Source organism: Thermobia domestica, chromosome 8 (assembly GCF_964235325.1).
Source record: "Thermobia domestica chromosome 8, izTheDome1.hap1.1, whole genome shotgun sequence".
NCBI lineage: Eukaryota > Metazoa > Arthropoda > Insecta > Zygentoma > Lepismatidae > Thermobia > Thermobia domestica.
The window spans coordinates 96,120,591-96,192,679 of NC_137461.1; the positions used below are offsets into that span (position 1 = coordinate 96,120,591).

At 35.4% G+C, this 72,089-nt stretch overlaps 1 protein-coding gene across 1 annotated transcript; it reads right to left on the reverse strand.

Annotated features, from left to right (window-relative positions):
* Positions 1 to 3,315: 3,315 nt before the first annotated feature.
* On the reverse strand, positions 3,316 to 43,908 carry LOC145692223 (methyl farnesoate epoxidase-like). Its single transcript, XM_081767520.1, has 8 exons — positions 43,764 to 43,908; positions 33,530 to 33,778; positions 27,393 to 27,811; positions 16,569 to 16,668; positions 13,155 to 13,335; positions 9,952 to 10,066; positions 6,401 to 6,539; positions 3,316 to 5,880 (listed from the first exon to the last, which is right to left on the reverse strand). Exons 1-8 carry the CDS (start codon positions 43,843 to 43,845, stop codon positions 5,699 to 5,701), a joined length of 1,467 nt encoding a protein of 488 aa, XP_081623646.1. The 5' UTR covers positions 43,846 to 43,908; the 3' UTR covers positions 3,316 to 5,698.
* Between the last annotated feature and the right edge of the window lie 28,181 nt (positions 43,909 to 72,089).

The following is a 72,089-nucleotide window of genomic DNA, read 5'->3' on the forward strand; positions in this document are numbered from 1 at the left end:
AAACAAAATGAGAGCTCAAAGCGTGTGATATAAAATTTTCAGAGAAAATAATTTGATTAAAATTAATTTTTTTTTTCTCTCAGGTCTCATTGAGAGACCATGCGCGCGCGTGTGCTTCTGTAAATTTCAATAGTATGTGCATTGAAGTGGTGCATTAAATGGATATCACAGGAAATTTGAACTTCTGTCTTGTTTGCAGTATTGGCCGAGAGGTATGTGTTACCCTTTTGTCCTTTTGTTTCTTTTTCAGGCCAGAAGCTGGGTTTGTGAATGGATCATGAAGGCGATATGCGTATTTTGGGTATCTTTCTCATGCCGGATGGGTGTTAAAACCACAAAGTGCTTGAAAATTAGAGTTTCATGCTAATAATAACCTTGTTTTATTTTTTTCAAAATTCTCATTTAATTAAACTACAGACTCTACCGACTGACTAATTTAGTTAATTAACTTTGTAGCTGGAGGTTGCATTAATTTAAAGTAATTTTGACAGTAAATCTAACGTCTCCTCCCACATTTGCATTTTATCATTTTAATTAATTTTGATAATTTTATTCATAATATGCAATCTTCCTCCCTCCCGCTCACAGTGCGCCTTTGGTGTAAGGAGTTCCGGGTTCGATTCACGGCGGGAGAGCATCTATGATTTTTAACTGTTCTCGATGTTTCTGTGTTCGTGTCTCTCTCGTTATAAGTTATTAGAAAAAGCAAGTTAAACGAGTGAAGCAAGTAAAATTAGCAATAAGTAAGTTACTGAAACACGTTCAGTGAGTCAGTTAAAAAAAAAAAGTGGACAAAGCACTGGCTTTTCGCGCCGCCCATGCGAGTTCGAATTAATCTCGGCTTGATTTTTTATCCATTTGAGAGAAAATATTGCTTCTTTACGCCTTCAGGTAGTCCACTCTTTTCGTATTTTTCGCTGTCGTTCACAGTTAAAGTAACTGACTATTATTCTTTCTACGAATGATGGATCTTCTCTTTGGCTTCATGTCAAACACGCACACGTAATGAAAAGACGCTGTCGATAATAATAATAATAATAATAATATGAAATATTAGTAGCTAACTCGTGTGTGTATTTCGACAACATAATTTTATATTATTATGTGGAAATAAGTAAGGCTGGCTGGCGCCCCCCCCCCTATTTTTTTCGATGCGCTTTATGGGTCCACCGTGTCCAAAGTTGGTCCCATCCCAGTATCACCTCTCGATATAAGTTATTGACACTGCCTAAAGAGGGCTCTGCCGTGGCCCCATGACTACCCATGACAATGACTCTTCGTTCCTTTTGCATTGAAATCGCTTACTTTTCTGAGTACTATGAGTGCATACTGTCCAACGTTGGTCCCATCGCTCTACAGTTTCCCGTTCTCTTGATATAAATTGCTAATATTTTGTTTGTAAGGGAGATATGGCGTTACAATCATTACGTTTGAAGAAGAATTGATTAAGATATTACCTTGCCACAAACAACCTACCTTTATTTGCAATGCAATGTGTTACTAAAAAGCAAATCAAATAACACTCCTCGCCATTCAGGCTCCCGAACTCGAAATACATGAGTTCTCTGTGTTAGAGGAATGCACATTTATTATATTATTCTTTCAAATAACACGTTACACAAGTTACTTCACTTTCAATGTGTAATTTCATATCATCACTAACAATCATCTTGTTCCAATAGGAAGATAACCCCCTCCTGCAAAAAAAAAAAAAAAAAAAAAAACTGACCGTAGCGAAAGGGCGTGAACCTTCTTTAGGCGATTAATCGGGTCCAACTTTCTGAATACCTATTTATGGGCGAAATTTGGTTCCCTTGGAACTTTTTTAAGAGTTTGAAGGGCCACCATTTTGAACATTTTCATGTGATTATTCTGGTTAACGAACTCATCAAGATATTTCAACAATTAATATTTGTGCCAAGTTTCGTCTCAATCCGCTGAAAATTAGGGTGGTTATGGCATTCACAAATAGCGTTATATATATACAAATAGATAGATAAGTAGACACACAGAGGGAGAGAGAAAAAGTGTTTTTCTCCCTTCTCGCACCTGTGGTGCGTCAGAGCTAAACCGGGCCCCTTTGCAAAACGTATTGACCAACCTAACCTAAACACAAACCTCTTACTTGCTAACGTAGAAACGTGGTCGGGAGGTGTAAGGCATGTAGAAATTGTATTTTTAATAACCATGAGTATGGTCGACTTCCATGTTTTTCTTTTTACTTTTTGCAGCTACATCGGAACGTTCAATTTTTATTCTTCACTAATTGCAAATGGCGCTTACATTCAAAATATGAGGAATTTTGGTGGCATTTGTTCGGATATTCTTCTCTTTGGAAATGAAGACAAGAATAAAAGCAATACGCAAAGACAAAAAGTATTATCAGTACTAAACATTACCAATAATAATTGCTACGAAAAACTAAATACGACCTCTTTTACCATCTCTCATGAGTTGTATGTATTATTAACAAAAATTTTTAAAATGTCCTTGCCGAGGATTCGAACTTGCGTCCTTTGCATTTGTAAGCCAGCACCTTAACCACTACACCAAGATCATGGCATGGTGACCGTTTAGTTGTCGGCGTATTTGTTGTATTTGTGTTTTATGTTCCCACTTCGACAATTTTTACTCTTTTTTTGTAAGTTTAACAGCTGTTTCTGGGTTTCTCTTTCGGTGTCGTCCTTTATTTACACAATGCACTATTCGTATTCACAGCTTGTGCCCCTCTGCAATGTCTTATTCAGATTAAGCTTTTCTTTTTGCCCCTCAGTAAACATTTGATTGATTTAATTCTCATACTCTCCACGGATGGAGCGCAGGAATGCCAGACTCGAAAAATAGGTGTACATTTACTTTCCTGACAGATCATACCATTGTTGTTCAATAAGGAAAGAACTAAAATTACATTACGTACGTAGGTGTAACTAGAAAGGGCCACGGGTGCCAGATCTTATATTAATATTGCTCTGTAGGATACAGCTACACTGCAGGCTAAATCTGTGATCGTTGAAAGGTCTTTTGAATCCTTAAAAGTAAGAAGTCAAGTGCTCCCTCCCAGCAAAGTATCATTTGTTCTTTAATCATTGGTTACAACTGAGTGACTGAAGTTATTTTGTGATCCAAGGAATGAAATGAATGTGAACATTTTTAAATAGATATCATTTGATTTAATTTATTTCTGCGTTTGCTCAACACATACAAAATTGAAATAATATTCCAATCACAATGGACAAGTTTTGAGAAAATTCTTTGCTAATGTCTAATGTAGCTAAGCTATTAGAATTTGTATAATCTTTATTAAAATTTTATATCTGCTTGACATTCTATACTACAGTGTGGTCTGCAATTCACATAAATTTTATTTTCTATGTCTATTTTGGAGTAATGTTCAATATAAGAAGATCATAAAGAAAGACCCCGAGGACCATAGTTTTAGAAACTCTGATTTAAGTCATTGATATTACTATATGCTATTACATACAGCTTTCACTTTTGTGTAGTCATATTCGCTAAGAGATGTGTATGTGTAATTGTAACATTCACTTCCACTTACAAGCGATACCAAAAACGTATTTGATCTCTTAGCAAAAGCTATAGGATAGCCATAGGCGTAACTAAAGCCTTTCTGTTTCAAGTGTGCCCCTGCTGGCGCTGCTGTCGTTGTGTTTCTCCGTACCTCCCTCGAAAGAGGAGGAACAAGTTGCTTTGACCGAAATCCTTCAATAGTTGGATGTAGACAAGATTGCCAGATTGACAGGATTCGCTGTGCACTCAATCGTTAGCTATTCTAAATAGCCTACGATCTTCACTCGCCAAGACCAAACGACTGAATGACAAATTGGCAACACTGTCAAGGTCATTCACTTCTTTCCCCAAAGCAAAGGGATAGTTTCCCGTAAGAGAGCGGCTGAAGAGGTGGGGCCAAAGCATGTTTCACATCTTTTCCGAAGGCACATTTGAAATAGAAAGACTCTAGAAGGGAGCCACGGGCCAAGACGCTTAGAACACTGCTGGCTACCTAGAATATCCCATGTTGAAACTATGGACATTGCAGAAGTAAAAGGCCATACTTTCACTGAGAAAATATCCTAGTCACGCCAGTTCGGAGTTAAACATTTCTAGTACGTGTATTAATAATAAATAACTTAAAACCAAGAGTAAATAATTTATTTTAATATTACATCTGAGTACACTAGCATCATCTCAAGAGAAGATTACGTACATTGACACGAAGACTTTCCTCAATTCACCTATATGTAAGTAGTGAGTAACACATAACATCCCTTACAGTTCCACCATTTTAAACCACTGAACATCATCTACAATTTTTACAATCCTCTTCACATTATTAAATTGTCAATAGCACTTTGATCCACTACTATAAATATTCTATTTGTAAAATAAGTAACTGTACGCAGTTTCACCATGCTAAGCTTCGAATGATCACTGTAATATTCTGAACATTGACATGGTAAATTCGAGTATAATATTTACATTAGGTAGCTTGATAGACCTATGTTTCGTAGACAAATCTATGGTAATTACGTTTGTTCTCTCGGCCAGTAACTTTTGAAACATACAAAACAGAAACCTTGCAAGTGGAGAAATTGCCCGACAAGGTATTTAAGTGATTTTGCAAAATCTTTACAATATTAGCTGCGAGCGGATTATTTAATTAATGAAAGGGAATGAAACTGATTGCAAAATTATTTTATAGTTTACACAGTATCTACCACGTAAACATGATAGTTTTTATTCAATATTATAAATAAAGTTTTTAAATTATTACTTTAATTACCATTTTTATCAATAAAAACCTGCTAATTAATATTACATTAGTAACTATATCATATTTTGTGTTACTCTGGACTCTTTATAATAAAAACCTGTTGCTTAGACCATTGGAATGAGTTCCGTAAGTAGTCATATGAACTAAAAAAGGTAAACGTAAGGATCAAATAACTTGAGTCAATTGCTAAGTCCAGGAGAAAGATCATAAAACCCTCCCCGCCCCGCCCGCATTTCACATTTTACTTGGGGGCGGAGCAGGGAGGGTTGATCATCCGACATTAGTAGAATTTACGTTTTCATTAGTATATTATTATATGATTGATAAAATAAGCCCCTTGTCCTTGTCCAAAAACCTGAAATAATTTCATATGATTCTCTCTGTGCTATTTAATTATTAAAGTTTCCAACCTGGCGAAATTGACATCAAGTAACTCTTATTCATTAATTGAAATTCAATAATTGGGACAATATATTATGCAATTACCATTAGGTGAAAACACTAGAATCAAATGTGAATCTAGTATTGTGTGTAGAAATTTTAGACTTTGACTATACTTACTTACCTTAACAAAAATCTTACAACATACGTCAAAATTATAAATCTTCCAACTCACACTAAATCAGCGCCACAGCAAAAACAAACAAGAATTACCATTCCTTCCTGACTAGTTCCCTATCCTGGTCAAGTGCTTTGATGTAAGTAGCGTACACTGGATGACTAAATATTGACGACTTTTGACTCTTCAAACTTATGTAATATTGGTGGGTGCAAAGTTATAAACATGGTGAAATTGTGTGCGTCTACCATATACATTATTCTATTGAGAGTAGTATTGAAAAAAAAAGCAAAGTAAATTGGGAGGATCATCATAAGTATCGTGATATTTACAAAAATATTAAGTTCCTAATATCTCTCTTTAATGATTGCACGAAATGGTTGAGGTCTCATAGCTCCTCCGTCTATTGCTACTGTTGATGGTGGAGGTGTATTTGGTGGAATGCTGAAACTAAATTTCTGAAATACTGTTGTGCTCATCAAGAAGAGAATCATTTTTGCTACATTTTCACCCAAGCATCGTCTGCGACCTGAAACAAAATATGAGAAATTCAAGACTAAGAGGGAAAAAATTAAGATAATTATATAAAGTAAAACTGTTGTAATTTTTTAAATTGTCAGCCAAATCTATATTTTTTTATACTTATCAGAAAGTTTACTGCAATATACTGGGATTCGCTTTCCTCTGAAGAGCATGGTTAGATTTTAAAATGTTCTTGCTGTTTCTGTGTTACTGTCTCCGCCGTTAAGGTTAATACGTAGTACAAAGTGAAAGCAAGAAGATTGTGGTAATTAAGAAAATAAAGTAACTGCTCGTTCAGTTAATCAATTAGCCTTTTGTTTTAAAAGGAGTGGTAGAGCACAGCGTGGGAACCCTGGTTCGATTACAGCGCCAGCCAAGTGGGCTTTGTGGTGGACAAATACAGTGTGCGTGGATTTTCTAAGGATTTTCCCCATTTCCTCTTTTTTACCCTCGGTGCATAATCTTGGGACGTTAAACTAAAAAAAAAAGAAAAAAATCAGAAACATATAAAGACTACTACAACTCACCTCCTCCATAAAAAGTTATCCAATCCTGGTGGACCATTTCTCCACCATTCAGAAATCGTTCTGGTCTGAATACCTCTGGATCCACCCAATGCTGTTTGTCCATACTGACTGAATACAGGTTGGCCCAAATAATGGAATTCTGTTAATTTAAATAATGAGTTTAGAAGATTGGATTTTCATAATAAGTTATTACACTGAAAGTGATTGGCTTTTAGATTATGTTATGATCCTCTGTTTAAAGTTTACAGCAAGGAATATCTGAATACATCCTGGTCAATATTATACTTATGCCAATATATTTAATATAATTAATATATATTAAATATATGTAATGTATTGCCAATACATTTAATGTATATTAAGTAAGGTAATTAATAGAAAGAAATTTATGTGTATAAAAAGGACGAGTACAACTTACGCATAGTCGTAAAAAAAAGTCCTTCACTTGATCTTTTAAGGTATAACTTAGGAAAAATAAGTCTGTATACCACAAAATTTCACATGCTTGTGTAGCCGGTCAAGATTTATCACGCGTAGTATAAGTTCGGTTGAACTCGTACTAATTTTATGCATAATGTTCTTGTTATTGCATTTTCAGGGAAAAGCCAAATGAAGTACTACAGTAAATTCAAGTGTTTCTATTGTGTGCGGAGTGTTAATTTCTCCAAATTTTCAAATAAGCTTATACTAAGAAATTGAAACATCCAACAGTTTTACATAAGTTAAGACATACCTCTTAAATAGTTTTATGGAAAATGGATGACTTATGGATGTGCATAGGTGTAGATGATATTTAAGCCTAACTAATTGTAGTGACCAAAAACTATTGAAGTATTATCACATACAATACTCTAACATATTTTATTATTAACTCGTTTCTTCTTCGTGGTTTCTTACAGAAGTTAATGCCTTGACAATTCACCAACTGTATCATAACTTAATACCTGGAACTTTGTCTGGAAATCACTGAAGGTAATACGTGATACTACCTGTTCAGTCTAATTACAATTCGTCATAACAATAACTAAATGTATATATTATCATTTTTTTACCTGATGAGAACCTAGAATAAAAACTCAATCGTTATCAATTCAGATTTACCTATTTCAATTCTCAGCACTCTTCAGAAAAATATGTTTTAGACCTATAATGTTGTGAACAGTAGAAAGAAAGAACGATTTTTCATTTTTTAAAAAGAAATTATTTGTCTATTTATTATAAAAATTCATAATAAATTACGTTCAAGAAGCTAAGAAGGACCCATTTCTTTACTTTGAGGTTCAAGAGAACAGAAGGCAGTTTGGAAATTAAGATGGAGTAAACTGATAGGCTGAGAATCAAAATAACACAAACTGAAATGCTCCGTTTTCGTACGGGAAGAATAGGTTTATGAAAGTGAAATAATAAAAGTATAAGCAGCCCACAGCATAATATAATAATTTGCTACATTATGTTCAAAAATTCATTTCGAACTATTCAGTAATTTTCTCGTGATAATGAGACGGACAACGTGAATGCTATTTATACATTTGGAAAAATATAAAAAAATGCACGTATTTTTCCTTTAGAAGTAAAACACTAAATTTGTGATGTTTGATACGTATGTTTTATAATGATATGTTCTATCAGAGAATCTCTGGTTATTCCAAGGGAAATGAACAATATGATAACTGCATTGTATTTGGGTTTTAAATTTGTATGATTTTTTTTTACGTTTACTATTCATGGGTCACCAGTTTGTTATTGCGATTTTGTTTAGTTTTATTATAGCTTAACACGTTGTCTATTCTTCTTGGGAATATTCTATTACAGTTTTTATTTTTACTGTTTTGGATTATGCAATTCTTATTCTAATCGAGGTAATTTTTCAAAAGAAAAGTGTGTAATTTTGTGATGTTTTGCTATTTCTTATTATTTGGTAACTTTCTTTTCTATATTGTTTTCTTCTTGTAACTTTTACTTACTTTTGCTACGTTTGTATCTATATACTTTTGCTTTCTCTTTATAAAATCATTATACTGTATGCAAACTTGTAATTGGGGTTTAATCCCTGTAATGAGTGCAAATAAATAAATAAAATTATCATTGTTTGCATATTGACAAGTAGTTCTTAGAAACAGCCAGAAATGTCTATTAATTTTGACTCTTCAACAATATTCTCTTGAGCCGAAAATAAATAAATAAATAATAAAATGGCTTCATACGCACGCCACTAGATCTGGTGAATATCTATGTGTGTACAAATTTGGTGGTTCTAGGTGACTCCTTTGGTGGAGAAAATTTTATAACACACACACACACACACACACACACAGTTTTACTATTGTTAAAGATAGAACATATAGACAGACCTATAAATATACGTAGATTAGAAATATCACGTATCAAGAGTGGTAATGTATAGTTGGTAACTGATCAATTGTAGTTTCATTTCAGAGGTCACCTGCACCCGTCAATTACTGTTGTTTCGATATAAAGATACTGTGAATGTTATTCTTCGCACAAGTAATATAATATAGAAACGCAATAAATACAAGGTGGCCCAAAAGTAGGTATAGAGTCCCGTATTGATCAGCTCATGTCATTTTATTATATATCACTTACTTATTGTTATCCATGTTCAGTTTTCTTTATTATTTGTTCTTAATTTTTTTCACTTATACCTCAAGCTAGGAACAAACCAAAGCAAATAAGCCTATTATTTTGATAAACTAAAATGTCATCAATGAAAGGCTGTATACCTACTTTTGGCCACTCTGTATACTTTCACCAATATCAAAGGAGATAGAAAGGAAAAACAACGAAATCTACATCCTGTTATGAAATTAGGGATTTTACATGGACTTATAATAGATTTTATGGGCATTAGAAAAATCGAACTACCATCTAAAATAGTGGTTTTAAACCAGTAGTCCGCGAACCGGTGGTCAGCTTTTGTCTGTGACATGATGTGTCATCCATAATGTTTTCTCCATATGTAACTCTCAACTCCAGATTCGAAAAACAAGCCACTAAGTCAGTTTCGATTATCTATGAGTGAAGAATATTCCGATTAGAGTTTTGAAATTGTAAACGACTTTCTCTATGTATTTATGTAAAAAAAAATATTCTGCTGTCTGTTCAATTCGTTTTACATGAATTACAGGAATAAGCTAGCCTCATGTCACTTTGCATGCTTCTTGCAGTTTCAACATTGGATCCAAGGTTCCAGAGGATTAAGGCAAATAAACAACAGTATATATCATTATATTAAATTGATAGTTGTGTGATGGTAACATTTCTAAACCAAAGTAAAATGTAATTGAGTCTCTAAAACTTGTAATTGTTGCATTTGTTCTTTTAATTAGCGTGATCCTTAGAATTAAATTTCTGAATAGAATGGGCTCTTTCTACTTTATCGGTTTCCAACATTTGTTCCTGTCTTCTGCTGATCCGCGAGTATCGAAAGGTTGAAAACCACTAATGTAAAATAGAGTTTAGTCAACCCATTCAAATGAATTGATTAATCAGAACTATTATTTTAAAACTGAAACATCCCAAGTATTTCATACCTTAGGAATTGTGTAACCCATTATCTCCAAGTCTTCCATAGTTTGTCGTGGTACTAGTGGAAGCACTGAAACTATCCTTTGTATTTCAAGTATCACAGCTGATGTATAAGGCATCCTAAAAATATCAAATATTTATATTAAACATCTCTACATCATATATCAGAACTGTATATACATCATGTAACACCAGTTCGTTATATGATTTTATGATATGAATTGATCGCTCCACCTTTTAATCAAGAATATTCTGTAGTCTATGATATGTATAGATTCTTACAGCGATCGGTACAGTGGATGTAAAATAAGATAAGGTACCGGAGTTAATGTTACAACTCAAATTTCGAGGTACGCCTTTTGGCTATTGCAACGACAATATAATCTACTTATGAATGTATTTCATTTCCAGCAGGATTCAATTGCCAATTAGTTATTTGTGTGATGCAAGCTTATTGTTACATTATATTTAGAACTTGTAACCCTTATGTATAAAGTTGAATGTTTGTTTGACCCATATACAAATTCATACTGTTACAGGCCCGTTGGAGTTGAGTAAGTAATTTCGTCACTTCCGTTCTTCTCAACGTAAGTGCAAAGATCTAAAACTCATATTTTCGGTTCCAAATAATACGTCTACTAGGTAACGAAAGCATGGGCTCACATATCGCACACACGGTGGAAGACAGTTAGAAGTCAAAAGTACACATTTGTGGGAACATGAATTTAAAAGTTTGTTATTCTATCAAAATCACTTCCTGGATTACTGATATTTCTGCCATCTAGGGGTTAATTTCTTCAGTTATGTTTCTGCGAAAATACCACCAGGTAGAGCTCGCTTCTCTTTCTCTCTATTCTCTTTTAAGCGATGATAACTCAAAATTTCCATTTTTTTGAGTTGTAACACTCTTGCACCGAGTGTGAGATATGTTTTACTTTATTTGCTTGTAAATAAATTCCCTTCCCTTACTTCTCTTTAATCTATTTGCTCTTTAAAGTTTCTTTTTTCAGAAACTTAAACAAAAATTGAAATTCTTTTGTAAGTCAGTGCAAAATACAAAGTTCCAAATACAGATCACAACTTTGGAACGCAGTGGAAACAAATGAACATCAAATACTGGCGGAAATACGTCATGCTTAACTTGTTCATAGGGTAGCTAAAGAGGGGCTCAGCCTCCCTGGAATCACCTCCAGTCCCCTGGAAATAATGTGAACTCAAGTTAGCTCCCCAAAATTATCCCCACGCCCTTGTCTTAATGCTCTGACTACGGGCCTGCACCATTAGTTTGGCATACTTTTCTAGGTAACTATATGGAACAGACCATAGGCTATTTAGAATTTTTTCCCCGACTGTTGGTGCAGATTAAGAATAAGTGTACGAATACAAAACTATTACGTTGTACTTACTTTTACGTTAGCAATACTTTTCCAAATAGTATCGTTAATGAGATATAATCAAAAATTATGATTAACTCTATAAATTTTGTGTAAGGGGAAACGAGCAGTGGTTTAAATTTATGGTGAGATTAAAACAGGAACGCTAAGTGAAAAATGTACATAAAATCGACATTTTGAAAACGAAAAAATTACAATATACCTCCAAAAAGATTCTTTCTTCAATAAAACGACATAACAAGCGCAATTAAGGTTTTTATAGTGTAAATAAAAGAAGAATGAAAGAGGTTGAAATAGGACATACTACTCTGAAAATATTAATTGAAAGATGTTTAAAATTAAAGGTTAAGAGTTAATAAAGTTTTAGGTTATTCTCGTATGCCCTTTAGCCATAGTTTATATTGTGACCTTGATAATATTCAAATAAAAGGTTTGATGGGATTAGTATCAATTGTGTCTTAATACATGACGTGTCTTGAGCCTGTTTTAGTTGACCAAAAGTGTTATACTTTTAGCTTCACAAAATAATTTAAGTTCTTTTTTCATATATTAATGAAAGAAAGAAACAACCGATCAAACTTACTTTTACATACCACATCTTCTTTAGGTACAAATTCAAAAACACACAAAGAGTGAAAAAGTGAATGATTTGGCCGGGGATCGAATCAAGGATCTTCGACACCCCCTGTCAATGCGCAGTGGTTAACGCATAAGCACGATATGCTCAAAATCCTGGGTACAAATCTTTCCAGTCCCAGTTTTTCAGTTCAGTCATTCAGTTTTTCAATCTTTGTGTATCTTGACTCGTCTTTATTTTTTAAAAGAAGTTCTTCTCGAGCTCCTCCGTGGGTAAGCGGTTAGCGTACGCGCCTTTGGCATGGGAGACCCGGTTTCGATTCCCGGCGGGAGCTCATGTGGTTCGAATTCCACGTTAATCAGTAGGTCCACGTCTCATATAGCCTCGGTGCTGCAAAGGGACGTTAAACTCAAAATCAACTCAACTCAACTCAAAGAAGCTCTTCTCGTCTCGCCTCTATTTTTTTTTAAAAAAAAGCTTTTCTCGTCTACTTTCGTAAATTTATGTATGAAATTTGTGTCCTGATATTTTTCCTTGCTTTATCTAGAAGTTACCATAATCTTTTCTGTTTATGAAGGGTGTGATTTAGCAACATTTAAATCATATTTATTTATTATTGGAGTATGTTGTGTATTGACTTGTGCATTTTTAAACGTTGATAAATGCTCTTTCATTGTATTTACAATCACTTTATCAATTTAAAGTTTTTTTTGTTTTGTTCACTATGAGTCAGGGGCGGATCCAGGACCGACGTCTGGGGGGGGCGGTGGGTTGTCATACTGCTACTTTTAAGGGCACAAAACTTTGGAATGGGTTTTATTTATATATATAAAATAAGAAAGTTTTCCTCTTCTGGGGGTGGGCGATCGGGGCGATCGCCCCCCCTGGATCCGCCCCTGCTATGAATCATGTAACACTAAAACAATACACGAGATGTAAAATTTGGGTGAACTAGTGTTGAGCACGAAATTTCTGAAATTTCTCGCCTCGTCTCGATTCTAGACTTGAAAACGAGACAAGAATTGTAACTTTTCACGTTTCGTCTCGAATTTAAAAATGTACTTATCAACCCGCTTTAGAGTTGTCTTGTAGGCAACACTATATTGTCAGAACGAACACATCTATTTACCCGCACGACACAATAATTCGTGATATATCTATTAATAACTATTATCACTCAGAAAAAATATGAACCATTAACTGCAAAATTAAATAATAATATTAAGATCATTTTTACCTATTTACATCGTTAAGAGATGGAGAGTTATCTCTGCCGATCACTTGATCAAGTTCTTCTTGGAACTTTCGTTGTACTTCAGGGTATAAAATCATATACAATACAAGAAAACTTAAAGTGTTAGTGGCTGTACCTGCTCCACCCATATAAATATCCGTAAGTATATCAGCTATAATGGCATCTGTAATAGAAAGTATTTCTGTTATAGCAATTTAGTACATAGTGTTTAAAGATTTCTAATAAGGTTTACTTAAATACTAAAAAAACGATTTATCTCAGGAGAAGGAAAGTAAGTTATTTAATGCCCAATTAACTATAGAACTTGCAGGTTGAATAACGTAGAAAAAAAAAGATATTTATTGCACTCAAATCTTGGTCAATTCAATATAATATGAGTTGTCATTATTCGTCTTTCTCAAATCTTACTTCATTCCCCCACTTTTTTTCCACTCTATTTCCTGGTTCCTTTCCAACCAATATACTAATCACAAGCGTCATTTAGGAGCGAGAGAATTTTCTCTTTCCTTTAGTTCCATGTACATACAAGGTGTCTCAAAAGTCCCCTGATAAGGTATCTGTTATTATCAGAGTTACAACAAAATGTGAGAGGTAAAACCGTCTCCAAATATGATGTTTTCAATCCAAAGTGAAGGAATTTTCTAAATCGGACGAGCCGTTTCGGCTGTACACTCTTTATGCGCCCAAAGTTAAATGGAAAAGCAATGTTGCAATTTACCTGGACCCACAACATAAGTGAATGAAATAACTGTCTTTACGCTAACACGTCGATGGCCAGCCCTTATTTCAAACAGTAACTTCATATACTTATGTTGTGGGTCCAGGTAAATGGCAACGTTGCATTTTCATTTAATATTAGGCGCATAAAGAGTGTACAACCCAAACGGCTCGTCCGATTTAGAGAAGTTCCTTCATTTTAGATTGAAAACATCATATTTGGAGACGGTTCTTCCTCTTACATTTTGTTGTAACTCTGATAATAACAGAGTTACCCTATGTCACGGGACTTCTGAGACACCCGATATATATATATATATATATATATATATATATATATATATATATATATATAAATCAATAGTACGCACTCGTACAGTAATCTTATATATAAAAGAGAACGCACAAATCCTTTGTTCCCTCATCACGCTAATACGGCTGAACCAATTTCTTTCATTTTTGGGGGGTTATTAGGATTTGGACCCTAGATGGTTTTTATCATATCACTTTAATTTTTAATTACCAGTGTCTTGAGATAATTGACCATTCAAGTGTCCATAACGTACAAATCCTTTGTTAGTTCATCATAGGTAAAAATAAACGTATTTATATGCAACCCGCATGACCGTGTCACTCGGCGGGTTAACATAAATGACAGGCGATATAATGTTAACATTTACTGCAATCTACTATGGTTTTTATCATATCACTTGAAAGCGAAAAAGTAAAAATTATCTAAGTAACAAAGTTTATTGCGTTCCGGGGTGACCGCAGCGAAGCGGGGCGGGTTAACATAAATGACAGGCGATATAATGTTAACATTTACTGCAATCTTCTATGGTTTTTATCATATCACTTGAAAGCGAAAAAGTAAAAATTATCTAAGTAACAAAGTTTATTGCGTTCCGGGGTGACCGCAGCGAAGCGGGGTGAACGCTGCTAGTATATTAAATAGAAAAAAGTGAAACATTTATTTCGTGGAGAATTTTACCCCTTGCACCCAAGCAAAACCTGAAATGATTCCTATTACTTATGTGATACGAACAATCTATATTATAAAATCGAAAATGACTATGTTTGTGACTCTTAATCTCTTCAACTGCTCGACCGATCTCAATCAAATTTTTGAGGTTGACGCGGTCCTGGCCTGAAAGTGCTTTTAACTATTCACTTTGACGGTAGACATAGAGGAGTGGAGATAGAAAAAACAAAACTTAATAACTCTTGAACCACCAGACCGATCTCCATCAAATCTTCAAAATAGATGAGATTCGGGGCTAGGATAGATTTTATCATTTCACTTTGACGAAGCAACGGGCAACATAGGGGAGGGGGAGTAGGTTGAGATATACAAAAATCAATGTAAATAAAAATAACAGTGTCTAGGTTTATGATTTAATAACTCTTGAACCACCCGACCGATCTCAATCAAATTTTCAATATAGATGATGTTCAGGACTGGAAACTTTATTTATAGTTTCACCTTGGGGGCAGAACCTAGGGGAGGGGAAGGGGAGGAGGAGATATATATGAAAATAAACAAAGGTTAAAAACTCTTGAACCGACCAACCAATCTCGATTAAATTTTCAATATAGATGAGCTTCGGGCCTGAGACGATTTTGTCATTTTACTTAGATGGCACAACGTAGGGGAGGGTGAGGGTGGAGACATATGTAAAAAAAATAAAAAAATAAAAATAAAACGTCTGTCTTTGTGACTTCATCACTCTTGAACCACCCGACCGATCTCAACCAAACTTTTAACATAGATGAGGTTCGGTCCTGGGGTGGCTTTTATTATATCACTTTGACGACAGAACTTAGGGGAGGGGGAAGAGAGGGGATATATATAAAAATAAATAAAACGTAATAACTCTTGAACCACTCGACCGATCTCGGTGAAAGTTTCAGAATAGGTGAGGTTCGGGCCTATGGTGATTTTTATTATTTTATTTTGACCGTGCAACTTAGGGGAGGGGAAGGAGGAGATTAGATATAAAGATATAAAAATGAAAGTAACTGTCTTTCTGACTTCATCACTCTTCAACCATCTGAGCGATTTCGGTGAAATTTTCATCATTGATGAGGTTCAGATCTGAAATGGTTTCATCATATCACTTTGATAGTGTTAACTTAGGGATGGGGAGGAACATTTATAAATTATCTACAATGACCAATATTAGTGCAAATCCATAGTTTTCGGGGTCGCGAGATGAACAGTGACCGAAATATATATGATCGAAATTACAAATATTAGTGTCGAATCGATAGCATTCGGTGTCGCTGTGAAGAGCAGCGACATTCTCGATGCAGTTTAAATCTAAATTAAGCCATGCCAAGTGAGGAAGTGGAGTGCAGAGAAATATAAAAATATCGAAAATGACCGATATCAGAGAGCACTTTAGTAATAGTAAAAAGTGACTAACTGACGGAACATATTACAATTTATTTCTGAATTTAACCCAGCAAAGCGGGTAATTGATACTAGTATATAATATTTAGACAGTTTGAAATTGTAATTTTTCTCATTAATTTGCCTTAAATTATTATAATCTAAGAAAAGTTTTAATCTATGAAGTTTTACTTATGAATTGCATATCAATAATTACTGTTGTATTAAAAGTATCTCTAGAGTAAAAGTATTTCTTACAATAAATCTACCAGAAACTTCAAAATTACCTGTTATCTCAGGATCATTTTCTGTTGCTGTCATTAAGGAATCCAACAGATCTCGCTCACAGGAGTTTAGACGTGTTTTCATATGTTGTTGAAGTTGTTCCTAAATGTAAATGTGATACCTTTACTACTGTACTTCTGATTTTTGCAACATTATGGTTTAATTTATATTTAAAGCTGTGATGTAAACTGGCGTATAAACATGTTATGTACATAGATTTAACTAAAATTTACTTGTAATTAGCCATCAACACCAGACTTTAAATTAGATTTACATAATAAATTTTTATTGTACTATTTAGAGCAGCGTTTCCCAACCGGCGTGCCGCGGCACACTGGTGTGCCGTGAATAGGCCGCTGGTGTGCCGCGAGGAATAGAAGCAAAATTATTAATTTTATATTAATCAAATTGCATAACGTAGGAAAAAATGTATATTTGTGTTTCACATTACTATAAAAATCTACTATGAATCTACAATTTTAGGTTTCATACCGGGTTACTATTCTGTATATTTCGAATGTTGAAAAAAGTATTTGTCATTGTTATGACCATTATTGCTTCTTTATTGTTGCAGACTATTTCGTAACTTGAAAATTTAAAATATCATTCAATATTTTCAACAAATTACCTACATTTGTGTTTTAAAAGTAAAAGAGATTTGTTTGTTCCTTCGTTATTCAGTGATCTTCCTTCTTAGTAAAAGGTTGAATCCAGTTTTTAAAAAGAAAGCGTATTTTTAAATACCTGAGTCCAATATTTCATTGCAATAGTTTTCTATTTTTAAATTAGAATGAAAAATAAGCATAACGATTTACCACGGGGGGAAAACCAGTGATCGAGATTTCTTCTCTGTGAGAAGGAGATCAATAATCACAGAAAAATACCACTGTGTTTTATATTTACAAATAATAATATCAATAAGTGTGCCGCGAGAATCCAAGTAACACCCGTAATGTGCCACAAGTTGAAAAGGGTTGGGAAACGCTGATTTAGAGAAAAAAAGTGGTAGAACAGGTGTGGGTTGTAATACAGGAATCACTATAATTTGCATCAATAAGTATAATAATATAGAGGTAGTGTGGAAAGCAACAAGCAATCCTGCAAGAGCTGTTCCTACAATCTGTTATAGAATGTGGGCATAGTGGACATGTATGTTTCCAGTGTTACAAAAACTTTTGCAAGGCATGACTTTGGTTCAATTTTCTTTATGTTGTTAAGCAGGGAAAATAGAGTACTGCATGTATTAAGATGCAGAATGGTATAGAAAACTATGATTGTATTTGTTTTGAGGCCCAATTTAAGAAGGTTGATCCAAACAAAATGGTAATATGGGAATTAGCAAAATTATTATTCCTTTACTACAACAACTTTTCGTTGTAGGTTGTGGTTATGTCAAACATATGCAAAAAGAAGCTAGAACAGGATCTTTAGGGAAAAAACTTGAAATGTGGATGATATGAAACAGGCAAATAATTGCAAATAAGGAGAAAAATGAAATTAATAGAAGCATCCAAATATGTGAAAATGACGAAATCCACTCATATTTACGCTTGCATCTGAGGCGAATAAAACCCCTGACAGGTAGTTTCTACAAATCGGGAAGGTATTCAATTCTTTCGCATGTGTTATTTAGGAATTAGTTGATTGAACCCCTTTTTTAATTTTAGAGTTTATATCAAGAATATCAGTAGGGCTTACATATGACACATTTTTAATTTCGAGTGATTTTGAAGAAGTTATTGATTTTTATCTTACAAGGAATGGATGAACCTGTCATCCGGACATCCGAATCAATCTTAGTGCATTCGATAAGCAGAACAAAAATATGTTAATGCACAAAAAATTAGATGCCCTGGACAACCGAGTAAACCCCTGGGGCCAATTAACCCTGTTAGTATAAAGAAAATCGTAACTCGCAGTGATATAGCTATTCCATCAACACTGTTCATTGAAAAGACATGGTTTATAGTTCATTCTCTTCAGTACGAAAAACATTTTCCAGAGGTGCTTGTATTGGGACCCATAATGTACTTGAACGGGGTAAATTGGGAGAATGTCGGGAAAATTCCCTCCAGAAATCCCTCCCATCAACTTTAGACTCCTCTGGAGTGGCCCCGGGTAAAAGCACACAATCCAAATGTATCTCGAAAAATACTATAGGGAATACGAAATGTGTGTGCCAAGTTTTGTATTGTTAGACGGAATAGGTATGAGGGGAAAGCGTGTAATGGTATACAAGAGTTTCCCTCGTATTAGTTACCTATGCAAGTAATGTTCGAAATGAAAACGTAATTAAAGGTAAAAATAACATAATTAGAAATCTCAAAGGAACATAATCATAAAACTAACATCTATGATTTTATAGTAATAAGAATTGCTGTCCCTAACATTCTTGTTCTTTTTACAACAAATGACAGTGGCATTTAACAAACAGCCACTCTTTATATTTTAGAAACTTATTTCTACTTTATCTCCCCTATGTATATGATTTAATTGTGTTTACAAACTAACTTTTCATTTTTCCTACATTACTACCGGTCCTTATGGAGCCTCCATTTTGAAATGTTTCATTTTATACATTTTCTCCTTACTCAGTACTATTTCTAAATAGATATTTCAGTCACAGAAAACCCAGAAAAATATACATTAACAATACATGTCTTTAATGTGATGGAGTTTGAAATGTAGCTGAAAGAAGATCTTCCCATATTACCACATTCTTTTCTACTAAATACATTTTTAAAAGAGTAACATCTTTACCAATGACAACAGTGGATTACGGGTTTTAACATTTCTTGCACAGTGATAATTATTTTTGAATTGAAGGAGTGGAACTTTTATGTGAATCTCAAGAGCGAAAACAAAATGAAATGAAAATTCTGATTCTAAATCTCACTCTTTATGCCCTTTAGGAAGAAGGATATTAAAAGATGAACAAAAGTGAATGAATATGAAAAAATGATAGAATGAGAATTTGGGAGGAAAGGCTAACACCTCAACAAAACTCACGGACATGATATTGGATGGGTTGGAGTTGCACTCATTTCAGGCCAGTGGATGTATGAGACAGTTCAAGGTGTAATTCGAACCACCATAATGAAATTCAAATTTCAAGCCTCTTCCACTAGGAATCGATTCTGGGACATCATGCACTAAAGACATGCACATTATGTGTAGTGATGAGGACAAGGAAACGACGTTGAGTAACACAAACTCATTTTGACCTGAGATCGAACCAGGAGTTCTCAGCATCAGAGGTGAGCGCTCCACCACTTGCTTTTAATTAATCCTTACCGGGGTAGTTAGTCATCTTACCCCATAGTCATCTTATTCACGATTAGACTTCATCCAGTACGCAAGAAAGAACACAGAAACTTTGAGAACAATCAAAAACGTCCATGCTTTTCACAATGACTCGAACCCCCATGGATTTCACCTGACGGTCACCAGTCTAATCCTTCAGACCGCTTAATTTTACCACACTGGTGCTGAGCCACCTTCTCCTTTAAGGTCGAAAAGATTGCGATATCCTTTTGATGATACTACTAAAGACTATACGCATGTGAATTGTCCCGCTGGAAGAAAATTATTTCACAGGGAATGATAATATCTCAAGTCGGGTTTGCTGTAATCTCTCAGTTTTGTAACAGCATCAGACCATTCTCCAGTGCTGTCCTAATGTTATAGTGATCTTACAACGTAACGTTACAGTTTCGTTAGTATAATTAGCATTAATTGTTGCAGTGGTCCTGCCTACACTGCCAAATAGATAACGTGCATGCTTTCTGTGTGTGTGATATCAGGTTCAGTTCCCGGTAGGAATACTTCTGGTTAGTTGTTTTTCTGTGCCTCAAGATAGCTTTTGCTGCTGAAGAAAGGATGTCAAATTTCAGTTGTTTAATCAACTCGATACTACTACTACTACTACCACTAATAATAATAATAATAATAATAATAATAATAATAATAATAATAATAATAATAATAATAATAATAATAATAATAATAGTATGAAGTAATATGTTTACTTTAGAGATTAGAAACGTAAAAATATTGACGGGTTTAAAATGCATGGACATATACGCGTAAAATAAACACTCAGTCTCCAATTCTTGGATTTGAAGTCGGTCAGAAATGAAGAATGACATAACCCCTTCTCTTTCCGATTGGTTGGAGATCTAGGGAATGACAAATATATATATATATATATATATATATATATATATATATATATATATATATATATATATATATATATATATATATATATATATATATATATATATATATATATATATATATATATATATATATATATATATATATATATATATATATATATATATATATATATATATATATATATATATTCAAGCATCATCCCCTCCCACCATTCTGACCAGTATTTTGTGAAACGCAGTCGTATTTGGAACTTGAATACGCGACAAAACGTACTAGCGACAAAACGTACCACCGACAAAACGTACCACTTACCCTGAGGGCTGCTTGTGAAGGGTTTTCTAAAAACACTTTAAATAATGACAAGCGACAAAACGTACCACTTGCCTGGAGGGCTACTTGCGAAGAGTCTTCCAATCAGCCATCAAATAATGACAGGCGACAAAACGTACCACTTGATAGGACAGTATATAAGTATATATATATACCAGATAAAATAAGGTTAAAAATTGAACAGATTGGTTGTGAGAAAAGTACCGATGCAAGACCAAGACCATGCCTGCAAGATTCTCGCAACGCGAAGACCATACCTGCAAGATTATCACCAGACCAAGACCAGCAAGAATCTTGCATATGCAATATTAGAATATTTGCTGATTTCCATCACACTTTATCCAGGCTTTGGACTGGCAAAATAACTATATAATGTATAAATATAACTATTTTGGCTTGTTTAAAATCAGCTGTGGTTAAGCTATCGTCAACATTTTTTCCTTTTTCTTTTTTTTGGTACGTATTTTATATTTTTGCTTTTCATTTTATTTACATCAGCAGCAAGAATATTTTGGTCTCTTGTCATTTTAGAAGATTCTTGTAGTTTATTTCAGTTTCTGTATGTAAGCTATTGCCTGTATGTAAGCTATTGCCAGTTTCTGTATGTAAGCAAGATCTTAGACTACCATTTTCTTCATAGTGGCGCTTCACTGTTCTTTCAAGGCGTTCATCATACTTTATGTACTTCTTCTTCCTCTTGGAGCTTCGAATGTTTAACTCTGACCTCAAAAATGCACAGTGTGATCTCTCGGCTTCTTCCCTCAAACAAATAATGACGTCTTTAACGCGCGGGTTTCTATTCTATCCATTAATTAAATCACATCTAAAAGTGAGACAAGTGTAATATCAGAGAAGGGGGATGGGATAACGAGTCAGTTGTTACGCCATGCCAGCTCTGTTGGCCCGTGTTTCACGATTCATCTTACAAATATCTCCCAAACCGTTACTCCCTGTTAAAAATCTTAGTGAACCTTCTTTGTAGAAGTAGTCTTAGAAATAAAATGAAAAACGAACAAACAAGCCAGACTGTACGATAACGAAAATATGAGTGATACCGTAAACGCTTCCAGAGGGAGGGGGTCTCGATTTTTACAAATATCCCCTAACCAGTTACTTCCAGCTATAAATTGTACTGAATCGTATTTGTACTACGTAATCTTAGGGGGGAAAAAGAGTGAACGCGCTAGGGTATATAGTAACGAAGATATGAGTGATGCCATAAACGCTTCTCAGGGGGGTTTAGGGGAATAGCGGGATAAGCATCGGGGAGAATTTAGGAGAATTTTGAGAAATTATACCTTTACATGTGTGCTAACGATTGGTAGATAATTCATCTTGCTACAAATTTGTTCTGACATTTTCCCTTCATTGACCGGGCTAGTGGGCAATATATATATATAACCGGGTCACGGATAATTCGCAACAGAAAATGAAAAGGGGTCAATTCCCGCCAGGAAAGCAAAAGGAGATAGGTTATTCGTTATACGTACAATATACCTAATAAGAAAAACACTTGTAGATGAAATATAAGCTTTAGAAATATGAACTACTACTACTACAACTATTATATTATTACTATTATTATTGACCATATAGGTTCGGAGGCCAATTCACCAAAATCTGTTGACTCCATTCTTAGAAGCCCATTATTATTATTATTATTATTATTATTATTATTATTATTATTATTATTATTATTATTATTATTATTATTATTATTATTATTATTATTATTATTATTAGTTTTGAAATACTATCAGCTGAACTTCCTATTTGCTACTTATTTCCTATTTTGATGAATGTTGAACAATGACTTATGAGAAATGATAACTTCGATTAAAATTTATTGTGATTACAGAATTTAGCTTGAAGTACCGTGATGAATTCAATATGCTATTTCGATGACAGCAGAAATTATATTCTTTTGACACACATATTCATATGGCCACGTCTCTCGCAAGAGGAAACCAAAAGTGTCATAAAATTCCTGACGTAAGTTGTTAATTTATCACATCATTAACTTCACGAGTGATCAAAATGATGTGTTTGTGCATATAGCTTTCATTTTATTTATAGACCCTATTAATTGCTGTATATTTATATTTTATTGTTTGTGAAGTCAGTGTCAAGATTTTGTATCCTTGGCCTTTTTCTTTTGGCGCGAACAATTTTTTTCACTCATTCATGTCTGCATACTTTCTTTCATCTGTAGCGAAATGGATCCTCAGAAATGTGCATCGGAATATATAAAAGAGCAACCTTTGTGTAGATTTAGGCCATCTGTCCCGAAGGAAAAGAAAGGATGTTTCCATGCTTCTTTCCTACCGCGTAGGGTCTTTGTTTCTTCAATTCCCAGTTTCAGTACAGTGCAGTTTATTGTACGTGTAACATGGAGCACGCTGCTAGTACACTTGGAGTGGAAGAGCAATTTTTTTTTTTTTTTTTTTTTTTTTTTTTTTTTTTTTTTTGTTCTTATACCTACCGTACTTGTAGCATGTAATTATGCTGCTGCTAGGAATGGTAGGAAGCGACTATGGGTGAGGGATTGGATAAGACGTCGTTATGGCCATGGTATTCACTCCACTCTTTTACCAGAGTTGAGGATCAATGACAGTCATTCTTATTTCAACTACTTACGAATGACTGACGAAAGTTGTTCTTTGTTCAATGACGTCACTCATGATGAAAGAAACAACTGTCCATAGGCGGTCAGAATCTCACATACAGATGGATGTATGAAATATATAGCTGACGTATATAATATACGTATACATGTGTAGTATACGGAAGTTTGTTAGATGTCAGACACCCTGCAGCGACATGATATAATGTCTAAATGAGAAAAAGGCAGTAACTATGTAGTATATGGATAACGTATGCTTCGTACAGATTTCCGTACTAATCGTAAGGATTCCATATATTTGTACAACATACCGCTGTCCGAATAACGGATTTTTCTCAGTGTACACATAATTCTATACTATATGCAATAGTATCATATATACTTTGATTTTCATATTTATATTGTCAATGTAAATAGCAACAATACAAAATATCAATATCAATATCAAAATACTTGTATGTTTTTTTGTAGCTTCAATCAAATCATAGGGTCAGATAATGGGGGATCAGGGCCGTCTTACGCATCCTTTTGCATTGTTTGCTTAATATATGGCCAAACATGTCTTGAGGCTGTGAACTGTGGAACCTTTTACGTACTGCGAGCAGTGGCGGTTTTAGCGGGTAGACACGGGGCTACCCAAAAATATATAAAACTGAAAATATATAAACACTAAAAGATATAGTAAAAAGTAAATATATTTTCACTTTTTCTATTAATGGTAAATAATTATTTAATAAACAGCATCAACAACTACTGTAAAAGTAATTTCCTATTGTCATTAATCAATCGAATGTGCATATGTATCCATACGCGAGGAGCGGACCTACCCAAAATTAAAATCCTAAAACCGCCCCTGACTGCGAGCTTTAGCATGTTGGAGGTGAACTACTGGAAAACAATACAATTGAAATGACTTGATACTAGACCGAAGTAAGTTTGTTTTATCTTTGTTTCAGCTATAATGTTAAACGGTTTACTTGCAACTGAGTCAGTCAATTTTCAATTTATATGCAGTTAGCTATCTTTCTTTTTTTCTTTCTCTTTAATCACATTCATTTTTACTGATATAGATGTGAATAACGCTGCTAATAAGAGAATAGTATCTAGTTATTTTTCCAAGAAGAACAAGTAGAATAACATCTAAAATTTATGATAAAACTAAAAGAAAGAGTTATTCTTCTTACAGAATTATTGCGAAAAAATGAAATGAAATCTTTAAGTTTTACGTCCCACGGTTATGCCGGTTATTCTAAAGGAGACGGTGATGAGATATGAATGAAATAGTGGAATGAAAAAAGTGGGAGGAAACGGGAGAACCCCGAGAAAACCCAGGAGCATGGTGTTTGTCCACCACAAAGTCCACACGGCGCGAGCTGGGATCGAACCAGATACCCCAAGAAACGGAGGTGAACGCTCTACCACTGAGCCACCGCAGTTTCTATCTACAATCAAAATATAGGCATAATTAGAATAATTGCAAAACCTAAGGATTTCTGCTCAAGTACAACCCTGAAAACTATGTACATCGGTTCAAATTTCCATTCAATCCATCATATATATATATATATATATATATATATATATATATAATATTATTTGGTGACAATCAGTTTATCGGAAAAAACATTATTATTATTATTATTATTATTATTATTATTATTATTATTATTATGAAAATTAGTAATTGTGAAAGATAATAACTTCGATTAAAGCTGCTATGATTACAGAATTTAGCTTGCAGTACCATCCTGAATTCAGTATGCTATTTTGATATCTGTGAGGAAGCTAAATTATTTCGATGCCTACATTCATGGAACCAAGCTGTTAACAAAAGAAGAGACACTTGTTTTCCCTGGCAGTCGTAAAAATGTGTATTTTGGCTCTTCCCCCTCCAGCCCAAAAGAAACCGTTGTTTCGGAAGCGGCGCAACTGGATTTTCTTTTATGTCAGCGGGAGGGCGATAGCAGGTAGCAAGCAAGACGGCCCAAAAAGTTGGACACTGTTGAACTTCTTGCAAGATGGAAAAAATGTTTTATGACCCTTTCAAGACTGTGTGTACACGGGGAAATATGGTAGGGTTTCAAGATTTTTTTTTTTATGACAGCTACAAGATCTTGTACAGCGGGGGACACTTCTAAATGGTACACCTTAGCCGTAAATCTCCATATGGCTGTACCATTTAGAAGTGTCCCCCGCTGTACAAGATCTTTTATGGTGTACACGGGGTTTTATTCCTTTCCAGCCTGCACTCACTCAAGGTCAACTTTTTCCTTGAAGTGGTACGTTTTGTCGCGGATTAAATATCTGAAATGTTTTAATTAGTCCATGACAGGTTGTAATTTATATAAGTGGTACGTTTTGTCGTGGAATACATATCAGAAATGCTTTAATTAATCCATGACAGGTTGTCATTTATGACAGGTCATCAAAAGTGGTACGTTTTGTCGCGAAAATTCAAGTGGTACGTTTTGTCGCTGGTACGTTTTGTCGGGACACCTTGGAACTTACGTTGCAAGGAGAACATCTATAAAAAGATTTACGCATAAATTTTCGGAGATTAGGTGAATGAAAAAAGAAAAAAATCAAACCCACTCCAATCTTTCCTTAGGGCATACATTTCGCCAAACGTCATCTTATTCTACGATACAAGAACATTTATACGAAATTTCAAAGTTTGCGTTTAATTTCGGAGACCTGGCAAATACCTAAAAATTACACAAAACATTGTCTTACCACTTTCGAGTGCAAGAGAAATATTTATACAAAATTTCAAGATTCTCCTACTAATATTTTCATAGATCTGTTTATAAGTGAATCAGTGAGCGAGTCAATGGATTTATGTTTTCCTTTATATATAAATTTCCAAAGGACATGTTAGAAATTTTTCTCGTCATTAATTTAACGCAATTATGCGTTATTACTAAATATATACATATAAGAGTATATAGAACATTCTACATCGAAGAAATCATTGTAATCGTTGTGACGAGATTTTATACTGACGACAGTTCTTTTCTAGACGAGATTACATCCCTTGTAGTTTAAACAGGCGAGATTCTGTGTCGCGAGATTTAGGACTGCGAGATATTAGCCTGGTGAGATTTTGGGACGCGAGATTTTCGGCGGGGATGTTTTAGTCACGCGAGATATTAGCCTGGCGAGATTTTCACCTGCGAAATTTTGGCTATGCGAGGTTTTGGCGTGGCGAGATTTTGTCCCGTGAGTTTTTTGGCGGTGCCGGCGAGGTTTCGGTCAGGCGAGATTTTGGGCCGCGAGGTTTTGGTCTGCGAAGTTTCCGCCGCGAGATTCTGGCTGCGAGGTTTTGCACCCAAACCTATAAAATACATTAAATTAGTCTTCGCCGTATACTCTCGTATACGCTCTATTACTTTCTTGTAATATGTATAAAAAGAAACGGCATTAGTATTCTTTAAGAGGAAAATGCAAATTAGTTCTGGAAGTGAAGAAAGAAGGAAAAGAAAAAATGGAGAGCGATAAATTAAATATAACAAAATCATTATAACAAATTAATTTAGGAAGTCTTAAAATTTCGTAATAGAGGTATTTTACTGTATATCTTACAGTTAATTTTGGAAATACGGAAAATAACACCGATTTTTTCAAATGTTTTTTATAGTTTCTAATCTAAATGAATTAAAAACTAATTTTATTTCAATGTTACATATCTTACTTGTATATATTCTCCAGAAATTGCACGTGCTCTGAGTTGAGTGTTGTATCCTGTAAAATTTGGAGCAACAAAACGTAGAAATGGTAGAAAATTTAATAGCATTCCTGCTTCTACCATTTTGCGTTCACATTCTTCAAGTATTTGAAAAGTTTTTAACAAGACAGGATCTTCGTAAGGAAATGTGTGTCCTGCGATCATATTCCACAGAGAATTTAGTACAGGTGGATGGAAAACGTGTTCCATTGCAACGCCAGCATAACCTTGTTTCACTTGCTTCTGTTGTAAACTTTGAACAAGATTGGCACACTCGTGGGCAATTATTGACTCCATACTGTTCTGTCCAAAACCAAATTGTTTTAATAATTTTGAGGATAATCTTCTGTGTTTCCACCAGATGTCTCCACTGATGAAGATTATTCCTAAAGAGACATTGAAAACCGTTTCATTAAATGTGCATTATATAATGTCCAAATGAGTTGTGATTAGATTTAATAAAACAGTGAAAGGTAAAGACGAGAAAATTTAGTTACTTGATACATAACAAGAGCGTGCTATTATCAGTACAACGAGAAACTAGAATCTCGATCATTAATTTTTTAGTACATACCTTTTGTATTACTAAATTTAGATTTTTGTAAATGTTTAACATTAATTCTTAGTTTCTATTAAATTTCTTTCCTCACAAACAGACTTACAAAAATTCAAGTTATAATATTAGAATGCTTACATTAAGCGTTTTTGATTTTCTGTAATGTACATTCAGATATTAACCACAGTTTGAGTATATTTAGTTATTTAATTTACAATATGTCACCCCCAGGTATATTTCAAAGTGTCCAGATGTAAATGTTCGTTGTCTATATTTCTTTTCCAATAAAAAAGCACAATCACAAATTTAAGCTAACCTTTAATCTTGGTGCAGACACTGTTTAAATAGTTCAATTATTTAACTTACAATATGTTACAATGTACATTTCCAAATGTTCAGAAGTAAATATTTGTCACTGATCATACAATATGTTCTTGTACACAGAGAAACTTCTCTGTACATCGCAAGAAGTAACCGGAGAATACTTCAGGAGTTGAATGAGGTTGGAAGAAATATCATTAGGAGGGCTAACTGTTTCACCACTGAGACTGCGGCTCACTGTCAATAAGCTGTTGCAACCTGGGTTCTTTTCAGTTACTGCGTCAAATTTTCTTCGAACTGTATCTCCTACATCTCCTCCAACATCAGCCAGTTTCTTTCCTACATCTTCATATATATATGAGGAAGCCCAACAGTTTCAAATTTGTTGATGGTTGTAGCAATCCATCTAAAAATGCTGTTTATATATGCCATATTGCAAGCAAGTTTTAAGTCCTTGAAGAGTTTTTGAGCAGTCCGTATCGATACAGCTGAGTCCAACGGCAGTGAACCAAGAAGAAATTTGAATCTCCTCCTCAAACATAAACTAGAAAATGCTTTCTATTACTGGAACGTTATCATCATTTCCAGAAAATCGCAAGAGACATTTGGCGTCAAGAAGACAAAGAACAGAAATGAGTGAAATATTGGAAAAGGTTTCAAAGAAAAGTGACTTAAACACAAGAACCATTCGGAAAGGATGTACTAAGTTAATGACCCATCAACAGCTTGCGTGTGACAAAGGAAAAGAGGAAATATGCCGAGCCAAACACGAAAGCACTATTATACGCATAATTTGTAGGGAAACATTCAAAGAAAGCTGGTGCATTGTGAATCCTACCAACGTTGGGCCCATGAAAACTGCACCCATATGGAACCAACAGATATCCATTACAAATGTGATTTTATGCTTCACGGATGTGTATTCATACTGTACCTTATTATTTTAGAACATGAAAATTTTCCAAACATAAAATGTCAGGTAGTATCCGCGAAAATTTGTAATACCTAGAATTTAGCGCTGTTAACTTTCATTTTTTTCTTTCTTCATTTATACATTTGTTTCGACTAGTGTTTTGTCAATAAAGTTCATATTCCAAATAAACATCTAAGAATCACTTTGGAAGAATTTTGCGTTGTGCTAATAAGTAGCAGTTTAATAGGTGAAAATATTCGAGGGCTATCCGATTTTCTCCTCGTATAATCTGAACTAAAATGACAGGTGGTGCCAGGGGTAAAAGTGAGTGGGAACACGGGAGGACGCCGTTTCCCCGCTTGCAAAAATATCTATGGCGTCCTTCCACTTTCTAAAAAAAATATAAGGGGCAAAGATAGGCACGAGGGACGGCGTGACGTTATCCATCTCCCTACCGTTTCAGATCCACTTTTACCCTTGAGGTGGTCCATATGAGTTAGTCACTTCTGCTCTCGGAAGGCAATGAACCTGAGTTTCTTACAAGAGCTATACCAAAATGCACATAAGATGATCTTCAAATACGTCTATTTAAAATATAATAATAATTCAATTATTAAATATACACTAGTATTTTTTTTATTAAAGAGTTTGTTTTATCTAAAAGAGTCTCTATATATTTGCACTGTATATCCGAGAGAAACAAAATCTTAAGAACTACTCGACAGATCACCATCAATTTCGATCAGGTGGAATAGAGTTCAAAAATGGAGGTGATCTATCCAGTTGATCCAAAGATATGTACAATCAAAAATCGGTTTCCTATATATTTCTATGGGTGTAATTATGGATAGTATCCTTGCTTCATAGACTATTCGCAGTGCTGTTGAGATTAGAGGATAGTATAAAGCTCAGGATGCAAAACACTCATGTGTCCGTGGAATACAATGCTAAAACGAAATAAATGAGTTTCTACTCTACAAATCTACAAACTTAACTATTTTCTATTTTGAAATATCAATTCATCTTATAGTATTCTTCATTTAACTTTAGGTAACATGCTATATTTAAGCCAACACTTAGTAAAATGAAATTATAAGAAGTTTGGTTTATCAAAAATAATCAAATACCTTTACGTGGTGTAAACAGTAACATATTGCTCATATGTCGTTGCACAGCATCTATCGATGTTGTATCCATTTCAACTAGTAATCCCGGTAGCCTAAGCCTTTGGTATAGTCAGTGTCGAGTTTGAACGAGCTGTGACATGTTAGCTGGCTTTCAGAGGTACTGTAGAAGAATGAGTACTTGTTAACAGTGTTGCCAATTTAGCGACTTTGTCGCTAGAACTAACGACTTTTGGAAGTGTCTAACGACAAAAATTTTTATTTAGCGCCTAGCGACAAATCTAGCGACATTTAGAAATTCAAATATTTTGTTCTATATTTATATTAAAGTATCCAAAATTTTGCAATTCGTGATACTAATAATTACTTTTACACACTCCGTTGCACTACTGCTATGAGCGACCTACTTCGTTGGATTCATCGCTGCTATGAGGATTATGCCCTTCTTCACTGCGGTTCGGAAATCCGGGAATTTCCCGTATCTAACTAGTTGCGTAATAGCTGGTAACCTTTTGCATTGCACAGTGCGTACAGTGAAAGTGACGCTAGAGAACATTGTGCTTTTTTGGTTCAGTGTAGTGCGTGTGATTTATATATTAATTTAACTATGGTTGTTCTTAATATAAATTATACAGAAATTTCGTGGGGTGAGTTCGGTGAAGTGTTCCAATACGAAAGCAACATGAATTCCCCCCCCAAAAAAAGATAATCGTACTCAATAAGAGGGAATGGGGAAAAGTGATCCATAATTTTAAGTATTTGCAAACTTTCAATGCTATATTCTTCAAAGCGCATAGTGCAGTATTTTTTGTCAAGATGACCATTTTTTTAAAAAAGAAAAATACTCGAGTCTTCCATTGTATATGAAAAATATTTAAATTATTTTAATTCCTTTGTAAAATTGTATAGCGACTTGGCAGGATGCGTTTAGCGACTTCTAGCGACTTTAGAGTACTAAACTAGCGACATTTCAAACTGGCGAGTTGGCAACAGTGCTTGTTAAGAGTGTCTGTCGTGCACCAACATTAAGTTTTGTTTTAAACTGCAAAGGAAGTGCCAAAGAGGGTCACAAAATGTAAAAATCAGTGTATGACGATGAAGCGAGGGCATTGAACACTGTTTACAATGATGTGAGCGAGGAATCGGTTGAAAACGAGCAACGATCGAGACGTCCTTCAACGTCAAAAACAGATGAAAACATGCAAAAAGTGGCACAAATTTGTTCAAACAGGCGAATGACTATTTGAGAGCTTTCTGAAGAACTGAACATCTGGTATGAGTCCTTGAAAAGCATTTTAACCACCGATTAAATGGGCAAATTGCTTCCTTCTTCACCACGAAAACCTGCCGTGCCACACCTTAATTCGCGAGTTCTTGAACGCAAAAATATTCTCTCCGTCCACATTCACTGTGCTCTCCAGATATAGCACCATGCAATCTCTGTTTTTTCCCAAAATTAAAACCGCGTTTGAAGGAAAACATTTTGGCACCATTCCTGGCATTGAGAGGGCCAAGACAGAGCAACTGAAAGCCCTTCTGAAAGAAGTCTTTGTATCGTTACCGCTTCCAGAAATGTTTCGTATCATGGATTTAACGTTGGGATAAGTGCATTGCTAGCTAAGGACAGTACTTTCAAGGAGATTAAATCAAGTTTCATGTAAGCTTATTACTTTGTTTCTACTAAAATTGGGGCCGCTGTGGCTCAGTGGTAGAGTGTTCATCTCTGGTGCATGGGGTCCTTGATTCGATCCCAGCTCGCACCAAATGAGCTTTGTGGTGGACAACCGTGTGTGTGGATTTTCTCGGGTTTTCCCGTTTCCTCCCTCTTTCTTCATTCCACAATTTCATTCATTTCCCATTATCCTAGCCTAGCAGGCATAATCGTGGGATGTAAAACTTAAAGATTTCATTTCATTCTCTAATGAAATTATTCACTTATTTTTTGATCACATTTCGTATGTTTTTTGAATTTTTATAGTGCAATATGGTAAGAATCCCTAACAGCACAATTATATAGCAGGCATATGTCTATCATGTTCCCTCAGGTACATGGGAATGTGTCCAGTATGTGCCTTATGTACCTCAGAGAGAAATCACATGGATGGCAAGTGATAGTCACAGTCTGTGTCTGCCCCTAGGCACATGCCTGACATGTACCTGGGAAACGTGCCTAGTATGTTATAGGTATGTTCCCCATGCCGTAAGCGTCAATGAACCACAAAATTACTCCCCCAAAATATGTTAAATGCTATATGCTTAATGTGTTTACATTAAGGTGAGTCTAAAAACACTTTAAACAAGTAAAAAAGTGTACCCCAAGCTGGACGCGGACTTATAGATTACTAGCTTCGTGCTCTTCCGACTTGGCCACGGAGGGATAAATTGTAGAGGTGTTTTGAATTTAGGTAATCAAAGTGCTCCTTTAACGACGTATATTCGACGATAACTGTTTGGGATCAGATAAAATCTGCTCGCCATGTAATTTTATAACAAAATGACGAATGTATATTTACTTTATTTTATGGTTCTTCCATATTCACTTTCAAATGATCGGCGACAGTTGCCATCTAATAAAGTTGATGCGTTTGTTGCTAGTTTACAATCGCTTAGAAAAAGAAGCAACAAATACATCAAATGGAGATGAATTTAGAGCACCTAAATGGCACATGCCTAGCACATCTTGTGCTGTTAGGGATTTAGCTGTAATTATACAGCAGCAATCAATGTTGTCTCATATCTCTCATCCAAATTCTCAATAATTAGTTCATTTTTCCTTAATCAAAGGGAATCCAGGAATGGCCATTTTACAACGACTGCTCAATCGCGCTTAGACTTACTATCCTCCATGGAGAGCACGTTCACTAATCTTAATGACTGTTACGTTAGCTCAGAGTCACACTCAATGCAGCTCACTATCCTGAATGTGACGCTCACAAGTCTGATCTCGCACACTTTAACCACACTGGAGCTCACATTCACTTGGACTTGAGCTATGGCACACTACCCACTTAGGATCCGTACTCACACAAACTCGAGATTCTGTATTGATATAGAGGCAAATTTAAGCACTACAGTACCGATCCTGTAAGTGAATTGGCGAAATAGTTCGCGGATTTGTACATCTCTGTAACATAGAGTCTTACTTCTAACTATATTTTGTAGATATAGACAAATATAGCTGAAATCTTACCTCCATTGGATGAATACACATACTTATACATTGGCAGCATTGGCCTACCCTCAGTTGCTTTGTTGGTCAATATTTCTTTGACGGCTTCTTTTCCTGACACAATGATTTGAATGAAACCACAGTGGTTGACTGTGTAGACTGGGCCAAACTTTTCTGCTAGGTGAGTAAATGTTAGTTTCCATGAACGGAATCGTAACCAGTAAAGTAGAAAGTAGAGCATGTTTCCCAGTAAAGGAAATGATCGGGGCTCTGAAACATAGTAAAGAGATTATTTTGGCTTAATTGTTACATTTAAAAACGCAATAAAGTGTATATAACAAACTCTGAACATCTTTCTGTCTTATTATTGATTTGTAATGTAAAACGTTTTCATGGTCTCATAAAGATATTTTAACACTTAACAGCTGAACCCTTCAAACTGGTATTTAAATCCCTACTTTCGAACACTAACTAACTAACTAACTAACTATCTAACTAACTAACTCTATAGTCTATGGAGCCTGCAGGTTCAATGCCGCGTTCACAAAAGCTCTCCACTGACTTCTATCCTTAGCTAACTGCACCCAGTTTCCACTTTGTATTCCAATCTCTGCGAAATCCATCTTAATATTGTCCTTCCATCTGCGCCTAGGTCTTCCTAATGGTCGTTTTCCGATTGGTCTTCCAGTCAAGACTTTGAAAGCGTTTCTACTTTCTTCCATTCTAGCTACATGACCCGCTTACCTAAGCCTCCTAGACTTGACGACCCTAAGAATGTTGGGTAAACCATATAAATTATGTAGTTCCTCGTTATGAAGTTTCCGCCATTCCCCATTCCCGTTCCTCTTGGGTCCGAATATTCGTCTCAGGATCTTGTTCTCAAATACTCTCAGTCTATGTTCTTCCCTCAGAGTAAGTGACCATGTTTCGCAACCATACAGAACAACAGGCATGATTATCGTTTTGTATATTTTAAGCTTCAAATTCCTCGACAGAATTCGCGACGACAAGAGATTTTGAACCGAATAGTAACACGAATTCCCTGCTTTTAGTCGACATTTAATTTCTTCTTGAATATGATTTTACTCTCTTAATATTGATCCTAGATATTTGAAACTATCCACTTTATCATAAGTATTAGTTAATATTTTAACGCATCCATAATTTGCTGTATTCCGGTCCCGACGCACTTCCATGTATTTAGTTTCGAACACTGCCGGATTTAAATAATACTCTAGAAGTAAGACTTAAAATCTTTTATTTAAACTAGAGTATAACACCGTTTATCCGGCCTTCGTTGATCCGGATCTCTGGATAATCCGGTCAAATTTATAGAGATTTCAGAAAACAGCTGTCGACACATGGAGATGTTGGGCACCAATTGACAAACATTATGGCGTACTTGGAACGTCAATGCGACACCACTCCAGCTGAACAATTAATGATAAAGCTTTTGCGTTCCCGTGCTTCATTCAAATGCCACACGTGTTTGAAACAGAAGACAATGGATCCCTTCTATGTTAAATTATGTGAAAAGTTATCGTAATAAACAGAGAGGCTGCTTATTTAGGAATGTGTTTTGCTTATTACTCATATTACCCGGATTATTCAGATTTTTTATTTTTCCGATTGCCTTCGGCCCCAGTTAGCCCGGATAAACGCAGTTGTACTGTATAACTAAAACTCCATAGTTGGCATAGCAATGTCGAATTTTTTAATACTCTGCATTTAGCGATTACGTGTTCGGGATCTCGCCTGTACAGTATGTATTTAAATGGCATATGAATACTCGGACTCTCAACCCAAATTTTATGGAAAATGCACTGTTAAACTTTTCACTAAAATTACTATGAAATGTTGGCAAATAAGCTTTAACAATGTAGTTAACTAACAATCAAGAGTAATAAAAACTAGATTGATGTTAAATAACAACGATTGTTCCCTACGAACAGGTTTCTTTCTGTTGTGTTGGATTGTAATACGAATAGTATGATTACTAAGGATCCTATGCTTACATACAATATCCAATGGCATAGATTATAGGTCTCTGACAGATTTAAAGGCCAGAACGGCGCTTACAGAAATTTGATATTTCAATCCTTTCCGGAAATGTGTCAAACACTGGTAAAGTTTGTATCCCTGCTTAAAATAATATAATTTAGGTGACTTCTTGTAATTTACGTTTACCATAAAATTATTGTTCTAATACTGTAAAAGCAAACGAAAGCAAGAATTATTTAAAACATTTCTCTTGAATATGATATTTTAAGCAGAATCGTAACTTTTTCTAATGTTTTCTCTATCTCCGCAACGGTTTGAGATATAAAATTGTAGTAAACGGCTTTATGATCTTTATGTCTATTGAAAATCATGTACGTAATTTGATGTGATAATTATCTAAACGCCTCTTCGAAATAAAATTCTTTAAGAAAAGTCAACTTTATCAATTTCTTGTAACTCTGTTCCTATACGTTCGAAATACGTCATCAAACCTAAGGTACTTCGTGTGTGCTTTGTTTAGTCCATGTCAGTTGCATTATTACTGTTGTAAGAAACCTTCACAGTTCGGTTGTTTATCGAGAGTCCTGTTTGAAACACCCTGTATATATATATATATAGGTTGTTTCGAAACAACACCGACAACGTTTGGGAGGAGATTCCTGACACCAAGATAAGAAAAAATATAGACCAACCTGGATGCACAAATGCTTTATTTCAAAGTCATAAGCTGCCGAAAACATGAAAAAAAAATGAAATTTAAAGATCGTGTTGCCACGTTTGGCCTAATCCTCGTTTCGCCTAACCAATTATCTGACACTTTCACGACAGATAAATGATAAGATTTGTGTCCGCCATTTTAGGCGAAATAAGGATCCTCGTTTGGCCTAATCCTCGTTTTGCCTAAAACGATGGACTATAAAAAAAATCGCGGAAACAAAATTGGAGGGAAATTACAAGAGAAAATTCCCTAGAAGTATTAAGAAATGCAAAATATATAGTTTCACCAATAACTAACTAACTAACTCTATGGCCTATAGAACCCGGAGGTTCAATGCTGCGTTCACAAAAGCTCTCCATTGACTTCTATCGTTAGCTAACTGCATTCAGTTTCTACTTTGTATTCCAATCTCTGCGAGATCCATCTTAATATTGTCCTCCCATCTGCGCCTAAGTCTTCCTAATGGTCGTTTTCCGATTGGTCTTCCAGTCAAGACTTTGAAAGCGTTTCTACTTTCTTCCATCCTAGCTACATGACCTGCCCACCCGAGCCTCCTAAATTTGGTGATCCTAAGAATGTTTAGTAAACCGTATAAATTATGTAGTTTCTCGCTATGAAATTTCCGCCATTCCCCATTTCTGTTCTTCTTGGGTCCGAATATTCGTCTCAGGATCTAGTTCTCAAATACTTTCAGTCTATGTTGTTCCCTCAGAGTAAGTGACCATGTTTCGCAGCCATACAAAACAACAGGCACGATTATCGTTTTGTATATTTTAAGCTTCAAATTCCTCGACAGAATTCGCGACGACAAATGATTTTGAACCGAATAGTAACACGAATTCCCTGCTTTTAGTCGACATTTAATTTCTCCGTGAATATGATTTTCCTCTGTTAATATTGATCCTAGATATTTGAAATTATCCACTTTATCAAAAGTATTACTTAATATTTTAACGCATCCATAATTTGCTGTATTCTGGTCCCGAGTATAGTTTCAAACGAGGATAGATTCACAATGAAAATAAAAAGTAGTTGATTAAGAAAATTCAAAATGTAATGCATTGGGACGACAAAAGCATAAGTGAAGCAGAGACGTATAAAAAACTACTAGGATATGAAGAATACTTGTTTATCTGGAGCTCCTTTCCTATGTGTTCGTGCACAGCTGACTTTAATGTACTTCAAAACATTTTGCAATAAAGAACACAAATACTGAAAGTAGTGAAAGAGCTTTGAAATCATTTCCTACGTTTGAGTAAATACTGAAAAATAGTTAATGTCATGTGAAATATACTTGCTAAAAAAAAGCCTTTACAGTAGATTATGTGACTAAATAATTACATAAACAATAGATACATTTGAAAAAAACTTTGAGTTTAACGTCCCACAATTATGCCCTTCAGGCTAAGGGAGACGAAATAGATACATTTGAATTGAATGAAATACCACGCTCAAGCGCACCTTACAAACATATTGCCAGCGGAGTGATTTGGCACAAATCACATTTCGATTAAAGTTGTCCATTGTTATGAACTAATTCAGATACTTCTTGTCAGATCTATCTCAATATATTTACTAATTTTATATTAATTAAAATTATAATGAATCACAATAGCATCACTTATAATGCATGAACAGTTTTTTTAATAAAGTGTAGAACAGTGACGACGCCAGCTTTAAGTTCTTAGGGGGGCAAAGGAGGGGCAGATATATTTTCGGGGGGGCGGCTATTTGCCATACCAAAAATGACATATTTATTACGTTTGACTTATTTTACATTACATTGTTTATTTTCTTGCTGTTTTTATATTAGACCTATATGTTTATAAATTACTTATTTCAAGTAAAATTTGTAACTAACAAATAAGTAACATCTGCACATGAAATATTTTTCAATGAAACTTTTGAAGCCTAAACATAAATTGAATTACTTTCGCGTATGCTACAAGTAACACATTCATCTAGTACTATATGCTACATCTCTCTCTCTCTCTCTCTCTCTCTCTCTCTCTCTATATATATATATATATATATATATATATATATATATATATATATATATACAGAGAGAATTTACGAGCTGCTGAAAATGTCGTATTCCGATCCAGAAGGAGTGTAGGTACTAGGTAGAAAAATGAAACCGTAGTTTAGAAAAACATATCTCTGTATGTACAAATACAAATTTTCATATTAATAATGAAATTCTTATTGCTTCTCAGGCCTCTGAAGTGATTATGTGTGCACAAACAGATAATTTCACGAACATCCAGATACTAACTGTTATAACAATTTTGTTCCACCAAGGAAAGTCACCGAAGTAAATTAATTAGGAAATCAGTGAAACACCACGGGACACTCCTCCGTTATATAGAGTGGTGAAGAAGTAACTGGCTTAGTATAAACGTGGCGATTTCTCAACAAATTATGCTTTGCATCCAGGATGATTAAAAGCAGTGACTCTTCCCGAAATCATGGATGCAATTTGTGACATTATTCTTAAGAATTGCAGAATTTCAGCCAGTGATGGATATAGCCCGGGACCGGAGGGCCTAGGCCACTCCAGTTTTTGAGTGACAAAAATAATTTAAGCTATTATTTATATAGTTTTTAAAGTGTATAGTAAACTCACGATATATTTATTATAGTCTGAGGTCTGGCTGCACTCCGATTTCTCAGTTTTTACCTTCTCAGCAAAACTCGTGTCAGAAATTCTGGGCATTTCTTTGGAACTCGTCGGTAGCATAATTCAGAATGGTTTGGGTATGCGCAAGTTCTCGGCATAATGGGTTCCCAAAATATCTATTAGGAGAATAAAAGAGTGACGGCATTAAGAGAACTTTTCTTCCAATTTGACTGTAATGCTGATCAATTTCGCTTACGAATAGTACCAATAGATGAAATATGGTTGTACCACTTTGATCCTGAATCGAAACAACAGTAAATGGAGTAGTAGCACTCATTTCTCCATCGCCCCAAGAAGTTCAAGACACAAAAGTAGGTTGAGAAACTGTTTGCAACGTTCTTCTGGGATAAGTATGGAATCCTACTCATAGACTACCTCCGCAACGGTCAGACACTTAATCCAGATTCTCTACATTACTTACAAAACTGAAAGAAAAATTCAAAGTTCAACGCCGCGGAAAATGAAAAGAAAGGAATTCTGTTCCTTCAGGAGAATACACCTGTCCATCAAGCCCCTGCGAACACAACTGACATTGCATAATCTAGGATTTCAATGTCTAGATCAATATTTCTCAAAGTGTGGGTCGCGACCCATTGGTGGATCGCAGGCAGTTTTTTTGTGGGTCGCGAGAAGTTTTTTTTTTTTCTTTTAATTATCAACATTTTATTTTGATGTAAAACATACGTTGTAAAGTACCATTCAGAAAATAAAAATTGGAAGGGTTTGTTAATGAGGTGAAGAGTAAGTTGTTACTCAGATCCCCGCTCTGTTATACAGTCAGTAGAGAAGCTGAGTTAGGATGAAAAGTGAGTGAGTCAAATCTGTCACGGGGTAGGGCATTGCGTCTGGAATAGCGTTAGCTTTGTGTTACCTTTGTACGGAAACACCTTCACCACCTTTGCACATGATTACAATTTCATATGATAGAGTCATTGAGAAATACACTTACATTACAATTGCTCGATCGTCACGGACTGATTTTCTCGTACCAGCACTGCCCTGTCGCGACAAAACACTAACTTTGGCGGAGCAGTTTTGAGAAAAAGAGCCGTAAAGTCGCTACAGACCGGCTAATTTCCTACTTATATCGAAATTCTCTTTGGTATATTTTCAAAAGTATTTGACTCAGCTCAATGCTGGGCCTGGTGAACATAAGTATCGGTGGGGGAAATTCATAAATGCTTATAGCGACAAAACAATGTAACTCAAGTTACAGCGTTTTGTCGCGACACGGCAGCAGCAGGGTCACTACATTCATAAATTTACATTACAATTTAGTTTGAAAGTGTCATATTTACGATAGACATAAAAAAGAACAGTTAATTTTTCATGTATTAAAATTTAAGCATCGAACCCTAATTTGTAACATTCGTGGTTGCTCGAGCTTTCACAACATACACCAAATATATTTCATTTTAATCACTCATATGAATTCTTATTGAACGAACTGGAATTAGATATTATTTACAAAATGTAATTGCTTTGAAATATACCACCATTACGTAGAATGTCAATGTATTTGAATTAAAGTAAGTGGGCCACAAAATCCTTTTTATTATTTAATATGGGTCTCAGTAATAGCAAGTTTGAGAGCCATTGGACTAGATCATTCTTATCCAATTCTGTAGATTTAGCTCCGTATAACTATTACGTGTACTTATTTCCCAAACTTCAATAACACTTGAAAGGACGCCATTTTAGATGTGATAGGGGTAGTGCTACGAATAGTGGTGCGAGGAAATCTTCAGATTTTTTAACTTTTCTGCAAAAACTGGAGCCCTGTACAAGGTAGTATATTGACTATCGGGAAAGTGTAGAAGAAGTAAAACGTCACTATTCCACGTGCACTCCTTCTGGGTTGGGCTACGAATTTTTCAGCAATTCCTAGTCAATATGGCAGACGTCACGTCAGTACTTCGAAACAAAATACGTAAGGGAGCACTAGTATAAACCAATTACTAACTAAAGATCAGCACTCTGACAATACGTTTTATTGGGAATCAATTTAATTCCATAAATTTATTATTATAATTTGCAGGAAGGGAAAACACAACACTTTTTATCCCCTTCAAAAAATTAAGCCCTTGTAGTTGAAAACTAAGCTGTTATAAGCACATCCTCTGAATATTGAAAGCCGAGAATAATGTTTCAGAAAAAAGAAGTATAGAACCTTTAAATAAAACAGAATATGAAACTGAAAACTTCAAACCTGGATAAATATAAGTTTTTTTGTGGATAAAACAGAATATGAAACTGAAGACTTAAAACCTGGATAAATACAATACAAACAACCTGGATAAATACAAACAAACAATAACTGGTTTTACCTTTCTTTTGTTTCCAATCGAAGTTGATCCAATGAGAAGAAAACAAGTCGACCAAATCTACTATTGTTCGCTAGGCACAATAATTAAAAATCATAAGAAAGAAGTATAACTAAAATTTACCTCAAAAGACGCTAAATTAGAAAAAAGAAATATGTGTGCATAACCAGACGCTCAAAGAAGAAAGATTGAGGACTAATCTGCCACATAGTAAATGTATGGAAAGTAGACTACAATTTGACAATGAAATTAGTTATGATACTGATAAAATACTACATGTAGAATGTTTGAATATTGTAGGAGTCTGGGGGGGGGGCAGTGTAGGTGGCAGTCAGGGGGGCAGAAGTAGCTACTAGGGGGGCGCTCGCCCCCCTTGCCCCCCCTCTGGCGTCGTCACTGGTGTTGAAGCTGATATTGTGAAAGAATGTGTATTTGTACTGTCGCCCACATTAAAGACTGACAGTGATTGATCTATTATTGATTAATTGATTTTATATCGACACCAACGGAGCACAAGAGCCATTGAGAGAGCAAGGAGCCGAGCCTGTGGACATCAGTCTTGATCATCGAGAAATGTCAGCTTTTGATCCCATACGTCGAAATGAAGGTATTCCTATCAATATCCTAATCACCTTCCCTCACCCAGTCTCTCTCTTCTAAGAAATCCTTCTGCAAATTCATTTCTGGATAGTTATGCCTTTTCTTCAGAGGATAGCTGTCCGATCTTAGTACCTGTCTAGAGCTAGAATTCCCAATTTTTTTTCTTCTTACGGCTAGCGTGTAAGAGGTGTTTTTGCCGATTTTTCCTCCCTCTTACTCACCCTTTTCAGTATGAAATCCTCAGCAAAACCCACAATAAAATATCTTCTACATCCACATAAGAACGAAACAAACAGAAATGTAAAATACATATTCCGGTTTATACTCACGCAAACTATATTTCCTTTAAGAAATTGTTTAGCAGTAAGTATTATTTAACAATATCAGATATCTGAAAACAAACTACAAACTATAACACTCATGTTTAAACGAAATTAGTAACAGGAAATAAACTACGTGTAACTTATTATTTTTCTCTCATCTCAAATATAGCCACTATACACACTGTGAAAGCATTAAATTTAAATGAGAGATATATCTAATAAGCTGTCCTCAAAATGGTAAGGAAAAATAACCTAACACAACTCTCAAAGCATTTTCTAAATTACAAATTAGTTATGGTTAAATCAAATATTTCTCAGTTGTTCATATAGTAGGGAACATTCTTTCCAAATTTCCCTCCAGTTTTATTTCCGCGATTTTTTTATAGTCCATCGTTTTAGGCAAAACGAGGATTAGGCCAAACGAGGATCCTTATTTCGCCTAAAATGGCGGACACAAATCTTATCATTTATCTGTCATAAAAGTGTCAGATAATTGGTTAGGCGAAACGAGGATTAGGCCAAACGATGCAAGATCTTTAAAGATCCATAGCTCCAAAATTATGGGACTTATCGTAGTCGGGTCAAGACTTCACTTATGAAATAATATGTGTGCTATATGCATGTATGTATGTATGTATGTATGTATGTGTGTATGTATGTATGTATGTATGTATGTAAGTATGTATGTGTATATGTGTGTGTGCTATAGTGCATATATATATATGTAGGGTGTATCAAAAATCTGGACTCATAAGCCAAATCCGTTATGAGGAAAGACACGAAAAACCGGAAAGTTATTGCAAATAGCTGGTTTCAATTTAGAATGGTGGATTTTTTCCAATTTCAGGTATCGTCTGGGCCCCATATGAATAAGACGCCCAATGCTAAATGAAAAAAAAAAAGTTGTCAATTCAGTAGTCTGTTCTCTTAGTCCTTCACCATACCAACAATAAAACGTAGTTGGGATACGGATTTAAGGTATTCTAAGTTCCCCCACATATAATCTTCACGTCCACCATATTATTTTGTCATGCCTCTACATTCCATTCGAACAAGTTGCAGAACTGGAAATGTTTCTGTCTTATTTACCATAGGATGCTTTACCAGAGTGGAACCCAAGTGGCAGGTGCGATTAGAAAAAAAAATAATAATTTTAGATTGAAAACCACATGTTTCCAATAACTTTCTTCTCTTTTCGTTTTTTCCCATCTTTCCTCATAACATAGTTGACCTATAGCCCCATTATTTTTGATACACACGATCAGTGGCGTATTTAGGATTTTGTTTCGGTGGTGGACTATGGACAACACATGAATAAGCACTTATATTTTTCCTTTTGAGTGCCGACAAATTTTAATGAAGATTTGCATGTAACAAATTTATTTCGGGTGGGGATTGAGCCCGATAGCCACCCCCCTAAATACGCCACTGTACACGGTATACACCTGGTATTCACTAATCGAATGTCAATATATGTATTCAGTCATTCGTCTATTCTTTAGTATATACTTGCTTCCCTATTAATAATTATATCATAATTAGAGACACAATATTCCAATAAACAAATAGAAATGTTCTAAACACTATTTCTAGCTTTAATCATTACCTGGAGGTAATCGTTTTTTCGTTTGCGATATCTTCAGGTACATGAGGAGAGCAATGGCTACCACTGTAAAAATCCACCACATACTTCTAGCCTGAAATAAACATAAAAAAAAAATGTTAATGGATTTAATACTTGGGACAAGTGTGTTTTTCGTTATAAAATTTTATTATCCAGGCAAACGAGTATTATAGAAAAGATTAGCATAAGCCATTTTTGAGCTCTTGAAATAGATCAAATGATATTTAAGAGTACTGATGATTTCAGAGTTTTTACCCAAAAGGGGGAACTCCGGTCCCGGAGGTACAAAATTTTCCCCGTTCATATCTCCGATCTTGCTCAACGTGGTTTTCCAATATTTCCGCTGTACTACTTTCACAAACCGCCAATATATTGAAATTTCTTGGGAAAAGGTGAAATCAAAACTTTTGTTAACGTTTCCTTCGTGCTTCTTTTACGGAATGATCCACACATTCTGAAAAATTGTTAAGACCTACTTGATTACTCATTCTTCACTATCCAAAGAATGCAGGTACAGCAAATAACTAAAATCTGTTTAAATAAAGGAGAACATTCATTTCATACAAAGAACACTACACGCATAACGAAAGGTTGTTTAATTTTGCTCTCTCATTAAAAAAAAAAAGAAAAGAAAGAAAAGAAAAGAAAAGAAAAAAAGGAAAACTAAGCATTAGAGTTGCCAACTTGATATTTTCGATATTCTACCAAATCAAAATGGGTGACGAACATTTCGTTAGAAGGTCGTAATTTTGTTTTCTTATATATTTCTTCGAGAATAAGCATCATTGCTACTTGAGCGAACTGCTTCAACGAATACTTCCAGAAGCAGTTAGGGAATGACAAACAGATTATGACCGTAAAATATACAAGAGCAAAAGCAGTGTCATTCACGCCAACTTCCTCAAACACTATTTCTCTACGATTTGGACATTTCTTTCAGAGAAAACCTTCGAATATTTGCTAAGCCCCAGAATGTTAAATTCTCCAAAGAAATACACAGAATATACAATAACATTATTCAATTTACACCAAAAGAACATTTTAAAGTACTAGCGTTTAACTTGATTGGATTGAATTGGATCCGGGTGTAGTCCTGTTCAACAGCGAGGCTATATGAGACATGGACATACTACTTAACTTGGGATCCGAACTTCATGAGCTCCCACCGGGAATCGAATTCGGATCTTCTACGCCAATTAGCGTTTAAAGAAATTAAAAGTATTCAAAGTTGAGACATATATACATAATAACTATAGATATTATTGAATTGAATATAATTATACGAATTAGTGTACATTCTCACGCTTAGTATTCGAGAAAACACTTTTTCTAAATCTAAAAATTAATGCAGATACAAATACAGTAGCTTTTCGATCCATTAAGTTGAAATTGATTCTAAAGTACACATTAATCAAGGTTTTCATTATGCCACTAGCAAAATATCAACATACGTATAATATTGTCAGTGAGTAGAGCAACCCACATTATGCTTTATTTTTGTTTAATTATGCTTTATTTTTTCAAATAATGCTTTATTTTTTCCAAATAATGCTTTATTATGCTTTATTGGTAATTTCAGTCGTTGTTTTATATTAATCGTGTATAATGTAAAATATTTACTAACTTTTACTAATGTAAAATATTTACATTAAATATTCTAAATATCTTGATCTATTTATTAATACTTTATGCAACCAGTTTCTTTCATATTTAATGAACTTTCTACTTAATGCACTGTAAAGAGATGTGCTTTACTCGAGTCAGTTTTTTGTATCACTTGTGTGCGCCTTATAGGTGCATATATACAGAAAGGGAAAGTAAAGGATGCTCCTAAAAGTACAGAAAGTGCTCAAGTTCAAGAGGTACACATATCAATATAGTGTGGTGTTCTTGTGTACTATTCATTGTTGACGGAAAGTTTTCTTCTTCTTTTCTTTTTCTCTTTTCTCCACATCAAAGGATTACACCGAAAAGTTTACAGAAATAAAAATAAGCTTTTCATTGTTGCATTGTTATATTCTCAATGCTTTTGCATTGTAAATATTGGTTTAAAAGAAAATATTAATACAGTATGTTAAACTTACAGTTGAACAGAATTTTCCAAAAATTGTGCTATATATTTTGATACCAACCATATGTGTAAATTGCTGTTATGCTTTTAGTGCTTTTTATGCTTTTGGATTGCCCTAGTAATGACTTATAGCCCAAATTTATCATTCACTTAACGATAATATTCTGCAAAGATATCACTTCGTGCTCAACAAAACGATATGCATGAGGGTAATCGAGAGAAAACGATTTTTTTATAGCATTAAAAACTATGTCGTTCATAGCCACTCATTATTTTATTTTATTTTATTTTATTTTTATTTTATTTATTTATTTTTTTTTTGCTGTAATGGATTACTTATTAGACTTCCAAACTATGCTATGCATAAGTGTCGGAAGTCTTATAGAACGGTTATATCAGTCGGTCTGTCGAAAGGTGTTAGAACAAAACATGTAACAGATATGGAAAAGCGGTTCTCTGCAATCGATTCAGCGTCCCAAGAATAGATTTGACCTCCTCCGTTATCTTATTCAAACCGGAAGAATTCAAATTAGTAATTTCCGGTTTCACCGTTTATCACCATAGAACGACAACAGTAACCCAGCGAGAAGCGCTTTAAAAAAAAAAAAAAGATTCAACGTCTTAAGGCAGTCTACCATGACTATCCCGAACACAATACCAAATCAAAATTTAATATTACTTTCGGTTTCAATACTGATTTCCACAGAGCCAAGACGATAAGAAATATCGAGATGTAGGTTTTTTTTTTTTTTTTTTTTTTTTTTTTTTTTTAAACATATGATTCATTGTCCCACGAATAGGTTCTATCTTCTATATTAACCTTTATTCAAACGAGAAATAGTTGAAAATAGTCAGTTCCAGTTTTAACGTTTGTCGCCAAAGAACGAAAACGGTAATAGACATTGGGAAGTACTTTTGTGCAATCCATTTAGTGTCTGAAGAGACCCTATCGTCACAACCCGCAACATTCTACCAAAACCAAAAGTAATTGATTTACCATTGCTTCCAGTTTCAATACTGATTTCCGTAGCGCAAAAGCGATAACATATATCGAGATGCATTTTTGTTTTTAAAACAATGGATTCAGTTTCCCAAGAGTAGCTTCTATCTGATCCCTTAACCCTTTATTGACTGCGGCAATGGTTCCAATTAAGGATTTCCGCTTTCAACTTTTATCACTATAGAAGAAAAACAGTAAGGGGTAGCAAGTAATGATTTTTTGATAGGGATTCAGCATGCAAGCAACACGCTCTATCTTTGATATTATTAATTTATTGCTACTAATACTTATAGATGTACTACTTCAAGTTTGAGTATTTAATTCCCATAGTTTGACAACGTGAAACGAAACTCACTAGTTTTATTACTTTGTAAGATAGTAGAATATAACACTTTAAAATTAATAAGAATTGAAACAAAGTAATGTGGAAAGTAATTTTACGTAGTTTTCTCTTTAAATGTGTCAAGTTAGATAATGTAAAACATTACACTCATGGATTGTTCATCAATATCCAACGTCTTTAGAATGAAAATAGATTTACGATGTGAGCTATCATAGCCTTTGAAGTGGAAATTGAGAATAAAACAAAATTCAATAATATGATTTTACAAACAGCTAATAAAACTATCATTTTATTAAAATTTAATGTTTATATCGCCTTACAGTTCATCAGTTGTCATTCCAACGAACAGTAATAATTCGTTAACTCCAAAAAGCAGGTGCTTTGTGTTGTGAAAAGAGGTGCAATAGCGTAATCAGCAAGGGGTCTGCCCACCAACTGGGCGACCCAGATTCTTGGTATGGGTGAGAATTCTTGTAATTCGGTTTACCAACTGGATGACCCGAGTTCGATTCCCGGTATGGATGGCGAGATTTTGTAATTCCATCTTCGCTTGAATGCGGCTCTGATGCTCATCTAGCTGCTTTGAAATGAATACCTTCGACAATTTGAGGAAGTAGTGGTGCCAAAGGAAGGTGTTGACTACATAAGCTTCGAAGTGTAAAATAGTCATGTCCGTCTGACCGATGTATGACGAAACAGTGTGTTTTTGTAATTAGGACAGAGTACACACGCTTCACAAAGAAGCAGAGAAAACGAGAGAGGTGAAATTGAATAAAACTGGTTGTCAGAGTACTATAGTTACTCATGAATGTTTGATAAGAAAATGCAAATTTATTGATATTTGATTGTTTCCCAACCCAAACAAATCTTAGACGGGATTTCAACGCTCTGCATGAAGTTGAAAACTAACATTAGGTACTTACTAAACGTTTCAGAAAGTATCTCAGATTCATTCACTACTCGTATGAATTTTTATGCAAGTTTTACTGGATCTGCAGCTGAAGCTTCTTTACTATTTTTACATTTTCTTTGGAATTTGGGATGTTTGAACAAGCTTGAAGACTGAAAGCTCAGCTGAAATATATTTGACTGTATCACAAGATAAAATGTAATGCAAGTCCCATTTTACAATAACATTCAATTGAAATTTGTATTTTTAAACTATAAAGATTTCTAATAGATCCTGTCTCATGACCTAGTCTAAATAATAATTTATGTGCGAAAATGGGTTCGTCTGTTTGCGAGATTTTAATTTTGAAAAACATGTATCTACAACATTGAATAGTAGAAATATCTGGTTAAGTTTAAAAAGTATTGAGGAATTTGGCACGAGATGGCGTTCGTAATCAAATCTCTGGGTATAAATCGTAGCGGATCTTGAAACCTAGTATTTGAAGCTAGTAGATACAAAAAATGTTGGAATTTTTATAGTCAGATGTAAGGTATTGAACCCTTCATTAAACTAGGCAAAATTTTACAATTTTATTTTTATAAACACATAAATATGCACATAACAGAGAGGAAATTTGTCTTCTTTATGAGAAAGATCCTTTATTGAAAAGCAAAGTCCCTCCAAAAAAAGATTCACTTGCTTTAGTTTCTGAAATTTTGGTATCTCAAACTCTACTCGCAGCAGGCAAAAACCACAGCAAAGCAGTGAAGCCATATCTAGCATCTTGGTGCTAGATCTAGCATAATTCACATACATTTAGCATCTAGCATCTTGACTTTAGCGTCTTGGCCAAATCTAGCATAATTTCATTATTCCCTCTGGACAGGCACGTAGCCAGGATTTCGTGAAGCGGGGGGGGGGTCCGTGACATGAAATACTGTGGTCATCACAAAAGGTGTTCGATCACTCTAAACTATTTTACTGGAACATATATTGGTTCGTTTAGCCAGGATTTCGTAACGGCGGGGGGGGGGGGGGGATGGACATGAAATTCTGAAGGCCCAGGCGCTCGATCAATCTAAACTACTTTACTATCAACATATATTGGTTTGTTAGGACAATAAAATGAGGATATGTTGGCAAGTATTTTAATAACAAACTATGAAGAAATTTCGAGCAAAATAATAAAAAAAAGTATTGAAAAAATTTTGCAATATTTACGTTCTTCTCCTGTTTATTCAAATATAAGAATTTTCCTTTCGTTATGACCTCAATTATTATAAAAAGTACATACTGAATACTGTCTTGTAAACTATCCTTTAATATAAATAAAATGAAGCGTTTGTTTGTGTGTTTGTCTGTCTGTGTGCTGCCTGGGGACCAGACGAGTGGACCGGGAGTTACCAAATTTTGGTCAGGGGTTGGCCCAGTCCCCAGATCAAGACGAAGCGTTTTTTTAAAAATTTCGAAACAGTGGGGTCTCAGGGGGGCGTTTACCGGAACCGGCTTGGGAACCAGACAAATTGACCTAGAGTTACCAAATTTTAGTCACGAATACCTTGGTCCAGGCTCCAGACCAGAGTTAAACGTTTCTGTCGAAATTCGAACCAGGGGGTCTCAGGGGGCGTTTACCGGGACATGTAAAAGTAGTAGAAAATGATCAATATTTATTTATTCATTTAACAATCACCAGATACAGCTCAGAGGCCATTTTACACTGGATATCCAACAACATTAACAATGGAAAGGATTTGGGAAGGTATCGGCCAGGGCCTGTTTAGTAGGTGCTATCCCGGCATTTGCCTGGTAGGACTGAGGGAAACCCAGGAAAACCTCAGTCAGAATGATAGGCAGCGGGATTCGAAACCACGACCTCTCAAATGCGAAGCCAACGCTCTACCACTTGAGCTATTAGTGCCGAATTCATATTTTCGCGGTCGCTGAAATCAATGGTGAAACTCAAGTCGCATTAACTTCCAAATTCACGCTATTCGCCTCCGGGCCGGGGGTCACCGGAAGGGGGTGAGATACTAAGACACATAAAACTAATCCAAAATGACCAATATTAGTGTCAAATCCATAGTTTTCGCGGTCGCTGAAATCAATGGTGACACTTCAATTAGCGATGACTTGCAAGTATATGGGCCGGGAGCCAGCGGGATGTCGATACCGAGGCATATAAAAAATATCCCAAAATGACCGATATTAGAATCAAATCCAAATTTTTGGCGGTCGCTGAATTCAATGGTGATACTCCCACAGGCGTTGACTTCCAAATACAGCCCCTGTGCGAAGCATATGTATATTCAACTAGTTTTACAATATATGCGTTCCTTTCTCTGTTGAATCAAATGCTAACAGAACTTTCTTTCAACATAATTTTTTTTGTTTTTATTATTCCGTCAACTACTGTCGGTTCCAAATGACAGGTTAAAGGAGCAACAGAAAATTGTCCTTGAAATAACATGTTTGATACTGCAAGGATGCGATGACGAAAAGTTATGATTAAAAATGCCCACGCTGTTACAACGGCACTTATGCTTTCGAAAGCTTAAAATCTCCCTGACTAATAGCAGGAATTCTGAGAATTCCATAACTTTTCTTGAAATTTAAAATTCCCTGACTCTTCCAAAATACCTCGCTTACCTCACCACCATATTGCAAGTAATACAAATCTCCTCATAAGAAAAAGTAAACAAAAGCTTCCTGTAGTTTTCTTTTTAATTTTTAACGCTGATCCTTCTTTTTGTCATTTCATTTTGTTTTATCCTTCCTTAATTTTTTCATTTCTGGTCTCGAAGGGGGGGAGTCCGGACCCCCCGGACCCCCCCCCCCTTGGCTACGTGCCTGCTCTGGAGAACAGAAAAAGAACGAAAATATTGATGGTTAAAGGACCGTCGGGAATTACTCTTTTTAGTTGAAGCGATGGTTGTTGCAATGAAAACCAGTTAGTATTTCCACAGTTGTAATTTATTGTTGAATTCAGAGAAATGTTCAAAAATAGCAAAATGTGATCCTGCAAAACATATTTACTTACCCATAGTTTTATTACTGTCAACTGAAACCTGAGTGTGTGGTTATCTGGGATGTTTCTGTCCTTTTCAATTTACAGCTTGAGAGAGGATGGATATGAGCATCAGGGGACAGCTAGTAATACGTACACTAAAAGAAATGCTTCAGGGCTGTGTCGGAAGTGGCATGTTGTGCATATATTTCTTAAAATGTTATCCATTCATAAAATATAAATTCGACCTTCCTTCCCTATAATGTGTCATTTACCAATTTATGTCATTATCATTCCTGACAGCGTCATATTATATCAGCTTTATAGTTAAAACACTTCGTTAAAATAATGAAGATAAGTAGGGGCGGGTCTTTAAAATTAATTAGGAAAGATAATTTGAAAATCTGGCATAATTTACAAAAATCTAGCATAATTCAGACCCGTGTTTGGCACCATCGCGAGTCTCGAGTGTGGCAACTCTGCAGCAAAGGTGGTTGATATTATGACAAGAAAGTCGAGCAAGACAAGTGGTTAGGAATTCATGATATCACCAATGACCCCAAAGTCCATCACTAAACAGTATAAGCCATTTAGAGAAAGCTGGGTATAAAAAACAGCTCAACGTTTGAGTGCTTAATAATGTGACTCAAAAATTTATTTGGTCGAATTTCTATCTACGAATTTCTAGTGAACCGTAATGAACTCGAACCATTTCTGAAAAAGTTGAGAGACCAGTGATGAAAATAGCATAACTTACAAGTATATGCGAGAAAGATTGTGGTCGAAGTGAGCACAAACTCCGCAGTTTGTGACAAAGCTTATACCGGCTACCAAGAATACTATGGTGAGTTTGGGTGTTATTGTGCATCACAACCTGCTCCTGCTGAGCAAAGCGATAAACTCGGACTTGTACTGACAACTAGCGTTGAGTGGATTTAACAAATCAAAAGAAACGGCCTGAAGTGATTAACAGAAAGAGTATCGTATACCAGGCTCAGAAACCCAGACCACAAACATCCTTAACGACCTATCAGAAGCTGCGAGAACTTGAGTAGTAGGTTTTAACGCATCCACAGTATACCCCAACCTGGCACAGTCAGTCTGTCATTTGCTTCCGTATTTGTAGAATTTTCAGAATGGTGTTACGTTGCGTTAGTTTAAAACGAAGCTGGTAAAACCCACGTGTCTTTTTTTTTTTAAGCTAGAGACAGTGTTGCCAGATCTACTGATTTTGCAGGAGATCTCCTGCATTTTCTACGTTCTACTGATCTACTGCGAAAGAAAACGAAAAGTGAACAATCTCCTGCTTTTTCGTTACTTCGAGAAGTTGAAGATTATTAGTTTTGAATTTTCAATGTTTCCTCACATAAAAAGATGAAATTTCTCTGTTATAATACACAAAGCTCTGTAGAGCATATAGTTACAGAGCTTTACTGTATATAATATGAATGCAAAGAATACAACAGTACATCATCTTCTATAAGATTCGTCTATATCCTGACTTTCTGTAAGATTTACAAGTAAGTGTTATTTAGATTGGGACTTGGGTTGGAAGAGTGGCTTAGATCATTTCTCCACGATCGTCAGCAAGAAATCGTCTTACGCCACGATTACGTGTGACAGTACCATATAACTACATTATCGCTACGTGCATGAAAAGACATTTTCCCACTCCATTTTGCTCTTTCATTACGTTTTACTTCACACACGTGTGTAGCAAATAATATTAATATAAATCGAGACTTTCCCTTTTATTTGCTCAACGTAGTTCATCGGAAATGAATTCTGGACTGCTTGTTTTGACTACTGCCCCCTTAATAATGGCAAATTTTATTGCCTCCTCCCCGGATTTACATTCAAACGCCACCACTGTATGTGTCTACTGCTTTTTCCTGTTTTTTATCTTCGAATCTCCTGCTTTCCCAACTGATTGATCTGGCAACACTGGCTAGAGATAATAGTTCTATAGCGTTTTCTAGCATTCCGGTCTACATTTTTGCCGGAGCAATGGCAAATTGTCATAGAATAAAATGGTGTATATTTCGTTTCATAATATTATTTTTAAAATACAAGAAATGTCCTTAATTTTGACCTCCTAAGACTCAATATTTTCAAGATAACTTGACAAACCAAATTCTAGCTTACGTATACGCGATATTGTTCTTTTTTCTTTTTTTTTTTTATGACGCATTGTCACATTTGTTATTGTTGTGTTGATAGATTAATGAATTAATCGGAATATAATGTCCTTTTCCAAAACTACTTTTATATGAAAGGATACTTTAAAGTGAAATACTAAACAATATTACAATTTTAATTTGAATTAGTCACCTTCCTGCTGTAGAAATCGGTATTACGGTAACTACAATAAGTTTATTTATTTATTTATACATATTTATTGACATTAGCGACATCGATGACCGTAAGCCCGTCACGTATGGAAGATGACATCAATCGGCGACCATATTATCAGAGGAAGTAAGTAAGAAATAGATGGAGAAGAAAGGAAATGGCCTGGAAACTGTATTTTAAGTAACATCTCGGCAATTGCCTGGTGTGAATAAGGAAAACCTACGAAAAACATCACACAAGATGACTGGTTTAAGAAAGTTGTTACATCTTTTTAACTGAGTACCCCCACTGGGGATCAAGCCCGGAGTGCTAGTGCCAAAGGCGGGAGCATTAAGAACTATGCTACAAGAATCACTAATTATAAAAAGAACATCTTAAGTATTTTATAATTAATTTCTTCACATGATATGATTCTGTCATTTCAAAATGTATAACAAGTATCTAATGAATTATTCCATTTATTGAAAAATATTGAGGAATGATTTTATTTTACGACTCAGAGAATAATCGTTAATTAGCGACTCTTTCAATAACGGGTCATTTGAAACATGGATCCATAACTCAACGCGGGATTCGAACCACGTGAGCTGTACTGAGAAGCGAACCCTAATACTCTCGAAATAATAATAATAATAGAACAGTGAATTCATTTAATACCCTGTTTTCAGCTATGATACTTTATATGTTCAATTCTTATAATATTCTTTCCTAATCGAATTTGAAAAGGAAGAGCTGATAAATGACTATTCATAGAAATATGATGTCTCCGGATTAGGTTAAGAATAAAAAGAAAGAAGTATTCATCTTCTGCAAGATTTAATCACACAAGCAGATAATTAAGGTGGATCACCACCCGGAAGTCATTATATATTTTAGCTCATTCCCTTAACTACTGCGCAATGAAACGTTACATATTATGAATATTGTACGATAAGATAAAGTTATGTTTCAGCTACAACACAAGATACTGATTCATTTGGTTGTGTCTTCTGATATCGAAAAAGGTAACAAATAAAAGAAAATATTTGAATCGTTTTACAATGAGCACACAAGATGGCACTTGCTGTTAGATTTTTACTAGAAGTGCTCAATTTTATGAAAGGTTTATTTGAATGTGTAAAGTACTTTAATATAACTATCTTATTACAAAATAGACATATTGCTTGACCATTTTTCGTTATGATTCAAATTTTATTTAAATATTAATTTACATTTAAGGAAATAGATTTGGAGAAGAAACTTGCGCAGAACGCCATAATGCGTTCTTGCCAAATTTGTACATTTAATTCCTGGATTCTAGCGTTGCAATTCGAGAAGTGGTACTTAGCTGTGATTTGCGGTAAGGGTCGAAAGCTAATTTCTCCAGTAAGTATCCAAGAAGAATTCCATGATTACTTCCTTCATTATCAGGCACTCGACACTACCTGGCAACGCCGCACTATTCAAGTGTTTAGCATAGTACCGAGGTGATCCACCTTAACAAGCTATTCACCCAAACCACACGACTATTTCGTACGCTCTCCCAAATCTAATTTGGTAGAGTAGTTTGCTGTTCCACATTAGGTTTTGTTTACAGCCAGGTACGACTGAGGTTTCTGCGAATAATTAGAAGTTACATCTCTTCCTATGTAGAAACGTATTTTTGACGCAAGTCACATTTTCTAATACGCTACAATAACGCAAAACAGGTCAAATTTTCGAAATGATAGGGGTTGGGATAATTATTAATATGTAATAATAAAGCAAGAATAGAATTGCAATAATAATTACATAAAGAATAAAATTTGATGAAGAAAATTAATTAACTCAAATAATGATAATCTCTTCATAGGACTTTAGTGATTCATCGAGAGTTAAAAGGATTTTAATAACTGATTAGCGTAAGTAAGCGGTTAATGCATTGGATTTACAAAGAGAAAAGCCAGGATCGAACTTATTAATATGCTTGAGTTTTAATTTAATCCATTCTCATTAGGCAAGATGTTGGAATCCTGAGAAAGAAATGTTGGAATGACAGGGAATTTGAGTTGGACCGTAGGAGACAAAGCTTTACAAACTTATTTCTTATAACTATTCCAGATTTGATATTTTCAGTTTATTTTAACCGTTTTCTAATTCATGTATGATAAGCGTTTTTTCTTTCTTCTCATATGTAGTATGTAGTGAAGGAATACATTGAACACAACAATGAATCATTGATATGATACTTATTGGACAATACGCTCCAAACAATAGAGATTAATCTTAAAGTGGATATTTTTTTCGTTCATCAACTTGAAAGTAAAACATTGATTTAGTGTTCCACGGGTTTACCAACTGTGTTCAATTATTAATATTGTTATGTGTAAATTGAGTTGGATCTATTCAGGCGTTTATGATACCAGCAATGATTGAACCCGACCTAATGGAGTTATAGCAGTCAGCGGAACAAGTACAGTATGTGGCTAAACTTATGAGGGGTAGTCATAAAGTTTTAATTATCACCTTGAAATATAAATGATACAATAGTTAGGCGTCGCAAACGTTTCCAGCGTGGTCAGACAAGTCTGAATGACGAAGGACGGAGTGGGAGACTATCCCTCTGTGGAGAACGGGGAATCGCAAGAGAAATGAAGGCCCTGGTGCTCACAGATCGGTATATCATAATCGATGCGGTAGTAGAAAAAGCGAAAATTAGCCATGGATTAGTTTTCATCATCTTGGCTATAGTTTGCACATGACAATAGTCGCCGCCCACTGGGTTCCGTGACTGCTCACACCCGTTCCAAAAGCCCGCCAAATCGAAGCAGCAGCGGAAATGTTGCAGTTGTGTCAGGTCAATCTAGATAACTTTTTTAAACGCTTAATCACCATGGACGAGTGTTCGGAGTACCACTATGACCCCAAGACAAAGGAGCAAAGCAATGGAAACATGTGGATTCATCACCACCGGAAAAGGCAAAGACCAAAGTACTATCGGGAAAGGTGATGTTGAGTGTTTTCTGGAACTGCCGTGGTATGGTGATCACAAATTATGCTCGTAAGAGGCAAACCATCACAGAAACATACTACCGAAATCTCTTGACGAGGTCATGGGAAGGTATCATGACGAAGCGTCGGGGAAAGCTGTTCAAAGAGGTCTTTTTGCCTTACGACAACACCCTACTTCTTTCTGCTCAGGATACAGTCATACATGAAGATTCTTTGGGCTATCAAATTTTGCCTCACCCCTCGTATTCTCTAGACATGGCACCGAGTGACTTTTTCTCTTTTGCGGATGTAGAAACCATTGCATGTCAGATATTTCCTGAGTAACGACAAGATAATTTTTAAGGTGGAACGTTTCCTGAATAGCCATAATGAAGACTTCTATAACCAAGGTCTCTCCCAAGTCATCTATCGCTTGAAAAAATATGTATTGATAGGAAGATACGTAGAGAAGAACTAATAACACCATCATCAAATTGCATGGTCGCAGCTTGATGTTTTCGATGTGACGATTGATAATTTATAACTAACTCTCATATAATGTGATTTTCTAGTGAAATATCTCACAGTTTACGGAGAACTTTCACACATTAAACTAGAAACTTGCATAATGTTATGCTCTTTATTACACGTTGAAGCTGAAATAATATATATATATATATATATATATATATATATATATATATATATATATATATATATATATATATATATATATATATATATATATATATATACATCGCTTCAAACTAAAAGAAGCGTGAAGCTATTTGTAGACGTATATAAATAATATGTATTTCCCATCTGACGCAATAACCAGCGCAACTAGCATAAACAATTCCAATTACTTTCATACTTGTGAACTAAAGGTAAAAGCATTAAAAAAAATGTATACAAATAAATAGTAAATCCATGGATGTTTTACACCATTGGGATATTTTATTCTTCAAACTTTTTGTATTGACTATATTCTCTTTAACATAAAATAATCAAACGTATGCTATTGGAAATGAACAATTATTAATTTTAATTTGGGGGGTACCGTAAAACAACGTTTCCCAGTAGGTGTTTCGCGCAGCTCCATATGGCGTGTCGCAAAATTTTAGAATTTAAAAATAAGTTTTAGACTGTACATGAGGTACCGGTATAGCTATAAAGTCTAGACTGTATACGACACATTTTATTCTTTTTTTAAAACGGAGCCATTAATAATAACTTAAAATTAACTTTGAGTGCCTTCCGTTCGATGTACAGGGTGTTACAAAATGTCACAATAATTTGGGAATAGGTTCCTCGCATCAAAATAAGAAAAAAAAAGTTCATATGGGCCTGTAGTCGGAAATGCATAGTTTCGTAGTTACAGAATGCCGAAAACGTGAAAAAAAAATGAACTTTATAAATCCAGAATTCCACTATTATAGGACCGATCGTAGTCGGGTCAACATATCACTGAGGAACTAGTACGTGAACTATCCAAATATCTAAATTTTCAGAACCACCAGTAGTTGCACAATCATTTTTAGAGAGGCTGTTTAGGACTACTTGGTTACTCTCCATCTACCTCTCTGAAAATTGTGTGCAAGTGCTGGAGCATTCTTAAACATTGATATTTGGATAGTTCACATACTACGTAGTTGCTTAGTGATGTCTTGACCCGACTACGATAGATTCCATAGTAGTGAAGCTATGACCTTTTCAAGTTCACTTGTTTCACGTTTTCGGCACCCAATAACTCCAAAACTATCCACTTTTGAGCACAAGTCTATATTAACTTCTTTTCTTATTTTGATGTGAGGATCTGTTCCCAAAATTTTGTGAACATTTTTGTAACACTTTGTATAGGCACCAAACCTAAGTGGTCGCGATGTCATTAGCGGTGTGACACCAGTGAAAAGAAGTTAGGAATCACTGTAAACAGATTAAGAAAAGAAATCTTAATTAAACAGGCCAGAATTCGTGTTTTAATAATTTATTTATTTACAGTAGAGCGTCGATTATCCGAACGTCGATCAACCGAACGACAGCTTAACCGAACTGTGTACTCGCTCGCACCTGTTACTCTCCCACCCTACCGTCCATCATCCCCCTCACTCCCAAACCAAGTTTCCCACAGTAGTCGCCGCACTGAGCCACCACTGGCGGAACATTGCTTCTAATGGGGCCTTCATAAGGCGCTGCTGACCGGCCAAGCCGCCAGTCGCTGTGTTTCAACAATCAGCACACTTCTGTCGGTTTGGCACTGGCTGTAGAAGTACAGTCCAGTACAGTACAGTACAGTTCGATTATCCGAACAAACCTGTTTTCCGAACACCCATGTCCCCCAATTACTTCGGATAATCGACGCTCTACTGTATTTTATAAGCTCATAAACTGATTTGGAAATCGATAAAAGAAGTTATCAAAGATTGGGCACAGCTAGTTGCATTCAAAGTAGCTAAATTATGATACTAGGCCTACCTGTAACTATTACAATTTCTTATTAAACCACTTACCTTATTTACTTAATCAATAACTTAGACACAATATTAATACACTGGCCGAATACGTAGTACCGTACTTTTATCTTAAAATCACACTTCATCGGGGCCACTGCAATTGGAAATTTCGCTATAATCACAGGTAAATACATTCCATTCTTTTTCATTGCACCAGTAAGAAAACACGCAAGAAAACGAGTAAAAACATATTTAATAGTAAGTGTTTGTTCGTGCATTCGTGGAAACAATGCAATTTACTGAGAAGTTATCTCGTACACTGAATTTTGATTCAGACGTTAAGATAATAAAATAAAGTTTTGTGAATTTTACTTAAATTCATACAATGCTTCGATCCAAGGTTTAATAATTTTAATGATGGCATTGTAAGTCAGTGATTCTCAACGTGGGCGAGAACACCACCGACCCAGGGGCGCTGGCGCGAAAACGGGAAATAAAGGAACGATTTACTATTTAAAGGAATTTGAAATTTCAAGACTTTTTCTTATTATTGGACGAAAACATTGCATTTTACGAATAATTGAACGTTTAGACTTTAATCACTTTCATGTTCCTGGTTAGTATTTGATTTTTTTTTAAATAAGGGGTTTTTACAATAGAAAAAATATATTCTTTGAGAAAGTATTTAATACTCAAAAAATCGTAAATGGTATAGTTTATGAGTCTTTGCTATTTCTTTTGATCAGCTGCGAAATCAAACCTAACTTTTTGCTACATTTGTATCTTTAGTTTTAAATCAATTTTGTAATAATGAAGTATATCCAACCGACATAAAAATTTGGTTATTATAGCTCTAAAAAAATGTCGGTCAAGAAACGCTTGTTGGTTCTTTTCTTTTGGAAAGAGAAGAGGCAGGGGCGTCAGAAGAAAATTTTCTATGGGGGGGCATCTCCATGGTTGCTACATTACGTCTGATATTTCAGGTATTTAATATACATGCTTTGCTATATTACACATATTTTCGTGAGCAAGGGGAGCTCGGTCCCCCTTGCCGCCCTTCGGGCGCTCATGCGAATGATATGTTTAACAAAAGTAAATGAAAATTTGAAGCTTTCCTTCACTTTATATAATATATATATATATATATATATATATATATATATATATATATATATATATATATATATATATGGTGGGGTGTTTCAAAACAAAAGCGACAACGTTTGGGAGATGATTCCTAACACCAAGATAAGACGAAAAGTATACATAGACCAATCTGAGTGCACAAATGCTTCCTTTCGGAGTTATAGGCTGCCGAAAACTTGGAAATATGAAGTTTAAAGGTTTAAAGCTCCAATACTATGGGACCTATCGTAGTTTGGTCAAGACTTTACTCAGGAACTAGCATGTGCCCTATCCAAATGTCCATGTTTCAGAATCCTGTGGTACCTCCGCAACACTTTTTATAGAGGTAGTTGGTGAGTACTTCAAATTATATGTGCGTAGCCAAACTCCATCTACAAAAATTGTTGCATGAGTACCTTAGGATTCTGAAACATGTATTTTTTGATAGCGCACATATTATTTCCTAACTGAAATCTTGACGCGACTATGATAGGTCCCATAGTTCAGGAGCTATGGACCTTTAAAGTTCATTTCTTCATGTTTACGGCAGTCTGTAACTCCGAAAGGAAGCATTTGTGCACCTAGGTTCGTCTATACTTTTCATCGTATCTTAGTGTCAGGAATCACTTCCCAAATGTTGTTGGTGTTATTTTGAAACACCTTATATATATATATATATATATATATATATATATATATATATATATATATATATATATATAGTTATATAGTCATATATATATATATATATATATATATATATATATATATATATATATATATATATATATATATATATATATATATATATATATATATATATATAGGGTGTTTCAAAAGAGCAAAGAAACACAGGTGTATGCTTGTGTTGCCTTCTGGCCCGGAGTCAAATCATGTGGGACCCATCGACCTCCAAGTTGATGGAGGTGCTGTCGAATGGTTTCTAAACTCACACTGAATTGTATTCCCAGTTCCTCACAATCCTGGCCACTCTTCGGCTCAATTGCTGCCAGAAGATTTTTATTTTGTACATATTTCTTTCGGCACGTGGTGCGTCTTCGAGTGTTTCGTCACAGTCCTGAAACTTGTTAAACCACCGCTGGACTGTCCACGTAGTCACGACACCCTCACCAAAGGTCTGGCATACCTTTCGTCCCGCTGCAGCGGTGTTTGACTCCAGTTTGAACTCGTACAGCATATACTCCCTTATGATGCTCTGTTGTTGTCCCATGTTCTCTTCGTCCTTACGTAAGTTCACCGTGTAACTGAACTGCCACAATTAGGTGGTATGTTGATATACCCACACCAACAACTGACCTTCACCTTATTTTCATTCGCATTCAACTAACGGTGTGAGGGCCAATGGAACATAGACCTCTACAAAAAGCGGTAGTGCTTTCTTGGTTGAAACAGAATGTACTTAAAGTGAAATGCGAACTATGCGAAACATCGGATTTTGAATCTAACTTGTTTTGTGATCCAACCGAGGTCACATATAGCAAAGATGAGTGCCGTAGCTCCCATCACAAAGTTCAGGAAGTTCGTGTTATAAAGTGTCAATTAAACACGGAGATTTTACGGTAATAAAGCATTTGATCAATTTGAAACAAAATATATTGTAGTAATAATTTACCCTATTTGTTAAGGCAATGAGTGTTATATTCTGTTTTTAAAATGACAGTCAAAGCAGAATGTATTGGATAATAAATGAGAAATTGTAAAATTTGAATTTCGGTACGATTCACGATTCGGTATTTGTGCTGCACGTGTTGCGTTATCCGTTAGGATGCATTGAACAATTCTGTTTCAAAGGAAGGAAATAAACTACTGTATAGTACTAGAGTTAATTTAATAGAGTTTAATTGTATAGGCAGTACTGAAGCTATATGAGAAAAAGTCTATTGCTGAAACTGAAATAGGGTTACTATTTGGGTTTTATCCCAGGTATGATATACCCACTGATGATTGAACCTGGAACACACAAATGGAAAGCATTAGCGCTAGCGTATTAGCTATGAAGAGGTACACCGTATCACAATTCTAAGTCAAGAATGAAGGCAAAACATAAGAAGCGGAAACGACAGACTGTATCATAATAACACTTTCACAATTTTAATTTCATGCTATTTATTTTGAGACTTTCGAGACGAGACCGAGACTTAGCCCTCGAGACCGAGACCAAGATCGAGACAAGCATCTCTAGACCAAGACGAGACGGAGACGAGACCAAGACTGCGATTTTTGACTCGAGGCGAGATCGAGACGGAGACCGCTATTTATTTAACAAACGAGACGAGACTGAGAGTGTACAAAGTCTCGTCTCGATACCATCCCTATTTTTTGTTATCTGCCTGTTTTTCCCACATAATAGGTCGGATAGTCGGAATCTACTGTTATTACTTAAAACATCTGTTGAATCTACAGATTCGATTGAACGAAACTTTATAAAACTAAAACTTAAAACTCATATTGTGGATCACAACAAGTGAAAATAGGTTAAATGGCCTTGCCTTACTCTTTATTCATGGAGACTCGGCTCTGGACATCACTATGGATCGAGTCATTGACCATCTTGCTGGAGTTTGGAACGCAATATATATAAAATCCTCGTTGTATAAAACTTTAGTTGAAAATTACAAATTTCATCATTTATCTCGTTAATATTGTAGAAACAAAAGAGATTAGGAAAGGTAATGAAAAGTATTGTCCGTAATTTGAGTATAACGAATCATCTTCATTTTTGTTGTTAAATGTTCTACTACGATTATACACAGAGGCTAAGGAGACGGTGATGATGGTAATGAATGAAATAGTAAAATGAAAAGAGTGGGAAAAATACGAAAAAACTCTGAGAAAACTCAACCACACGGTGTTTTGTCTCTACCCCTTGGATATAAAAGAACTTACTAGGAGTCCTCGCAAAGTGTTGAATTCCGATTTGCATGGAATATATGGGGAGAAAATATACTTTAAACGACCGGATCTGCGAAAAAACGGTTTAAGGGGCAAAAGCCACCTCTAAAATTATTTCTAACCAGTGCTGAAATTCACAGAAGGACATGAACAATTGAAGCAAAACTCCGTACACAAATAATAAACCTAAAATTGAGTGAACGTGAGTTTTTCCTTTCCTGTGGGAAACAGCTTAATAGGACAGAAACCCCCTCCAACATGTGAGGCGAAAGTAATAGTTTTCATGAATCTTTAGCATGACTCCTAAATCCGCATGCATGGATTGAACGAAATTTCACACACATATAGTAGACATAAAACATGTATTAGATTTTTTGAATTTATGCCCCCATAAAATGGGATAGCACCCAAACTTTTGCCCCATTTCACCTCATTTGGTTAAGATACAACGCTCTTCTTAGTCTCTGCTCCACATTTCTGCATTTCCCTCCATTACTGTAGCATTCACGCCCTAGGTTAGTTAATAAGACCATGGGTTTGAAACACTGCCTATATCATGTTCTATTGCTTGTTTATCTCAATACGTGAACACATACAGTCCAAAATTTAACTTCATTTTCCTTCCTAATAATCACCCCACACTAATGACCTTTATTACCTTTTTGTTACTCTCATGCTAACATTTGATTCTATTCATTTCTCCGTTGAATTTCGGGACCGCTATTTGCGGAGTTAACCCGACTTTAGTTGCAGCGTGACAATGTGTACTTAATACGCCACTCGGATACGTTACATCAACATTCCTCAAAGACAGGTATGATACTTATCAATCTAACAACTTGCACATCATCTCGGACCATATCGTATGGGTAGGCAATTATATTAGCAACTAGTTAATTACTTCACGTTTTAATCTATCGCAGTAACAATTGAGAATTTATAATGATATTGGGTGAAATGACAAGGAATCTCAAATAATTACTCGGACATTATATACGTAAGTGAACCCATAGTTCTAATAAATACGACAGTTAATAAATTAAGAAAAACTGGGTTAAATATTCCAATAGAATGGATTTATTATTCTTAGTTAGTACTAAAACACTTAGGTTACCAGGAATGTTGTATAGCATCGAAGTTTTGTCTGATTTTATCTCCTGAAATCTCTGTTTATTTACTATACTCGTTTACGCTACATTCTACGGTATATTGTAACTAATAATAACGTATCATTAATTCTTCTTCTTCTTCATAAAATATATAAAATATGATTATAATATTTCCGGAAGAAGTATTGTGTTAAACATCGCGTATAGATCAGAACATTACAATTGAAAGCAACCGGGATAAACAATATACCAATCGAATTCATTAAGAATATGGGAAACTAGGACATGGAATACTTATTCCGACTCACAAGAGATATCATCCAAATATCTGGTTCCGATTTCAATGAAATTATTATTTTTCTGATAGAAATGAAATGAAATGAAATCTTTAAGTTTAACGTCCCACGGTTATGCCGGTTAGGCTAAAGGAGACGGTGATTATGAGAAATGAGTGAAATGGTGGAATGAAGAAAGTGGGAGGAAACGGGAGAACCCCGAGAAAACCCACGAGCACGGTGTTTGTCCACCACAAAGTCCACACGGCGCGAGCTGGGATCGAACCAGGGACCCCAAGCACCGGAGGTGAACGCTCTACCACTGAGCCACCGCGCCCCCTTTTCTGATAGAAGGCACGTATGCATTATTTGTGATGACAAAATTTTTTTTTGCCATGGTGCATGTTTTCTATTTTTTTAATTTTTAAGAGTTGTGATGTGGTTATTAGAGATTACTGCAGAAGTGCCTTACTATCCTTTGTAAACGGAGTGTTAATGAAAGAATAATCATGTAGATACACAGGCCCGAAAATGTAGGGGAGATGAAAGTTAGGGGGGCCCGATCCAAAAATATTATAGTTCATCACCATATTATAGTTCATTTGCAAGGCTACTGTGAAAATTTTAGAGGGAGACAGTAAAAATTTAGGGGGGGGGGGTCCGGCCCCCCTGGACTCCCCTGGATACGAGCCTGTAGATACATATAAGGCCTAGGAGGAAATCGTATGGTAGGTATCACCTTGACGGCAGCCACCTTGAAATCTGCCATTTTGAATAAAGATCAAGTTTCTTAAATAGGAATAGGGTAATATGATACATAAATTCGGGCTAGAATTTAATCAGGAAAACAATGGTGAAGTTGTTTTAAGATATGTACATTTGGGGAAAAGTTACAGGCATATTAATTGTTTATACTTAGTATGTGCGTAAGTGCCTTACCCCCGTTTCTAACCCACGTATTAATGACAATAAGTAGATAAAAGCTTCGGTAATACATATGGATAGAGGCAAGTGATACGATAAGTGTAACCTGCACTGTTAAAAATGGTTTCTTAAATTCGAGAAAAAATTCCTCGTATTTGAGAACATCCGTTTCTTACCTGTGCACGAGTAATACATTCTTAAAAGTGAGATTTCGATTTTCTCAAATCATTTTGAGAAATAATGACTCAAATGCGAGGAATTATGTCTCATTTCTGAGGGTGAAAATGCTGTCTCAAATTTGAGAAAAAATGTATTGTTTCTTAAAATTGAGTAAATAACATTTGGGGAAATGATACGTATAACCCTAATTTTGAGAAACACATTTCTCAAAAAGATTTGAGAAATATCTTCCTCAAAATCGAGAAACGGGCACAGAAACGGAGTTTTCAAATACGAGAAAAGGGAAAAGGACATAAACAAAATATAAACATGCAAAAAATTCAAACTCTAAGTACACCCAGAATATATATTCTATGAACACCTACAGTTATATTGTTTAAAACATAACATTTAAATCTTCACCTCAAGATAAGTCCACGAATGCCACGATGACTTGCATTTTAGGTGCGTTACTTATTCCTACTGCACCAGACAGTTGAACATTTTCCTTTTTATCACTGTCTACTTTCTCAAGACTCTTCTTTTTCATCGACATGGTTTACTCAAGATTCTCCTGTCTCCTCCAACATTATACCAACTTCTTGATAATTAAGATTCAAGAATTATCCGTGTACTTCAGAATAACGGAAACAATTTCTGCTGGAGTTCAACGTCCAACGATTATGTTACGAAGCTCATGGAGACGTTATGATGAGAATGAGCGAAAATCCTGTAATGAAAAAAGCGAGGGAATCCCGAAAATACACACATACGGTGTTTACTCACACTGTCCACTTAACAGAGGAGGAATCAAACTAGGGACCCCATGCATCGGAGGCGAGTTCTACCACTGAGTCATTGCACTCCAATATGCCTACTTCTCTACCATAAACAAGTTGCCTACATGAGAAAACACCATGTTCATGGGCTTTACTAGAATTTTTCAGTCTCCTCCTACAAGAAACGTACGCAGGAATTTATTTCGGAGGGGGTTCAAGTTCAATACCAGGACAAAAATATGTAAAATTGCCCCTAAAATTAGATAAAATTTACATAAAAGTAGCGATTTTGGGGAAGGTCCGGAGTCCCAGGACTCACCCCATCCTTCGGAGCCGCGGTGGCTCAGTGGTAGAGCGTTCACCTCTCGTGCTTGGGGTTGCGCGTTCGATCCCAGCCCCCACCACGTGAACTTTGTGGTGGACAAACACCGTGTGCGTGGGTTTTCTCGGGGCTCTCCCGTTTCCTCCCACTTTCTTCATTCCACCATTTCATTCATCACTCATCATCAACGTCTTTTTTAGTCTAACCGACATAATCGTGAGACGTAAAACTCAAAGATTTCATTTCATTTTATTTCACCCCTCCTTTCATCTTCTTCATTACGGCAGGGGCATGTGACAGTTTCTGCCTCTCATAAATATGCTGAAACTCCACTCTAAGGATACAATTCAGAATGGAAACAAGGACACAAACCCATGCAAGAAATACCAAGAAACGTACGTTCACATTTTCATTACATCATTATTATCCATCTCTATCACTGTCTCTCTTAGCCCTGGAGCACAATCGTGGGACGTGGAATTAAAAAAAAATTAAATCTTTGAGTTTTACTTCCCACAGTTGTGTTGGGTAGGCTAAAGGAGACAATGATAATGAGAACGAAAAAGATAGTGGAATGAAGAAAGTGAGAAGAAATGGGAGAACCCCGAGAATACCCATGCACACTGTGTTTATCCATCAGAAAGCCCACTTGCCGCGTGCTGACATCAAAGCAAGAGCCTTACGTACCAGAGGTGAACCCAACACCACTGAGCTACTGCAGCCTCTACGTTAAATTAAGAGTAAGTGCCTACAGTACTATGCCTGCAAACGTGTGTCATTAAAACGATTGCTGGTGACGAAACAAGAAGGTACAAATCTATGTTATGTGATCAGTACAAAGTACCTTTGTATTACAATTCCATAATAATAAATCACACTTTTGTAACGCTGTTGCTAACTACACAGATGACTTATGTATTATTTGTTTCCGTACATATGGTGTTTTGCACATTATAACGAATGGCGAAGGGTGTAAAACATTGACATGCCTCCCCGTTCTATTCTAATATAGAAAACAATGTGCCCTGCGGGGCTCTAATCCGCCTTCACTTGTTATTGCTGCACTCGTTATTATGTGAATTGAGTACTAAGCTTTGATACATAAAGGGGGCAACCTGACTGCTATAACCTATATAACCTGTATGAGGGTGGTCTGCGTTCTACACTATAACGAATGTACTAGAGTAACTTTTAGTCTATGGTATTATGTTAACAATCCACCCAAACTTACGTTCGAAATTGATATGTATGCTGCTCCTCGGCGCTGTCACATGACATGTATCCATACGCTACCTCAACTGCATCACCTACTGCGTACTCATATTCATTCGCACTCTTCTACAACTGAAATCCTTTATCTCATTTCCTGAATAGTAATTAAGCCCTAGCAATATTACTCCCTAGTAAAACATTGTAACATTATTTCGGTAAGATTGTTACCGTTATTTTTTAATCTTATATATAAAAGAGAACGTACAAATCCTTTGTTCCCTCATCACGCTAATACGGCTGAACCAATTTCTTTTATTTTTGGGGGGTTATTAGGATTTGGACCCTAGATGGTTTTTATCATATCACTTTAATTTTTAATTACCAGTGTCTTGAGATAATTGACCATTCAAGTGTCCATAACGTACAAATCCTTTGTTAGTTCATCATAGGTATAAAAATAAACGTATTTATATGCAACCCGCATGACCGTGTCACTCGGCGGGTTAACATAAATGACAGGCGATATAATGTTAACATTTACTGCAATCTACTATGGTTTTACTTGAAAGCGAAAACTTCCGGGATGACCGCAGCGAAGCGGGGCGGGTTAACATAAATGACAGGCGATATAATGTTAAGATTTACTGCAATCTTCTATGGTTTTTATCATATCACTTGAAAGCGAAAAAGTAAAAATTATCTAAGTAACAAAGTTTATTGCGTTCCGGGGTGACCGCAGCGAAGCGGGGTGAACGCTGCTAGTCATCTATAATATTGTAAATCATGCACTATTCCCTTCTCATTTTTAAGAAGTAAGAAAATCTCATGAATGGGAACCTGAAAATTTGCCTTGAGCTCACAAATGAAAACACATTAGGAAATAATAAGACATTTTTCCTCAAATATGAGTACACATTACCTATTTTTTCTTAAACATGCACTTTTCTTATTTCTGAGCAACGAAATTTTTAAGAGTGCACAATACAAGCAGTTTTCTCCCCTCCAATCATTTCAGTGTCCCACGAATATATTCCATCTCCATTCTTATCTTTCTACTAAAGCAGGAAGTGGCACAAAACAATCTTTTTCCTGTTTTAACGTTGATCTTTATGGAATAAAAACGATAACAGATCTTGAGGAACAGGTTTCTGCAATCAATTAAGCATTATAAAAATACATTCCGTTTCCACTCGAATATCTCTATTGAAACCTGAAACAGCAGAAAATCAACCAAACAAACCACCTGGCGTAACAGCCTGGTTGAGGGATTTAGCTGCTCCAACGCCATCTGTCAGTGACCTGCTGAATTACGTCCAGTCTACACGTGACTCCCCAGTTTGCCTCACAACGCTGGGTGGACGCCGAAGATTGGGAAGCCCTGGCCGGGAATCGAACCCAGGACCACATGGACTTGAGTCCAACGCTCTAAGAAAATCAACCACTTCTGATTTCAACGTTGATCCCTATGATAAAACAGTATTAGATTGAGAATAGAGGTTTTTTGTGATGATATTAATGGTAGCAAGAATATATTACATTTCCACTCTAGTTTATCTAATAAAACCGGAAATGGTATGAATATACTACTAATCCGGTTTCAATAAATTGAGAAAATATCACACCATTCAAACCAAACTCTCTAGGTGGTATAACACTTGTTATGTAGAAAGATTATATCTGGATCAAAGAAAAAAATAGTTAATTACATCCCATGGAATAAAAATACCCGGAAAAAAAGTGGTGTGAAACTCAAACTTCGTTCCGGATGGGAAAAACGATCTAAAGAAAAAAAAATATAAAAAAGGTTTAACGCAAGTATAAATATGTAGATTCTGTTACGAATCAAGGTTACTCTAATAGCTCAAAGCACTGTTAAATTGAAAACAGACACACGTTAACTTAAATAAATATAGTACAAACTATCTTTGTATTACAATTCCATAATAATAAATCACGCTTTTGTAACGCTGTTTCTAACTACACAGATGACTTATATATTTTTTGTTTCCGTACATAAGCTATTTTGCACATTATAACGAATGGCGAAGAGTGTAAAACATTGACATGCCTCCCCGTGCTATTGTAATATAGAAAACAACGTGCCCTACGGGGCTCTAACCCTCCTGCCCTACGGGGCTCTAACCCGCCTTCACTTGTTATTGCTGCACTCGTTATTATGTGAATTGAGTACTGACCTTTGATACGTAAAGGGGCCAACCTGACTGCTATAACCTATGTAACCTGCATGAGGGGGTCAGTGTTCTACACATTAACGAATGTACTACAGTATCTTTTAGTCTATGGTATTATGTTTACAATCCACCCAAACTTACGTTCGAAATTGATATGTATGCTGCTCCTCGCCGCTGTCACATGACATGTATCCATACGACACCTCAACTGCATCACCTACTGCGTACTCATATTGAATTGAATTGATTTTGAGTTTAACGTCCCGTTCAGCAGCGAGGCTATATGAGACGTGGACCTACTGATTAACGTGGAATCCGAACCACATGAGCTCCCGCCGGGAATCGAACCCGGGTCTAACACGCCAAAGGCGCGTTGCGTACTCATATTCATTCGCACTCTGCTACAACTGAAATCCTTTATCTCGTTTCCTGAATAGTAATTAAGCCCTAGCAATATTACTCCCTAGTAAAACATTGTAACATTATTTCGGTAAGATTGTTACCGTTACCTTTTAATCATCTATGATATTGCAAATCACACACTATTCCCTTCTCATTTTTAAGAAGTGAGAAAATCTCATGAATGGGAACCTGAAAATTTGCCTTGAGCTCACAAATGAAAACACATTTGGAAATAATAAGACATTTTCCCTCAAATATGAGTAAACATTACTTATTTTGTTTTGAACATGCATTTTTCTCATTTCTGAGCAAGGAAATTTTAAAGAGTGTGGACGGCAGCCATCTTGAAATCCGTCATTTTGAATTAAAGTGAAGTTTAGAAAAATGAAAACCATAGCATGACACCTAATTTTAATAACAAATTTTCCCAAAAAGCCAGTGGTGTGCTTATTTTTGTTCTATAGTTAACCAGTATGAATTTAGGACTGCTTCTAATGTGCACCAAACGTCCATTATTCGATCTTTCAAATTGGCAACACTCCTAATTTTCACCGCATGTTTTAAGATTCCAACTGACACTTTGCAATTGTTCCCATGCAGATTGTTGGATGCTTACCCCAACACTATTCATGAACTAACAAATTGCAACTCTTAAGAAATATAATAAATTTAGAAAACATGAGCCATGGGAACAACTGCAAAGTGCCAGTTGGAATCTTAAAACATGCGGTGAAAATTAGGAGTGTTGCCAATTTGAAAGATCGAATAATGGACGTTTGGTGCACATTAGAAGCAATCCTAAATTCATTTGGTTAATTATAGAAAAAAAATAAGCACACCATAGGCTTTTTGGGATAATTTGCTATTAAAATGAGGTGTCATATGTTATGATTTTCATTCTTTTAAACTTCATTTTAATTCAAAATGACGGATTTCAAGATGGCTGCCGTCCAGGTTACCCTTATCGTACCACTTGCCTCTATCCATAATATGTATTACCGAAGCTTTTATCCACTTATTGTCATTAATACGCGGGTTAGAAGCGGAGTTAAGGGACTTACGCACATAGTAAATATAAACAATTAATATGCTTATAACTTTTCCCCAAATGTGCGTATCTTAAGACAAACTTCACCATTGTTTTACTGATTAAATTCTAGCCCGAAATTATGTATCATATTACCCTATTCCTATTTAAAAACTTGACCTTAATTCAAAATGTCGGATTTCAAGATGGCTTCGTCAGGGTTACACTTAATATACGATTTCCCCCTAGGTCTTATATGTATCTACTGGTCGTTCTTTCATTAGCAATCCGTTTACAAAGGGTAGTAAGGGACTTCTGCAGTAATTTCTAATAACCACATCACAACTCTTAAAAATTATGAGAAAAAGAAACCATGGACCATGACAAAAATTTCTGTTATCACAAATAATGCATACATGCCCTCTATCAGGATAAAAAATCATTGAAATCGGAGCCGGACACTTGGGTGATGTCCCTTGTCAGCAATTAAATATACGAAACAAGAGAGTGCGTAAAAGATTTTCTAAAGACGATCATGATACCGATGGCTAAAAATCGATCGCAGAGCGATGTGAGAATATAGAACTATTAGTCTCATATCGTATGCAGCAAAAAGTTTGCTTCAGTTACTGAACAGAAGACTATATGGAAGAACAAGTAAAAAATTCTGAGGAGGAAAGTTTAACTTCAAGAGAAGTAAGGGCACAAGAGATGTGATTTGGTTATTAAGGAAAATCAGTGAAAGGTTCATAGAAGAAAGAAAAGGGGTGTAATGTTTTATTTATTGATTTAGAAAAGGCTTTTG

Coding starts and splice junctions, on each gene's coding strand:
- LOC145692223 (XM_081767520.1), bottom strand. CDS start 43,845: ATGTGGTGGATTTTTACAGTGGTAGCCATTGCTCTCCTCATGTACCTG. Junction 13,336..16,568: donor AAATGATCCTGAGATAACAG/GTAATTTTGAAG, acceptor TTTCTATTACAG/ATGCCATTATAGCTGATATA. Junction 10,067..13,154: donor TCTCTTAACGATGTAAATAG/GTAAAAATGATC, acceptor TGATATTTTTAG/GATGCCTTATACATCAGCTG.